The 72,089-nt window shown below is 46.7% G+C and overlaps 2 protein-coding genes and 3 pseudogenes across 3 annotated transcripts; 3 read left to right on the top strand and 2 right to left on the bottom strand.

The window, feature by feature from the left end:
• Positions 1-13,188: 13,188 nt before the first annotated feature.
• Positions 13,189-14,052, top strand: LOC147962798 (uncharacterized; annotated as a pseudogene).
• A 20,155-nt stretch (positions 14,053-34,207) lies between these two features.
• On the top strand, positions 34,208-36,592 carry LOC147962797 (uncharacterized). The gene is made up of 2 exons (XM_087534313.1): positions 34,208-35,905; positions 36,152-36,592. Exons 1-2 carry the CDS (start codon positions 34,208-34,210, stop codon positions 36,590-36,592), a joined length of 2,139 nt encoding a protein of 712 aa, XP_087390439.1.
• Positions 36,593-37,407: 815 nt separating this feature from the next.
• LOC125522043 (putative disease resistance protein RGA3) lies at positions 37,408-46,052 on the bottom strand (annotated as a pseudogene). Its single transcript, XR_015610209.1, has 3 exons — positions 45,933-46,052; positions 44,341-44,438; positions 37,408-40,233 (listed from the first exon to the last, which is right to left on the bottom strand). The product of XR_015610209.1 is annotated as a putative disease resistance protein RGA3 (transcript).
• Positions 46,053-49,658: 3,606 nt separating this feature from the next.
• Positions 49,659-55,148, top strand: LOC125523428 (uncharacterized). Its single transcript, XM_087536062.1, has 12 exons — positions 49,659-49,818; positions 50,313-50,324; positions 50,382-50,394; positions 51,122-51,776; positions 51,886-52,007; positions 52,216-52,401; positions 52,570-52,716; positions 52,837-53,000; positions 53,081-53,569; positions 54,050-54,202; positions 54,329-54,427; positions 54,544-55,148. The coding sequence occupies exon 4, from the start codon at positions 51,240-51,242 to the stop codon at positions 51,771-51,773; it is 534 nt and encodes a 177-aa protein (XP_087392188.1). The 5' UTR covers positions 49,659-49,818; positions 50,313-50,324; positions 50,382-50,394; positions 51,122-51,239; the 3' UTR covers positions 51,774-51,776; positions 51,886-52,007; positions 52,216-52,401; positions 52,570-52,716; positions 52,837-53,000; positions 53,081-53,569; positions 54,050-54,202; positions 54,329-54,427; positions 54,544-55,148.
• A 4,720-nt stretch (positions 55,149-59,868) lies between these two features.
• LOC147962796 (uncharacterized) lies at positions 59,869-61,813 on the bottom strand (annotated as a pseudogene).
• Positions 61,814-72,089: the final 10,276 nt, after the last annotated feature.

Genomic DNA, 72,089 nt, shown 5'->3' with positions numbered 1-72,089 from the left:
GTCTGCCTCTCGTTACCACATCCTGGCGTGACGCGATGAGTTGTTGCGATTCCGTAGCATCTGGTATTTAGAGCCTTGTATCGATCCGCTTCCCCTGTTCTTCCCCAAAATTTTCATCCAGATCTTGTGATCAATCCATCGATCAGCTCCTAATTCCAGGCAAGGGTGCGGATCCCCTCGGATGATTCCGCGCAAAACACCTCGGTGTACCTGCGTTTGGTTGAGTACCTCGATCGGATCCCATGGCGCGATCCAACAAACCGACGATCTCCGCTCGCATGGCGGCATCAGAGCTCTCCCTGGCGGATCTGCAGCAGCTGGTGCAGGCCACGATCCAGCAGAGCAAGGCGGTCTCCGATGCCGGGAAGGCCACGGCGGAACGCGTCAACGAGCTCCAGGACTCGCTTGACAAGTACGCCGCCTCGTCTGCCAAAGCCTTCGATGCGCTGGCGCAGACGACCACCGCTTCGCTGCGGCGCACGGAGGCGACTCTCGGTCGTGTTCTCATCACCAACACCTCGCTGGATACAGCGATGGCCGAGATGAAGCAGGCACTGGACGGTGTCGTGCGCCGTGTGGATCAACTCGAGCACGCACCTCCATCAGGACCATAGCAGCCACAACCGCAGCAGCGCCCCCCTCCACTTCGTGCGGAAGGGCAGAGAAGTCTCCAGGTACCTCCGACTTCAGAGCACAGAGGGCTTCATCAGAATCAACAGTCAGCAATACGGGGTGAGCAAAATCAGTCCATGTTCCATACTGCTAAAGTTTTCTCTGATGAGGATTCAGAATTGTCACCAGTTCATACTCACCGCACACATCACAGTCAGTACAAACCACGGATTCCTCACTCTGATTTTCCCAAGTTTGATGGGGAGGACCCCAAATGGTGGAAGCAGCAGTGTGAAAAGTATTTTCGCATGTATAAGGTCCAACAGGAACTATGGGTCGACTTTGCCACAATGCACTTCGCAGGCAATGCAGCTCTCTGGCTTCAGACATACGAAGCCATGCACACGATCGACAGTTGGGCAGCGTTATGTGTAGCAGTGTTTGCAAAGTTTAACAGAAACAAATACACGAGGGCCATTGATGTGTTCTTCGCCTTGAAGCAGACAGAAACTGTGGATGAATATGCCCATGTGTTTGAGGAACAGATGCACAAGCTTTTGGTGTACAATCACGCCTACGATGAAACATTTTTCATCAATCGCTTTGTACAAGGGCTGAAACCATCCATTCGAGCACCTGTCAAGTTACAGCAACCAACTTCAGTCGATATAGCTTACTGATTAGCACAAACACAAGAGGCACTACTTGGAGAGGACACCTCAAAGTACAGCAAGAAATGGGAACCACGGTTCAGTTCCAAGCCATATATACATCAGGGTTTAATGGGGTCGTCACCAGCTGACAATAGACCTCAAGAGCAACCAAGGGTATCACATAAAGTGGACAATCTCAGGGCGCAGCGCAGAGCAAGAGGAGAATGCTTCAAGTGTGGAGAAAAATATGGACCAGGTCACAAATTTCCCAGTAAAGTGCAGCTACATGTAATGGAAGAACTATGGGATGCCCTGCAGTCACAAGATTCTGCTGTTAGTGACTCTGACAGTGAACATCAACCAACTGAACCGACTGACAAGGAGAGTGATGATTGTATGAAACTATCTATGCAAGCAGCTACTGGAACATCTTCTAAGGAAAGTATCAAATTGCAGGGCATGGTGGGGAAACGCCAACTGCTGATCCTGGTAGATTCTGGGAGTTCCACTAATTTTATTAGAGCAGATTTGGCCAAGGAACTAAAATGTTCAATAGAAGATATTCCTGCAGCAACTGTTACTGTTGCCAATGGGGGCACTCTGCCCTGCACTACCCAAGTGCCCAATTTACAGTGGTTCTGTTAGGGTCAAACGTTCAACACTCAGCTTAAGGTTTTACCACCGGGCACTTATGACATCATACTGGGAATGTAGTGGCTTGAAACTATGAGCCCCATGTGGGTGGATTGGAGGAAAAAAATCATGAGGTTCAAATATCAAGGAACAACAATTACACTTCGAGGTGTTAAAGATCAACTCAATGCGTGTAAGGCCATCTCTGGGAAACACTTGTAAGGACTGCTGAACACTGGAGCAGTTGAGCAAGTTATTCATCTCTGCCACATGGCAGAAAGACCTATGTCAGAAACTGACATACCACCGACAGTGCAACCTCTGATCAACCAACACAAACAGCTGTTCAATACCCCTACTACCCTGCCTCCTCACAGAGAATTTGACCACCAGATACCTCTCATACCTGGAACAAAACCTGTGAATGTAAAACCTTACAGATACAATCCCATGCAGAAACAAGAGATTGAACAGCAAGTAGCTACTATGCTTCAACAAGGAGTTGTTCAGCATAGCTGCAGCTCTTTTGCCTCCCCTGTTCTGTTGGTCAGAAAGAAGGATGGAACATGGAGGTTCTGTGTGGACTATAGGATGTTAAATTCTGTCACAGTCCAGCACAAATATCCCATGCCTATAGTAGAAGAACTATTGGATGAATTAACAGGAGCTAAATACTTTACAAAGCTGGATTTGAGATCAGGATACCACCAGATCAGACTAGTAGCAGGTGAGGAGCACAAGACAGCATTTAAAACTCACCATGGCCTATATGAGTTCAAGGTTATGCCCTTTGGGCTAACTAATGCACCTACAACATTCCAAGCTGCAATGAACATCCTGTTTGCAGGGTTACTAAGGAGGTGTGTGTTAGTCTTTATGGATGACATACTCATTTACAGCAAAACCCTAGAGGAGCACCTCCAACATCTGGAGCAAGTCTTTACAATTATGCAAGAAAATCAACTCTATGTGAAGCTCAGCAAGTGATCTTTTGTCTAACAAGAACTAGAGTACTTGGGACATATCATAAGTGGAGCTGGAGTTCAGACTGACCCAGCTAAAATTGCAGCAGTCCAGAACTGGCTTGTACCAACCAATGTCAAGCAAGTGCGAGGATTTTTGGGACTCACAGGTTATTACAGGAAGTTCATAAAAAACTATGGAATTATCAGCAGAACTCTCTCTGACTTATTGAAAAAGGATGTGATATTCCAGTGGACACCTACTGCAGAAGCTGCATTTCAAAGCCTTAAAACTACTCTAGCTCAAGCCCCTGTTCTAGCTCTACCTGACTTCAAGAAAACATTCGTGATTGAGACAGATGCTAGTAACAATGGCATTGGAGCTGTCCTTATGAAGAAAGGACACCCTATCTCCTACTTGAGCAAGGCATTGGGCCCTAAAGCTCAGGCTCTTTCCATATATGAGAAGGAATGCTTGGTTGTCATCCTTGCAGTGGACAAGTGGAGAAGCTACTTACAGCATGCCCCCTTTACACTGTCAACCGATCACAGAAGTCTAACACACTTACAAGATCAGAAAATCACTAGTCCCATGCAGCAGAAGGCTCTTTTAAAACTGCTTGGACTAAGATACACCATCACATATCAAAAAAGTTCAGGATAATACAGCTGCGGATGCATTGTCCAGATCACCTTCTCCTGTTGAACTGCACACCATATCATTCTGCACACCTAAATGGTTGAGTGTGGTAGCTGAAGGGTATCATCAACATCAAGAAGATAAGCGATTCTTACAAGAATTGGCCCTGACTGGCTCCAATGAGAAAGGCTATGTGCTATACCAAGGGATCATTAGAAACAAAGACAGAGTATGGCTTGGTCACAATACTGAAGCTCATTAGGCTATTCTATTGTCTCTCCACTCTAGTGGAGTGGGGCTCATTCTGGATTTCAAGGAACATATCAGAGAATTAAGGCACTGTTTGCTTGGCCAGCTATGAAACAAGATATTCAGAAGTATGTTAAGGACTGCACTATATGTCAACAAGCCAAAGTTGAGCATGTAAAAAAACCTGAACTGCTCAGCCCTTTGCCAGTCCCAAAAGAAGCTTGGAACATGGTCACCATGGACTTCATTGGTGGTCTTCCCAAGAACAAAAACTTTGACGCTGTACTAGTTGTCATTGATAAATTCAGCAAGTATGCTCACTTCATTCCATTGTCCCATCCATTCACTGCTCTCCAAGTAGCTCAACTATATATGGATCATGTGTATAAATTGCACGGCCTTCCTCAAGTAGTGGTAACGGACAGAGATCCTATCTTTACTAGCACACTATGGCAAGAGTTATGCAAGCTTTCTGATACGAAGATGAACATGAGTTCTGCTAGTCACCCAGAAACTGATGGCCAATCGGAGAAGCTCAATCAGTGCCTGGAAACATTCCTGAGGTGTATGGTACACTCGGCCCCCAAGAAATGGGCGTACTGGCTACCTCAAGCCGAGTACTGGTATAACACAAACTACCACTCAGCTCTGGGACATACACCATTCCAGGTGTTATATGGATATCAACCCCGACATTTGGGCATCTCCAATCTGCAGAGCTCCCTATCTTCAGATCTCTCCAGCTGGCTGGCTGAACGTACAATGATGCAAGGGTTGATTCGGGAACACCTCCTTCGAGCACAACATCGGATGAAAGCGCAAGAGGATAAACACAGGTCTGACCGACAGTTTGCAGCGGGAGATTGGGTTTATCTGAAACTGCAACCCTATGTCCAGCAATCAGTGGTGAGACGCTCCAACCAAAAGCTCGGCTTCAAATACTTTGGACCCTACCGGATCATGGAAAAGATTGGAGCTGTGGCCTACCGACTGGATCTTCCAGCATCAAGCAAAATCCATCTTGTAGTTCACGTGTCACTGCTGAAGCCGGCCAAGCCTCCAGACCAAACTTCAGTACAGACAGAGACACTTGATACACTGCTCCTGTCAACATCTCTGACGCTGACGCAGGTATTACAGTCGCGTTTGGTGCAGGTCGGTGGACACACGCGACAGCAACTGAAGATTACATGGAGAGGTCTTCCTGTGTCCATGGCAACTTGGGAATGGGCGTCGGATGTGGCAAGGACGACACAAGCGTGATAGTGAACAGTCCGAGGGCGTCCTATTGCTTAAGGGGAGGGGTATGCAACGACCTGGGCCTTGCCGTACCCTAAGTGTGTGAGTGGCCGTTGGGCCGGCCCGATGTGGCCTATAGTAGATCTGTTATATAGCTAGCGTGTGAAGAGAGGAAAGACAACTGGCAATTGTAAACATTATTCTCTGGAATACAATCCTTCCTCTGTGCTCCTTCTTCCTCGCCACGCAATTCTCGTCTGCCTCTCGTTACCACATCCTGGCGTGACGCGAGGAGTTGCTGCGATTCCGTAGCAATAAATCTTCGTCTAATTTCAACATTCTTGAGGCAAATCTTTTTGCCTCGTCAGTAGACCTCCTTCAACTCCAATATATTCCGCTTCGGGATAGGTGGTTCACTTGGTCAAATCAATAGGAGGCGCCCGTTCTTGTGCGTCTCGATCGGGCTCTTGCAAATGTGGCTTGGGCGTCAAAATTCACGGACACCTCGCTCTCTTCAATCGCCAGAACTACCTCCGACCACGTGCCCATTCTTTTAATGGTGGCAACTTCTATTCCCAAATCCACAGTGTTTCGCCTAGATCGCTCCCTGCTCGCCATCCCTCAATTCAAAGACAATGTTGCTGTTAACTGGAAGAGCGTGGGCAGTAGTCAATTCTCTAACTGCATGGTGCACGTGCATGCTGGTGAGTATCCTCGGATCGTGATGTATCTATGAAATCCATCGTCATGTAATATCCTTATTGACTTATTCCTCGTTGCTCTCTTCTTTGGCTGCAGTGAACCAACTGCATCTTCATTCTTCAGCTTACAGTGGTCGCTTCTAGATGCAGAATCGCTGCGTTGAGAATCCAATCAGGCCAATCATTATTAACCTGACACAAATTATGTAGCGGACACGTCAGATTCTGTAGTTAGGTAGTTGTGGCGTAGAGCATGTATTACGGCCAACACCCGATGGCAACCGACACCCTATGGCTGAGTGCACTACGCGGCGGACCTGGCGGCCACCCGCACCGTCCATCTCCATGACGGCGAGCTCCTCGTTCGCGGGGACACTCTCCGTCTCGTCCTCTTCAACACTGAGGGTGGCGTGATCCACGCGCAGACTCTCCGCGAGCGCGAGTTCGTTGATATTGGTCACATCGTCTCATTTCCATGTTATTTTGCTAGGGTTCGTGACAGGATTCGGGCGATCTCGGCGTCGGCCGTGAGTCATGACAACGGTGAGCCGGTGCGGTGTAACACACAGAGGAGCAGGTTGGTTCCTGCGGTGCACGGCACGGGGGACATCGCACCCAACCCGCCATGCGTGGGACCCTGGGTGGGGGAGGTGCCGCCAATGGCAGATGCGGACCACGTGGACGGAGATCCTGGGCCTCAGCCGCACCGAGAACGCCCGGGGGAGACTATTAAAGCCAAATCTCATTCCCCTCTCAACCTAGATGCTGCCCTCGCACATCTATGGGCGGCGCCGCGGAACCCTAGCTAGATCTGACTCCTCTCCTTCCTTCTCCTGGTGGTGAGGCAAAATCGGTCGTGACTGTAGGTCGTTCGCCGAGGTTGCAGCCTCTTCCCCGCGTCCGCCAGATCCCATGGCCGACAAATCGGGGCAGGGGTTTCGCGGCGACCATCGGGAGGGCTTCGACACTAGTCGCACGGGCGTGGCACGGGTCGTTTCGACCGCGGTGGCGGCCGCTTCGATCGTGGAGGCAGATTCGATCGCGGTGGCGGTCGGTTCTCATGGCGGAGGGGCAACAACAACACCGCCATCGACAAGTCCGGCGACACGTCTGAGACCTCGCGCTGGGAGGTGGCGGTGGTGGCGCCGGAGCGACAGAGCTCCAGTTCTGGGGGTGTTTGGGTGGAGAAGCAGAAGGGATCCGCGGCTTTGGGAGGAGGGATCTAGCACCAAGCTACAGAGCCGTCTTCCACACCTACTGCTCCCCCGACTTCGAAGACCATGGTCAAAAATCAGGTGCCCCCTTCCAATTCTGGAGATCTATGCCCCATATGCAAATCTGTTGGTCATGCTCCGATTGGACGCCCTCTAGCTTTTTGTGAGAGATGTAGCAAGTTGGGTCATCTTGCTTCTGTCTGTGGAATTCCTCCCTTGGGAATGCATTGCTCCCATGTGTGCCTTTCAAGCTAGAGGTCAGGGCTTCTTTTATGTGCATGATTATTGTGCTGTTGAACAAGCTAGGGAGAGATCTTGCAACGTTTTTATCACTGTGCTGAAACAGAATCCTACTGTTAAACAGATGAATGATGCGTTCTTTCTGTATCTTGGTAAAACCTGGAGATGTTCTGCTAAGTTGGTGGAACCTGGGGTGTTTATGATGAGATTTCGTAACACCAGAGAGGTAGAAAAAGCTTGCTACAGTGACCGTATGACTATGAAACCTTATGGAACAATTGTTAGGGTTACTAGATGGAACCATGATGATGGAGCTAAAGGAATACTAGAAAAAGCTTTGGGTCAAGGTGGGTGGAATCCCAACGGACAAAAGATGTGAGAGGAATGTGGCATTTGTAGCTTCTCTAGCAGGAGTACCACAGGAGATTGATAAAGCTACTACGCATCGTCCTGATTCAGTCAGAGTCAAATTGGGTTGTCGTAATGTTGATGAGATTATCCCAGTGGCTGACTCAGTCCTGGGGGATCGATTTTATGATTTCACCTTTGATGTGGAGCAAGTGTTGGTGCGAAATCCAGACAGAGAGAGTCTTCGCAGTAAGACTCCTCCTGAAAAGGGGGGCCCCTCCCCGAAGAAACAAAAAAGAACAAATATACCTGAACATCCTCTGGGGAGCTCTTCTGGAGGAAGAGTTGACATAAGAGACAAGAACCCGCTGGGAAAGCAGTATACTGCTGATCATATTGAGTCGCCTGTTTCTGTCACTACTGACAGTTCGAACCACGATTTGCTCTTGATTCACAGGATGGAGCAGGAAGCTCTTGCTGCTGCTGGCGAAAAGTTAAATGAAAGAGATATTTATATGTCTTGAGATATGAGCATCCAGACTGTAGGCCGCAATACTGATAAGATTGTTGTGAAGAAATCATATGCTGAAAGTGTGAAAGGGGGTATCAAGGTGATGGAGCTGGAAGGCCCTTTTATTGCTGATGAGGACACTCCAGCTGAGTATAGTGTGCAATCACCTGAGTCTGTTGCTGATATTTGTGGTGAGGTGATCCCCACACCTCCCCTCTTACCAGAAAATGTACTTAGATTCAGTGCCAGGAACATAATGATCAGTCTGGAGAAAGTGGAGGACAGGGCCAGAGCAGCCAGCAAGAAAAGAGATCTGGAAGGTACCCATTCCTCTACTAACTCTTTCGCTGTTCTATCTAATCCTGATATGATGCTTAGAGCTAGAAAAATGGGGGTTTTGATACCTGATATGGAATTCTCTAAGAATGATATACTTAGAGAACTTGTAAATGTTAGGAATAATGTAGTGGAAAAAAATACACCTCCTGATGAGGTAATATTTATTACCAATGGGAAAGGAGAAGATATACCCATTGACTTAAGATGGGGTGACGATCATGAATGTGATATCTCTGATTTCACTGTGGTTGGGTCTAGGAAAAAAAGAAGTAATAAAAAAATTCAAACACCTCTATCTAGACCTAGAACGAGGAGTCAGAAGGCAGTGGAGCTCACTGCCAATTCTGGTAATGCTGCTAAATCCCCTAGCAGAGTGACCAGGGGAAGGGGGGAAAGAAACATTCTAAATGAATGGGATCTTCTGGAATTGCAGAGGGGTAGGTAAAAAGGGAATGAAAACCTGCCTCTCTGATCTTATAAAAGATCATTCGCTAGACTTTCTTTGTCTACAGGAGACTATGAAGAAGAAGTTCTCTTCTAGTTTTCTTAGAAATATTGATCCCTATAAAACCCTGGAGTGGAATTGGATTCCCTCCACTGGTAAAGCTGGTGGCATGTTATGTGGAATTAAAAAGGAAAAGTTGGAGATTGTTTCCTGGTCTATGGGCAAATATATATTACAAGTTATTGTTTTTGATGTGGAGAAAAAAGTGTGTGGGCTCTGCTAAATGTTTATGGTGCTGCTCACGATTAAAGCAACGAGGAATTCCTCTCTAAACTGGCTACTTTTTGTAGCCACTTATCCATGCCTTATATAGTAGGTGGTGATTTTAATATCTTAAGGCATTGCGGAGAAAAATATAAAAATATGGTGGCCTCTCAGTATGTTGATAGATTTAATGCTATCATTAATACCATGGGTTTGCGTAAGATTTATATTGAAGGGGGTTTGTTTACCTGGTCTAATAATCAGGCTCACCCCACCCTGAAAAATTGGATAGAATTCTTATGAATGATGAATGGGAGGATATATTTCCTTTGGTCACTATCAGAAAATTTGTTAGAGACATCTCTAACCACAACCCCTTACTTCTGTCCACCAATAGTGCTCGGCCCCAGGCACCTAAACCCAGAGAGTTTAGATTTGAGATGAGCTGGATGGCCAATGAGGAATTTTTAGCTCTAGTTAGCAAAATTTGGCAGAGACCCATCAAATCTTATGATCAAATTGATGTTCTTAACATCAAATTAAAACGGTTCAAGAAATTCTTTAAAGGATGGGGATCTGATAAATTTGGCAATGAAAAGAAGAGGAAAAAGTGATCAAAGAAGAACTTGCTGACATAGAATCTATGGAAGAGCAAGGACCCCTCAAATCTGATATGTTAGACAAACGTGCTACCCTTAGTGGTGAGCTCCAACAACTAATGGTTAATGAGGAATTATTCTGGCTCCGACAGTCCCATGAGTCATGGCTACTGAAAGGGGACCAGAATATTGCCTTTTTCCATAGGATAGCCAATGGAAAAAAGAGGAAAAACACAATTCATTCTTTTTCACATGGTGATACCACCATCGAGGGGACGGATAACTTGCTTAAACATGCTACGGATTTTTACAAGGAACTTTTCGGACGGGCGCCCGGAAATTTGTTCCACTTAGATCTTGATACTTGGGGGGATGATGAAAAGCTAACGGTAGACGATAATGAATTTTTGACTAGACCGTTTAGTGAGGAGGCGGTCAAGCAGGCTTTATTCTCTATGGATAGTAAGAGAGCCCCCGGGCCTGATAATATCTCAGCTGAATTCTATCGATTCTGCTGGGATATCGTGAAGCAAGATATCATAAATCTATTCATAGCTTTTCATGAAGGCTCCCTAGATGTAGAAAGACTGAATTATGGGACTATTACCCTGATTCCTAGGATCAACGGAGCGAAATAAATTCAAGAGTTTCGACCCATTTGCCTGCTGCGTTGTCCTTATAAACTTGTTACAGAAGTGTTGGATAAGAGAGTGGCGGTGTTTGCTGATAAACTTATCAGCCGTCACCAGAATGCTTTTACTAAAAATGCAATATTATGGATGGGATTTTGACGTTGCATGAGGTATTGCATCACACTCAAGTCAAGAGAAGGGTGGGGTTTGTCATTAAACTTGACTTCGAGAAGGCATATGACAAAGTTAAGTGGGACTTCCTTCTGTAATGTCATAGATTGAGATGGTTCAACGATAAGTGGTGCGATTGGATTAGTCAGATCCTTCGAAATGGCATAGTTAGTGTCAAGATAAATAATTCTATGGGACCCTATTTTCAAAGCTGCAAAGGGGTTCGACAAGGAGATTCTATATCTCCCTTTTTTTTCAACCTAGCAGCAGAGTGTCTTACTAAAATGATCCTTAATGCCCAGAAAAATAATTTGTTCAAAGGGCTGGCAGCTGACCTGATTCCTAATGGGATTGCTGTCTTGCAATATGCGGATGACACAGTACTCTGTATAGAAGATGATATTGAGAAAGCAATCAATCTTAGTTGCTGTTATATTTGTTCGAGCTTATGTCTGGCTTAAAAATCAATTTCCTCAAAAGTGAGGTGCTATTTGTGGGTGGGGATGATTATGTCCTTCAGAAATATGCTGACTTTTTTGGGTGTCAAATAGGACATTTCCCTATGAAATACTTGGGAGTACTGGTCAGTTATTCTTCTCTTAGGAATTCTGAATGGGAATATATAGCTGTTCGGTATCTCAAATGTTGTGACTCTTGGATAGGTAACTCTGCCTCGTCTGGTGGGAGATTGACCTTGCTAAATTCGTTGCTTTCTAGCATTGCATACTATTATATGTCAATGTTCTTGCTGTCTAAAAATTTTATTGAGAGATTAGACAAATACCGCCGAATTTTTTTTGGTGTGGTGGGATGGGCAAAAGACGGTATTATCTGGTCAAGTGGACTCGGATATGTCGCTCGAAGAACAAAGGAGGTCTAGGTGTTAAGGACCTTCAAAACAGAACATTTCCCTTTTAGCTAAATGGTGGTGGAAATTGGACACATGGGAAGGGCTTTGCCAAGATGTAGTAAGAGAAAAATACCTGAGAAATAACACTGTTGCAAATGTTAAGACCAAATTTAGTGATTCCCCTCTGTGGAAAGCACTGCTTAAAGTGAAAGAGATTTATATGGCTGGGAGGAGAGTAAATGTCAAAAATGGTAGTAGTGCCAGAGTCTGGCATGATCCTATTGGCACCCACCCCCCTTTATGTGAAGTGTATCCAGACCTGTTTAGCATAGCTAACTATCAGGATGACACGATTGCTCAATTCAGGAGTCGGGGCAGTGGGGAGATCTTTAGGCGCAGACTGACTCCAGATTTGACTCATCAGTTTGAGGGGGTTAAGGATGTGGTTGATAGCCTGGAACCCTTAGCTGATCAAGATGAGATTGTATGGACCTTGGACTCCAAGGGCAAATACACAACTAAATCTGTAGATGCTTATTTAGAGAGTGGCCTGGCCGGGTGTGACTACAGATGGATCTGGAAAGCCAAATTGCCTGTCAAAATTCAGATTTTTCTCTGGCAACTCTTTCAAGATGCTATCTTGACTCAAGATGTTATGAAGTGTAGAAATTGGGCTGGTAATCCTCGCTGTTCATTTTGTGATTGCAGAGAAACATATCTACATTTGCCCTGTGTCAAGGATAGGTTGGCTCATAGTTGGGGCTTTGTTTGGCACAGATCTCTGCCCTAACAATTTGTGCCAACTTTACTCGTGGTGCTATGCTTTCCTCCCCCAGGGGGAGCGATATTTCACGATGGCCCTGGCGGCTGTATGCTGGGCAATTTGGAATCGCAGAAATCAAGCTACTTTTGAATTTAAGAAAATGCCATCTCCTTTCGAGATTGTCTTCACCGCATGTGTGCATTTATCTTACTGGGCAGGTCTTCTAAAAGGCGATGGAAGAATGGAGTTGGAACGCGGAGCAATGTTGCTGAAGGAGACCGCCAAGGAGATGATGAGACTCTGCGCGCCCGTGCATGCGAGTGAAGCTATGGAGTGACTCGCCTGAGACGATGAAAAGCCTTCGTAGTTCATTTTGCTGGAGCTGGGGGAGATGAAGCCCCTCATGAAGATCTTATCAGTTTCGTCTTAGGTCTGCGTTATGTGTTTGGTCGCCTCTGTATGGGCTGTTTGTTGGAACCTGAACTTGTCGCTGTTCGTTGCGTGTTGTTAGTGCTTCAGTGTTTTTGCCTCGTAGTGGGTATTTCGATTGTGAGCGCTCACTGTAGGGCAAATAAGCCGCGGTGGCGCGTCGGGCTCGACCCGCTCGTGTATGGGCGTGAGCTGGACGCGTCGGGCGTGCCGGGTCCGCGGCGAGTAGTGTGTGCGTGCGTGCAGGCCCAGCACGAGCGTGTCCGTGTGGGCGTGCGTAGTGTGTGTGTGTGTGTGACCGCAGGCCGTTGGCGAGCCACGCGGGGTGTTCGCGTGCGATCTGTTGGTGGCCCGCCGTGACCCGTGCGCGTCGGAGCGCATCGTGGGCACGAGCGAGGCGAGCGGATCGCGGGCGCGAGGGGGGAGGGAGCGTGGGTGCATGCCCAGTTGCTGGCTCCGGGTATAAAGCCGCGGCTGATCGTTGTAACGGCGTGGGTTTTTGCGAGTACGAGCTCATGGAGTTGGCGTTCATGCGCCGGGTAAAACCACCGTGTCCTCGTGTTCATTCTCCTCCGTCTGTCTTCTTCGGTGAGTTTGCGCGACGGCAATAGAGCGAGCAAGGAGGAGCGCGGCGAGGGACCGGCGGTTCCAACAATTGGCATCAAAGCCACGTGAACGTCGAGGCGCGCCGGTGATGTAGATCGTCCCCTACGGCGGCGGTGCAGGCGGATCACTGCCGCAGCCGGTGCCGATGCTCACCGGCGACAACTACACGGCGTGGGCCATCAAGGTCGAGGCCAACCTCGACGCGGCCGGGCTGTGGGAGGCGGTGGTGGTGCCGGAGGACGCCGCGGCGGCGGTGATTGCCAAGAAGGACAAGCCGACCAGAGCTTACCTGCTCAGGGCGGTCGCCGAGGACCTGTTGCTGCAGGTGGCATCCAAGAAGACGACGACGGAGGTCTGGGCGAGCCTCAAGACCAGATTCATCGGCGCAGATCGCATGCGGGCGGCGCGGCTAGGCACTTTGCGCGGAGAGTTCGATCTCCTGCGCATGGCGAGCGGCGACACATTGGACGAGTTCGCTGGCAAGCGTGGGGCCATGGCAGCGCGTTTTGCAGGGTTCGGCTCGACGCTTGAAGACGCAACGCTGGTGAAGAAGCTGCTGGACTGCGTTCCCGATCGCCTGTATACGGCGGTCGCCGGGATGGAGCAGTTCTGCGACCTGGACACGCTACTGTTTGACGATGCACTGGGGCGCCTGAAAGCCTTCGACGAGGGGCTGCGACGGCGTGGACACGCAGACGGCGAGCGAGCGGACGGCGCGCTCATGTTCACGGCGGCGTAGTGGAGGGCATGCTAGCGGTAGCAGGGAGGTGCACGGGACGACGACGAAGCACAGAGCGAGGTGTCGGGCAACCGCGGCAACCGGCGCGGGCGCTGCTACAAGTGCGGCGTGCGCGGCCACTTCAAGCGGGAGTGCCCGCAGTGGAAGAAGGCGCCTGCGGCGGAGCGTGCGTTGCTGGTCGACGATGACGTCGAGGACGCCGGCCTTCTTTGAGTCGCGGCTTAAGGAGATGAAATGTAGGGCAAATAAGCCGCTGTGGCACGTCGGGCTCGACCCGCTCGTGTATGGGCGCGAGCTGGACGCGTCGGGCGCGCCAGGTCCGCGGCGAGTAGTGTGTGTGCGTGCAGGCCCATCACGGGTGTGTCCGTGTGGGCGTGCGTAGTGTGTGTGACCGCAGGCCGTTCGCGAGCCGCGCGTGGTGATCGCGTGCGATCTGTTGGTGGCCCGCCGTGACCCGTGCGCGTCGGAGCGCGTCGTGGGCACAAGCGAGGCGAGCGGATCGCGGGCGCGAGGGAGGGAGGGAGTGTGGGTGCGTGCCCAGTCGCTGGCTCTGGTTATAAAGCCGCGGCTGATCGTTGTAACGGTGTGGGTTTTTGCGAGTACGAGCTCGTGGAGTTGGCGTTCGTGCGCCTGGTAAAATCACCGTGTCTTAGTGTTCATTCTCCTCCCTCTCTCTTCTTCGGTGAGTTCGCGCGACGACAACAAAGCCAGCAAGGAGGAGCGCGGCGAGGGACTGGCGGTTCCAACACTCACAGTGGGTTTCCCTGAAGTGCTTGAAGTCGCCTTTTCCCTTTCCCTTTGGTCGTGGACATGGATTTGGCTGTATTTTTGTTACATCTTTAATGGAAAGGGGACTAGCCCGGTTTAAAATAAAAATTATGTAGCGTTGTTGTTCATCGTGTACCATGCATTCCTTGGCAGATACAAAAGGTGGAGGGGGGTAGGGGCGACTGCTGGCTGCGGCGACAGAGGAGAAACACGCCAGGGGTGGAGGTACGGGTTGAAGGATTGAAGGCTATCATCACCCATCAGGAACTAGCTTGTACTGCAGTTTGGCGTGTCTTTGGATGAGGGTAGACAAACAAACAAACAGTCCGTATTTCTCCGAGACTCTGTCCTCTGTTTCTGCAAAGCAGAGGAAGGGGGAAATGGATCTGGTCTGTTAGAAGTAGCCTCACACCGGTGTGACTGCTGTATATACTACTGTAGATTCGCTCAACTAGGATGGAGGAGTATGGATATGCAAATGCAAGCAGCTAGCCGACGGCCACTGACGTCGTTCTTGGCCGTCAGTGTTAAAATAAATTCGAGGCATACGGTCGATCATTCGAAAACCAAGCAATCATTTTAGGGACGACACCGAGATTTGTTAAGGAGGTTCATCGATATGGCTACATTTCGGGGCTTGACTATGGGTGCTCCTTCCCATGACACCGCTATAATACCGCATCCGGTCGCCCTGGACACCAGCACATGCCGCCGGCTTCTCCTGCGTTCCGGTGCTTTTATATTGGCATAGGTTACATCGTGTGTCTACCCTCACTATATATGAGAGGCCTAAAATACAAGTGTACTTCTAGGACACGATACAACTCCTAGTAAACACAATACAACTCCTAGTCCAACTATAACCTACCTTGTACGCAATATTCGACACAACTCTAACAAACTCCATCCTGGCGAATATTCTCCACCACCTTAAATTCGTCAATGCGTCAAATTTCCATGTACATTGGACTTGAGTTTACCCCATGAGTACCGCTGCTACTCCAAAGACTCCATGTGACTTCACCTGCAACTTGTAGTTCCTTCTTTTCTTGACCACAGTCAATACTCGAGCAAAAATAAGTTCTCCTTACTCTTGTTTGTGCTCCCAACTTCCAGAGTATCCGTCAACATCATCAAACACTGATCATTGACCTACGTGAAACTGAACAACTCACATACTGGGTGTCACACATAAGAGTTACCTGAGCTCAACATCACCGCTTCTTTCTTGACCGTCTGTCTGAAACTTGAAAGAATTTCATCATTGCTTGTAGTCATCCTGAGTCAAATTCACAGTTGTCTCACCACATGTATGACCACCAGAGCCCTGGCCCGTCTCCATGTCCCGTGCATACCGCACGCCTTGGCGCTATTTCCACGTTGAGCCTCCGCTGTCCCGGCCGAGTCTCAAGGATCGCGAACCCACACCACTCAACCCCCACTATAGAGTACCACCGATCATCACCGACCGATGACGAGTTTCACGCTTCCATTACACCACTGGGCTCTAGTCCGAATTATGTGTCCCTCGCTTTTTCCCCGCTGAATAGGCTTCGACTCTCTGTGCACTTACGCCATAGCCCCTCAATCCAGCTCCGAGTAAAGTCCTCCAGACTCCAGCTCTACCTTCAACATGACTTCATGGTAGATGATCAGTCCACCCACGCGCCTCATCGACTTCAAGCTTCGTGTATACACCATCTTGAATCAATCCCGCAACATAGTCTTGTCGAAGCCGTACAAGCCTCGGGCCTGCGCCACGTGTTTCCACGCCCCAGAAGTCGGTCACTATCAGCTTCACGCTCGTATGTCGTTGTTGCCGATCCCACTACCGTCTTCTGTACCAACCAACTTGCGTCGATCCATCAAACTGTCCAGTCCGACCCAAGCAAACTTACCCAACTGCACGACATGCTCCAAACTCCACGAGCCTTATACACATGTTGTTATCCTTGTCACGCACACAACAGACCATTAGGCTCCCATCCACGTACTCAATGTGTTTGAAGAAATGAAGCCAACCTACCTCATAAGCCTTCCTGTGCACTCCAACATAGAGATCAAAGTACAATTTCCAAACTCCACCACGTGCATATGTAAGCTGTATAGAGGTCCATCAGCTTTTCCTTGCTCTTCATCTAGATGGAAAACACCAGTCCGTCACGTAACTTTTTTTCAAACAAATCTCCGGCATGTAGCTCATCCACGCTCAACCGACCAAGCGAACGGGCCTCCGCTTTCCAGCTCCGCCAGCGCACCATGGGCCTTGCCTGTCATGGGCCGCCAGCAATACAAGCACGTACGCCTGCCATCGGACGCTCGCCCGATTGATCCGATCGCCGCACGTCCAGCCTGCCGCTGCCATGGGACACGCGCCTTGTGCTGATCGGACGCCTGCTGTAACTTCCGTTCTGGCCATCGTTTGCATCTCCTTACAAAAATTCCGACCGCATCAAGGCTTCAGTTGGATGCTAGGGGAGCTCGTCCCAGGGAGCAGATGCCTCGGGTGGAATTATCTTGTACGAACTTAAAACCTGTGGAAAAGGTACATGATCCTTTGGCTGACGGGAATAACCGGGGAAGGCCATACCAGGGAAACAAAGTGCAGCACCGAAATTTCCAATCAAAATCGCTCAATGCCACAGGCCATGGAGCATATGTTGTAGATGAGCACCTTCTGGCTTCTGGATGTCCTCCGCATCAATCGCGGCCATACTGCCACTGCCGCTCAGTTTCCGTTTGTGGATGATCTGAAGATGTAACTGACCATGCTGAGCACAGAGGCAACAACAGCAACCATGTGTGTGGGAGGCAAAGTCGTCCTCGCCGAACACCATGAGATCTGCGAGACCACGCCGTACAGCCAGGGGCAGATAGATCTGAAGCTTTGCCAGGTGAAGATCCTTTGGTGGCTGGCATCACTTACCTTCATGGCTGACGTGGTGGCAGCGAAGAGTGGATCTTCTAGGCGGAGGGGAGCTCGGGGCAAGGAGGAGGAAGACCACCGGACCGTCAATGTCGCCGTCGCCGCAGGGGTGGAGCGCTCGATGGAGGGGCGAGGGGGCCACATCGCTCCCGATCGGCTTTCATCAAACACCGTCGCACATCTCAATCGTGAGCGGGAGCAAGACGAGGAACTCCTCCCCGACCAGTGGAGACGTGGAAATCTTAGCCAGGGAAGGGTTGTGGAAAGGGCCGGAATCCCTCCCCCTCGCTGGGAACCAAATGCGACGGCAGGCTCCCCCGGCTCGATTCTACTCGGGGTTTCCTCACCCAGAGAAAGGAGGGGGAACCCGGGGGGATCCCTGGTTACCAAATGAGCCCCAAGATTTTCTTTGATTCACTGCTAACACTACGACTGCCTGATCGAAACACGGAAACACCGTGTGACAACCGATCCGCTCCATCGCTGCCGTCTTGCACCGCAATTTAACTCAACGATTTTTGCGCAAAGCACTTCCTCTAGATCAACAGATGCATACCATCGATCATCCGAAGACCAAGCAATCACACAAGGCACGACACCGAGATTTGTTAACGAGGTTCATCGATATGGCTACATCCCCGGGGCCTGACTATGGGCGCTCCTCCCCATGACACCACTACAATACCGCACCCGGTCACCCTGGACACCGGAACATGCCGCCGACTTCCCCTGCGTTCCGGTGCTATTATGTTGGCATAGTTTACATCGTGTGTCTACGGTCTACCTCCACTATATATGAGAGGCCTAGGATACAGGTGTCTTACTAGGACACGACACAAATCCTAATAAACACAATACAACTCCTAGTTCAACTGTAACCTAACTTGTACACAATATTCGATATAATTCTAACAGTCAGCCGGTGCATATGCACTCTGCTGACTAACGTGCTGGCCGTCGAAATTCAGAAAGAGGGAGATCATTGGTCAGTTTGAGAAATGAAGTACAATTTTTGTTTACCTCTGTAATAACAGCAACACACCCAGAATAATTTATCGTTAACTAATTAATTAACCTACCGGCTGGCCGTCTTAAACAACTCAGCAGTTATAAGAATGTCGCACGGATGTTTCTTCTTTGCTTGTCGATGGTTGATCAACAGGAAATTATACTGTCGTCCCTCACCGCGAGCTGTAGGGTGAAAGGTGGGAGAAACAAATCAGTTAGCTGATTTTCTGGAGATTAGGGATATACGGATGTGTTTTTTCATTCAAATCAGTTAGCTGTTTTTCTTTCATTAAAAAAATACGATGTGTTTTTTCACCGGTGGTTTCAACTTAGGATGTGTGTAGGCCTCATCCAGATGTGATATAATTATGTCACATTTAAATTGAGTTTATCATATAGATGTGGCCATCCGTATTTGTTTTTATTTTTTTTTGTTTTCTTTTTGAGTTTTTTTAAGCCAGACCATGAACTTAATCACAGATCATTTTTCTCACAGACCATGAATGCGTCGGCAAATTAGCTAGCTAGCTTTAGCATGTCAAGGGACTGCTTCGTCCTCTTTCTTTTTTGAGGTTGTATAAGCTCGGAAAAAGCTGCGCAGGCTAGCCACCCAATTAGTATTCTGATAAAAATGAGGTACGGCTTCAACTAACTTGTCTATCTGACGTACTCATGAACTAATGATTCCCTTGCCGCGCTGTTTTTCGGTTTTTTTTCTCGGTTTCCTGTGTGTGTTTTTTTGGTCCCGGTTTTGTTTCCAGCTGCTTTTTTGGTGCGTTTTATTATTTTTGTTTTTTATTCTTTTTTGCCTTCTTTTATTTTACACTTTTCTTTTTAATGTAAATCTTTTTTTTATGGATGAACATTTTTCAAATATATCGTGAAACTTTTTTCAAAGATGGTGAACATCTACAAGATATATGGTTAATATATAATGAAAATCCACAATTACATGGCAAACATTTTCTATATATGGTGAACATTTGACAAAATATACTATGAACATTCTTTTTCATAACATGGTAAACAATTTCTCAGACAGGGTGAACATTTTCTAAATGTACGCTGAATTCTTTCGTAATTCATACTAAGCATATTTTTAATTATGATCAAATGTATTTTCTGTTCATTTTGCCAAACAATCAAAATTAGTCGCAATTGGACAGCAATATTTTATCTTCCTATTTTTTTCGTTTAGCATTTACCTTTTTGAATTCTTCTCGTGTCAGCATTTTCGGTCTAGAAAAATGAATGTCCAAGCAGTCAACACATGGTGAAATAGTAAAACAAAAATAATAAAAAATTGAAACGGTCAGCCGAGGCGGTCCGGAAATTGAAGGAAAAACACACGCTAGAAATAGGAATAAAATGTAGAAAACAGGAAACAAGCATAAAAAAGTTAATGGGCTACAAACCAGTCAGCCCACAATCAAACTCTCTTAGCGAAGGCCGGACAATTTTACGCCAATACGTGTCAACAAGGAGCTCTCCAAAAAAATGACACTGCCAGGTCAACTCCTTTTGGGGGGAAAAGCTACTAAATAATGTCTAGCAGGGTTCCTTTACTTGTGAAGCAAAGCTACTTAAAAGAACAATAAGTCGAGTGTAGACTTGCAACTAGGACAACAAAAAATATATGCCCCTAGTGGCGAGTTGAAGGTGGACATGCAGCTCGAATGAAACACAACTAGAGTCTGAGTTGCAAGTCGAGGATGGACTTGCAATTGGAATGAAAAGCAAAACTATGGGGCCTAGTTGAGAGTTGAAAGTGGACTTGCAACTGGGATGAAAACAATTGCCTGCCCAAGTTATGAGTTGGTGTGGAAATGCAACTAGGACAAAAATGCAGCTATACATTCCCAGTTGCGTGTCGAGTTTGCACTTGCAACTGGGACGAAAAGAAAAACTATGGGGCCCCGGTTACGAGTCAAATGTGTACTTGTAACAGGAACGGAAACAACTGTTGACCCAATTGTGACTCGATGGTAGGCCTAAAACTGGGACGATAATAACTACGACCCCCAGTTGCGAGTCTGAGGTGGACTTGCAACTAGGAAGAAACACTAGAAGCCTAGTTGCGAGTCAATCGTGGGCTTGCAACTAAGTCAACACAAACTTGTGGGCCTAGTTGCAAGTCAAAGCATGGACTTACAGTGGGATAACAACTACTATAGGCCCCAGTTGCGAGTTGGAGGTGGACTTGCTAATAGAAAAAAAACACAACTATAGTCCTATTGCGAGTAGAGGAGGACTTGCAACTGGATGAAAGAAAAACTATAGGTCTAGTTGCAAGTCGAGCACGGGCTTGCTACTGGAACTAGAACGAACTACATGCACAACTGCAAGTCCAATGTGGACTTGCAACTAGGACAACAACAAGTATATGCCCCTAGTTGCGAGTTGAAGGTGGACTTGCAACTAGAATGAATCACATCTAGAGTCTCAATTGCAAGTCGAGGGTGGACTTGCAAATGGAATGAAAAGTAAAACTATGGGGCTTAGTTGTGAGTCAAAATTGGACTTGCAACTAGGAAGAAAACAACTACATGCCCCAGTTGTGAGTTGGGGCGGAAATGAAATTGGGACAAAAACACAACTACATTCCCAGATACGAGTCGATTTTAGACTTGCAACTATGAAAAGAAAAACTATGGGGCCCTGATGAAGAGTCAAAGGTGGACTTGCAACAGGGACGAAAACAACTATCGACCCAATTGTGAGTCGATGGTAGGCTTACAACTGGGACAACAATAACTATGTCCCCTAATTGCAAGTCAGAGGTGGACTTTCAACTAGCAAGAAACACACTAGAAGCCCAGTTCTGAGTCAATCGTGGGCTTGCAACTGAGTCAACAATGATTTGCAGGCCCAGTTGCAAGTCAAAGCGTGGACTTGTAGTTGGGACAACAACAACTATAGGCCTCAGTTGCGAGTTGGAGGTGGACTTGCAACTAGAAACAAAACACAACTACAGTCCCAGTTGCGAGTAGAGGATGGACTTGCAACTCAACGGAAGAAAAAGTACAGGGCTAGTTGCAAGTTCAAGGTGGACATGCAATTGGGACAACAACAACACCTAGCTCCCCCCTTGTTGCGAGTCAGAAATGGACTTGCAACTAGGATGAAATATATTATAGTCCCAGTTGTGAGTCGAGGATGAGCTTACAACTAGGACAAGAACAAACTACATGCCTAGTTGCAAGTGGATGGTGGGCTTGCAACTGTGACAACCACTATAGGCCCAGTTGTGAGTCATGAGGTGGACTTGCATCTAGGACGAAAACAACTACACTCCCAGTTGAGAGTCGTGGTTGTGGACTTGCAACTAGGACGAAAGAAAAACTATAGCACCTAAATCAGTTAGGAAATACATTGAACCAACATCAGCATACCAGTGGAACACTGTAACTATGACGTATGGGCCTCGCTTGTCAGCACTGGGATGGAAATAGGAAAGAAAATGGGTGACCTCTGGTGTCGTACAAGTTGTGGCCTTTTTTAAGGGAAAAGTACAAGCGTGACCTAACTAGTGGTTTTAACATCCGCGGCTCCTATCTCGGGCTGCCGGACCTCGGGAATCCTGAGCACCCCGGACGGACACGAGGCACACCAGGCTCCCTTTCGTGGAAGGATGGATTTCCCGACGCAGGCGGTTACAAACGCCGGGAGAGGAAGAAGAAAAAGGAGCTGACCCAACTACAGGCGTTGCATGCAAGGGTACAAGCGCTAGAGGAACGAGACGAGGCCCGCAGCGCGCGACCTGCCGAAGCGGCTACACCCGAAGCTACCCCGCCATCTCAGCAGAGAAGCAGCGTGGCTTCCACGGAGCTGCTTCAGGAGCCTGTCTTCACGGCTCCTGCTAGCTACCCCGTGGACTTAATCACAGAGTCTCACAATTGCCACCTTATGACGCAATGGATGAATATGAAAGTCAAGGCGGCTGTTGGCTCTGTTGCACGTCCTGAACCTGGCGCAACTTTTCACTGCCGGACGATTCCAGAAGGATATGCTAGGGTGATGGTCGATGAAATCACAGAAGGATTTGAGGACCTCTAGCTTGACCACCCTACGGGTGACGGGGAGACTCGGCTGGTTCTGCTCTGAAGACTCCATGCCTATGGCGGAAGGAGCTCATCAACCTTCCAAACTGGACGCCTCCGCCTCCTCCTCCGGCGAGTCAGGGCACTCCGCCTCCTCCACCGCCTCCTCCTCCGATGAGTGATCAGGGCACTCAGCCTCCTTCTCCGGCGTGTAGCGGCACTCCGCCTGCTTCTCCTCCTACACTGGCGTGCCCGAGCAGCCACCAGCCTCCTTCTCCGGCGCGTGGCGGCACTCCGCCTTCTTCTCCGCTTGCGCCGGCGCACCCGAGCAGCCACCAGCCTCCTCCTTCTCCGCCTCGCCAGGAAGGGCGGAAGAGACCCACCGCTGCTCTGGCGCGTCGTAGTCCTTCTCCTCCGCCTCGTAAGCAAGCACGAAAGAAGACAGCCGCAGCCGCTCCGTCTGCTCCGGCATCTAGCATTACAGCGAGAGGCAGGCAATACAGATTCGGTCCACCTCTCAAGCCTCTAGAGAAGTTACCATACGAGAGGACCGTGGAAGAAAATGTGAAGATCGTAGAAAAAGAAGTGAATGACTTCTTTGAAGGGGTGAAAGCAAAGAGACATCCACCTCCGAAGGAGAAGGTAGACCGGCTGAAAGCAAAGCGCACACTCGATGCCCTGAGGAAACCACCAAAGTCTCCGCCGAAAACCAACTATGAGCGCATTACTGCAAAGGTATATATCAAAGCGGAGCGGTCGGGAAATACTAACAGTGATCGAAGGTTAGCAAAACGACGAGTTGGGAAAAAAATTGCCCAGCTCGGCGAACAAGCGGACCAATCGTGCCCCCCGCTCAAGGTGTCTAGCGATATCGTCGCTAATGATCCGGGGATGGTGCCCGGTTATAGCAATCTTGAAGATTACCTGCCTGACGATGTACATTATGATTTCTTGGAGGTGGAAGAACACCAATACCATTACGGGAAGCCTCTTGTCAAAGATGAAAAATCTCTAACAACGATGATGTGAAGGTTCCATGATTGGTACATGGAAACCTGGAGAGAGTCTGGGGGAACGAATACTTTGTATCTGAGATTTAAAGAGGAGCACGACCTCGTTGGAATTGATTTGTGGACTGTTCCATTTGAGGAGTTATTCCAATGGTTCAATCAAAAGGCCCTGGATAAATTAACGGTCACTTGCTACTGTCTGTAAGTACTACTTCTGTCATTAAGTCTCTATATATAGCTCAGCTCTTTCATTGCATGTATATATGATTATCCTCACTATATTATGCCGGCTGAAGATCGTCGAGTGCAGAAAAGTAGAAATGTATGATATTGGGTTCATTAACCGAAATCTCATAGATAAATTTGAGGTTGAAAAGAACGCCGATGATTCTGAGGCCAACTTGCTCGAATCATTGATAGTAAATCAAAACAAAGATAAAATACTCTTTCCTTACAACTTCGAGTGAGTGTTACTGTCTTGTGCATATTCAGTTTCCCTTATTACTCGAGCGAGGTTATAGTAATGTAATGGATGAGTTATGCATGCGTGCGTAGCTTCCACTATATTCTCCTGGAGATTAAGCTTGAGCAGGGACTAGTAATCGTCCTAGACTCGAGACGAAAATCTCCCGAGACCTATGCGGACATGACTAAAATGCTCGAGAAGTTCTATCGATCATTATCGCACCATATCGGCAACTCTTTGTTCATTTCCTGATGTCAAGTAATTGTTTTCTTTGTCTCGTAGGGTTTGGAAAGTATTCATCGCACAAGCTCCGGGACTGCCGGGGGAGCTGCGATGGACATACCCGAAAGTAAGTAGTACTAGCTAGCTAGTTCCGCACATCTCGATCCCGTTGATTCTAGCTACTTTCATTAATGCCATTTATAATGCTTCATTATCAGTTTGATTGACCTATATTTCTCGTAAAGTGCTTGTGGCAGGAACAAGAGAATGATTTCTGTGGATACTACGTGTGCGAGTTCATCTACAACGTGACTTGCAAAGATAAGCGGGGCTACTCTAAAAGCCAATTTGATGTGCGTAAGCAATAATATTCACAATTTCATTTTATTACACCATCATTTCTGTTGAGTTTCATTCATATATATGTATTAACCCCCTTCTGCAAATTAGACGTGGGAGATGCGGAATGAACTCCTACTAGAAGATCGCATGAAAGAAATTCAAGAGGAATTAGCGGGATTCTTTCTTGACCACATCATCAATAAAGCCGGAGAATATCATGTGGAACTTGATTTCAGATGCTAGGGGATTGTAAGAGATCTTACATATTGTATATGTATGTAGCCAGTAGCGTCGGATAGATAATTGAAAACTTATTGTTCGACCAATCTCTCGAAGAAGGAGAGGTCGATCACTTCTCTCGGTATGCATGACGAACTTCTGTACTTAATGGTTTCCTTCATTTTCTTACTAGCTAGCGTGTCGAGGGCCTCTCTATACGTATAGTACGTAGCGTCGACCAAGCACGGAGATAAGAGAGGACACTTCTCTCTATTAATTAATTAGCTACCTAACACAATATATGAAACACCTTAATTAACCATACAAAAACCCCAAATCCACCCCCCATTTCAGAAAAAAAAACAAAACCCCTAGCCCCTAAACAGCTGACGCGTGGATGCCTATTGATCCTGGTTGGTGCCACCAACCGGGACTAAAGGCCCTCCTTCCTGGGCTCGCAACAGCGGCCACGTGGAGGCCCATCTGTCCCGGTTCATATAAGAACCGGGACTAAAGGTCAGGGGCATTAGTAACGACCCTTTAGTCCCGGTTCCACAACCGGGACAGATGGGCCTTATGAACCGAGACAAATGACCCTTTTTCTACTAGTGCCCCCAAACCCATCCCCCCCTCCTTAAAAAAACAAAAACCCCAGCCCCTAAAATGCTAATGCGTGGACAGTTATTGGTCCCGGTTGGTGCTACCAACCGGGACGAAAGGCCTCCCTGCCTGGGCAAGGCCCATTTCCCACGTGGAGCCCCATCTGTCCCGATTGGTATAAGAACCAGGACTAAAGGTATTGGGCTTTTGTGCTGACCCTTTATTCCCAGTTCCCCAACCGGGACAAATGGGCCTTTTCTACTAGTGTTATGTGAACTTTGTGTATTTACACTGAACGTGTCTTCATTTCCATCCATGAATATTACATCTGACTTTTTGTTTTTTAATTTCTAGTTAGTTAGTTGTAGTGTGGGGGGGGGGGAATGGGGGGCTACTAGTACTTGGATAGTAGTAGCGTAGGTGTAAGTGGGGCGCTACTAGCACTTAGATAGTGGTAGCATAGGTGCGGAATAGTGGTAGCATGGGTGCACCGCGCTACTACTAACTTTTTTAGTTGTAGTGTGGGGTAAAAAACGCGCTACTGCTAAAAGTTAGTTGTAGTGTCTTAGTAGTAGTGCGGGTACCCACTCTACTGGTATGCAAAAAACCTACGCTATTGGTAGCATTTTTTTCTAGTAGTGTATATCTCTAGAATGTTGTGTTGGAAATGTTAGGACTTTTTGGTTTAAGCTAATCCATGAGTATATAGTACACATTGCAAATATGGTATGCATCTCATACCAATACCTAAGCATGTGAGCACGTACAGTACATAGAATCGAAACATCTATGAAAACCATATATACAGCCAGCACATGAACAAGCAAATAGAGGATGAACGAGTCATACCCTCTGGTTGGCAGGCCAATGCGTCGGCGTCGGCGGCGGTGGCCTTGTCATCGGCAGAGGCCTTCTTCTTGGCAGTTTCGTCGTATGTCATGGAGTCAATGCAGGGGAAGTAGTGGAGGTAGAGGCGGACAGAGTCGGGGAAGGATCGGGAGCAGTCACGTCGAGACGCTCTCCAAAGACCTTATTGCCATTCTCCCAGGCGGGATCTCGAATAACAGGGTTACAGAGGCACCTGCTCCCCCGATCAAGCATGCACTTGGTTGTCAGGATAGGATCGAGGGAAGCATCACTGAGAGGGGAACAATAGATGACGGCGGCTAGGGTTGTGCAGGAGGGAGTGAGTGAACTACGTTACACTCCACTGGCCCGTGCCTTCTTATATAGCCCATCAGTTAGATGGATTAACTATTCCTGACCAGCAAAAATAAGTCTCGGCTCGGCTCATTCCCGCAACCCGCAACGTGCGCGCGTCCTTAATTACAAGGCGAGGTGAGGCGAGACTAGAGGCATAGGAGGAGCGTGCGTGTACAAACTCCTCTTCCCAAACTCCCAATGGCATATGGTAGAGCAACACTTATAAAGGGGTCTCACTCTTTCAACTATAGCAATATGATACTAAACTTCCTACCACTTATGATGCATCTAAATGGGCCTTAGAGATTAGTGAGGAATTATTATTTTATACGGGCCTAATCCCATCTCTAATCCAACATCTTGCACCTCTAGTTTCAGTGTTTCACCACCAAATACTAAGAATTTGTGCTCGCAAAAACCAACAAAAAATAGCAATATAACATGAGAAATTATTTCTCAATGAACAACATTGCCCTCCACCAGTTGTTTTTTTCAAATCAGATCGTGTTGGCATTTCTGTTCCCATCACACGGGCCCAACCAACAATACTAATATGCATGGAAATATAATTATCCACTCTGCGGCAGCTATGATTTGGATATATTTACTAATCATGATTGTCATTGAGCATTTGTTATTATTGAGACCATGCGATGCAAGGATCAACCAACAATACTATATGTGCCTAATATTTAAGGTTCTATCCAATCAACCAATGCTTTATTTCTAGACCATGCGAGACTTGCTGTACGAGGAGATGGATGACACTACAAAGTGGAGTTTAGAAGGTGTGCCAAGTGGAGAGCTTTCTTGTATTTTTTTTCTCGAAACATTAACAAAGACTGTAGTGGGAGTTTGAAGACTAGTGCTTTTCAAGAATCCGTCATGAGAAACCACAAATCTCCAGTATGACATTGCCATTGCGACCCATGTCGATCACCGGTAAACATGAAGTTGATTGAAGAACGAATAATCGTATGATATTCCTTGACAATTAATCAGTATTACGTATGGACTTAATAACGTAGCTAGCACATGCACTATGTTATACTTGTGGAAAAAATAATTTGGAGAGATAGAGATTTCGAACAAGTGTAAACTTCTTGAACATATGTTGGCCACAAGCTTTGCCATGCCAAGTGCAGAAGCAATTGCTGGATGCCCTACTCACGGGGTGGTTTACCTCAAAAAACTAAACTAAATAACCAGGCGGTGGTACAGGTTATGAATGTCTGTCAATCACGTACAAGGACAAGCAGTGGCTTAGGGCATCTTCAAATTTCCTCTCGCATCCGTCCGCTGACAGAGGATTAGTATGTGGACACACATGCGGGAGGCCACCATGCAATTATAGCCGCATACATTTCAACCCGCACTTGAACTAAATGGACATATTCCATACGAACACGACGGATTTTATTAAAATTCTAAGGTAATTTACATAAAATGCTTGATATTTCGACCGTTTAACTATAAAACTAAAAAAATTAATCTAAAATCTATACTGCACGACCATCTCGTATGCGTGGCCACCCTGCTCTGCCGCACAGCCGTCACCATCAGTGCCATCATCGTTGTTGTTGTCGTCGTCATCCCTCCAGCGTCGGTACGTCGCCGGAGAGCCGCGGCATCCTTGTCCGGCAGCTGCCTGCCGCTCGCGGAGGAGCCTCTCCGCCTCCTGCTGCGCCGTGTGGAGGGTCGCCACGACAACTGCCGACATGGCCTTCGGAGCCCTGGCGACGGCCTTGCCGCGACCGGCATTCACGGATTAGTCGCTAAGCGACCACTCCTTGCCGATCTTAATGAGCTCGCCATCAAGGCGTCGACGACACCTAGTCGACCTACTTCGCGGTGGTCACCGAGCATTCGAGCGCCCACGCGGCGGCGAGGTCCGGGTCCATCCGGACCCATTTCGGCACCATGTCGCTCTTGGCTTGTGAGGATCCTTTAAATTGTACTTGAGATCAATAAGGTCCCTAAGTGATGTGGCAACCATTCCCTCGCTTTCCATGGTTTGGTCGAGCATGGAGCGTCGACCGGTACTGCACCGGTCGTACCTCGCCTGCCGCTGCGCCGCGCGCTTCGCCTTGGACAGCATGACCTGAGGGTCGGAGGCGCCGGCATATCCGCCTCCTCCAGGGTAGTGGAGTATGGCACTAAACTTCCCACCACTTGTGATGCAGCTAAATGAGCCTTGCAGATTAACCAGGGATTATTGTCTTATATGTTTATATGTGCCTAAGTCCATCTATTATCCAACATCTTGCACCTCTAGTTTCAGTGTTTCACCACCAACTACTCAGAATTTACGTCTGCAAAAACCAAACAAAAATAGGAATATACCATGAGAAATTATTTCTCAATGAACAACTTTGCCCTCCTCCAGTTTTTTTTCAAACAAGTTCCTGTTAGCATTTCTATTCCCAACACACAGCTCCAACCAACAATACTAATATGCGTGGAAATATAATTATCCATTCAGCGGCAGCTATGGTTTGGATATCTTATATCCTATATTTACTAATTGGAAGCACCTTACGAGGCTCCATGTTAATCCTAGAAAACGCTTAATATTAGACGTTAGATCATACTCTTGCGGTCAATATCCGGCTTTCGAGGTTCTACGCTAATCCTAGAAAATGCCTAATATTAGTCATTAGACTATAATCTTGCGGTTAATATTTGATGATAGAAAAGATTTCTATTACTATACGTGTTGGAAAGTCCAAAAAGTTTTAAGTGTTAGAGTTATAATATAAGTCATGTACCCCTTTGTATTTATCTCGTTGTATGAGGGGTTTCCTGCATATGTTCCACGCCTGTACATGTATATATATATCGGCCTATGACCTCATGGGAATACAAGTTGCATATTCCTAACATGGTATCAGAGCTAGGTCAATTTTATAGCACGCGCAACTCGTGCGATTGATCCATCCGATCGATCTCCACCTGATCGATCACCAACCGTTGCATATTCCTAACATTAAGCACTCTATCTCTCTCTCTCTTTTTTTACAATCCACTTTATGTCTCCCTTTTTTTAACTTCACTCTATCTCTCCCTTCATTCTAATGGTGGTAGGTGTTCTAAAAAAATTCGTTAACCCATCAACCAATCAACCATGCGATGCAAGGGTTAACCAAAAATATTATATGTGTCTAATATTTAAGGTCCTATCCAATCAGCCAATGCTTTATTTCTAGATCATGCGACACCTACTGCACGAGGAGGTGGATGGCACTACAAAGTGGAGTGTAGTAGGTGTGCCAAGTGCAGAGCTTTATTGTGTTTTTCTGTCCAAAGAATAACAAAAAGTGCTTGTAGGTGTGCATGCATGCCTCGATGGATGCCACGAAAAGTGATTGACAAGTTGCTAGGCTGAAACTACCAATGTGTTGTGCTAGACTTGCAGACTAGACCACAGTTGCATTTCTAGGTTTTGATTATATTATGGAAAGTAGTACATTTGAAACAAGATCCCGGTCACTGCCTTCACTAAACGAGTACTTTTTTTTTCGAAAATACACAAACTGAGACCATGCAAGGACCAAGCAACAATATTTTATGTGTCTAGTATTTAAGGTTCTATCCAATCAGCTAATGCTTTAATTCTAGATCATGCCTGCTGTACGAGGTGGATGTCACTACAAAGTGGAGTGTAGCAGGTGTGCCAAGTGCAGAGATTTCTTGTGTTTTTTTTCTCGAAAGGATAACAAAAAATGGTTGTACATGTGCCTGCCTGCCTGGATGGAATGCACGAAAAGTGATTGACAAGTTGCTAGGCTGAAACTACCAATGTGCTGGGCTAGACTTGCAGACTGGACCACAGTTGCATTTCCAGATTTTGATTAGATTAAGGAAAGTGCTACATCTGCAGCAAGATTCCGATTAGTGCCTTCACTAAACGAGTATTTTTTTTTGCGAAAATACATAAACTGAACTTTGTATTTCCCGGTTTTGATTAGATTAACGAAAGTGCTACATCTGCAGCAAGATACTGGTTAGTGCCTTCACTAAGCGAGTACTTTTTTTGCGAAAATACATAAACTAAAATTAGTTTCAGATTCAAATACTGAAATCTCGACTTTCATGAGCCTTTGCTATTACTGAGACCATGCAATGACCAAGCAACAATATTATATGTGTCTACTATTTAATGTTCTATCCAATCAGCCAATGCATTATTTCTAGATCATGCGACAGCTGCTTTATGAGGAGGTGGATGGCACTATAGACTTGAGTAGCAGCTGTGGCAAGTGCAGAGCTTTTATCAGGATCTGAACCTCAAATAACCTGAATAAACCAACAGTTAACTCCGAAAAATGAAATCTGCAGCTCGCTTTGTTAGAGCGCAGACAAGGCAGCAACAACTTACCTCTTTGTGTCGCTAGGCGATCTAACTGTGATCGTGGATCTTAAATCGGATGGCTAACGGCTTTCAAAACAGCATTGTTAACTTTCCAACAACAGCTTTGTTGCACTTTACCATCTCTACTAGCTAAGTTCTTCCATCTTTATGGATGGATCTGAGTTATTTCTGAGTGGTTCGAATCCTATGTAAAAATGACTTTTACGCTGGCGGGGTGCAAGGAGGAGAAGTCAGAAATCTCCAGGATGACATTGCCAATGCGACCCATGTCGATCACTGGTAAACATGAAGTTGATCGAAGCACAATCATCATTATAACAAATGATGGTATGATATTCCTTGACAATTAATCAGTATTATGTATGGACTATGGACTTAATAAGGTAGCTAGCACTAGCACTATGTTATACTTGTGGAAACAATAATTTGGGAGAGATGAAGATTTCAAACAAGTGTACACTTCTTGAACATACGGTGGCCACAAGCTGTGCCATGTTCAGTGCAGAAGCAATTGCTGGATGCCTTACTCCCGGGGTGGTTTGCCTAAAAAAACTAAACTAAATAATCCGGGGGTGATACCGGTCATGAATGTCTGTCCATCACGTACGAGGACAAGCAGTGGCTTAGGGCATCTCCAATGAAAACCCGCAAATTTCCTTCCACGTCCGTAGCGCCGCACACATTTCAACCTACATTTGAACCAACCAGACGAATTTCATATGAACACGATGGATTTCATTAAAATTCAAAGATAATTTACATAAAATGGTCGATATTTTGACCCGTTTAACTAATAAACTAAAACAAATCTAAAATCTATACAGGACGACCACCACGTATGTGTGGCCGCCCTGCGTGTCGCATCGTCGCCGTCGTCCATGCCATCATCGTTGTCGCCGTCCCTCCAGGGTCGGTATGTCAGCGAAGGGCCACGTCATCCTTGTCCGACGACTGCCTGCCACTCGCAGAGGAGCTTATCTGCCTCTTGTTGCGCCGTGTGAAGGGCATCCACGTCAACTGCCGACATGGCCTTCGGAATCCTAACGGTGGCCTTGCCGCGAGCGGCGTTCATGGAGTAGTCGCTTAGCGACCACTAGTCGCCGATCTTGGCAAGCTCGCCATCAAGGCAGCAACGGCCCCCCTCTGAGGTGGTCACAGAGTGGTCGACTGCACATGCGGCGGTGAGGTCCGGGTCATTCCAGATCCTTTTCAGCGCCACGTTGCTCTTAGCTTTTGAGGATCCTCCTAATTGTACTTAAGATCAACGTCCCTAAGTCATGTGGCGTCCTTTCCCTCGAATTTCATGATTTGGTTGAACGCGGAGCGGCGACCGACATTGCGCTGGTCATACCTCGTCTTCCGCCACGCCTCGCGCTCCATCTTGGACACCACGACCCGAGGTTCCGTTCAGAGGCGCAGGCGTATCCGCCTCCTCCGGGTTAGTGGAGAATGCGGCTCAGCGCCTTCATGATTGCCAGCGGCAACTCCTCCTTGATTTTGCGGTGTTAGAGGCATGGCGGTGCGGCATACCGTGGCAGGGATACCAGCTCATTCTTTACGCAGCGTCCGATCTGCACGACATGCTTGCGTGAGGGTGGGGGCGATGACGACTCAACCTTGACGCGGGTCCGATCTAGAGACTACGGTTGTACTGGGGCAAGACGGGCTCGTCCTTGGCCGGACAGAGCGGCTGGTTGCACGGCCGTTCGACCTTCACGTGCGCCAGCGATGGTGGCGACGGCCCCATCTAACGGACCGAACTCTCCGTCTGCAGCTTAATCTGACGGTCGAATTCTTCGTCCGTCACCGCAGCCTCCGAGAGGAGGCAGGGCCGCTACTGCGGCGGTTGCTCCAGCTGCTGCTCCGGCCGGTGCTCCTGGGACTGGTCCTCCTCGCTAGAAGAGATGACCATCTCGTCATGGGTAGAGGAGCCAGCCACTGTGGATGCCGAAGGTCCCGGAGAAGATGGTCGCGAGACTAATTACCACCGAAGGAAGAGCTTCCGCTGACGCCGCCTGCCGGCGCATTGCACCATGACTTCGGCATGGCTTCCGCGATCGGAGAGGAGGAAGGGTCGGAGGAGTGCGGCGGTGACGGGAAGGCAGAGGAGTGCAGCGGTGCTGGGGGAGGGGGATTGCGGCTCTCTGCTTCGCCGGAGCATGGCATATAAAGCTGCGGCCAGGCCTTGCGAAGGGGCGGCCAGCCCACTTCAATGCGGTGCAGTGGTCGGGGTCTATTCTTCGCGAAGCTGCGTGTGCATTGCTGCAGCGGCTCCTGAGAGTTCTCGTCGGTTAGCGCCACCCTCCGTCCACATCGCGGCATCAATGCCGGCCACTGCATGCTCAGCGCCAGCATGAATGCGGCACGTTAAGTGGTGCATGCTTTGGAAGGAAGGCGTGGGAGGGATGAGTGCGTTTTTTTTGGTGGGCCAAGACACCATTAATGGGCTTGGGACCGGTCCGGACTCCCTCAAAACCACTCACATTTGTCTCCGGTTTATGGAAGAAATCGCGTCCGGACAGCACCGAGGACCAATATAGACCCGCGTTGGCTGGCTTCCGCGGTCCGGACAGCACGATCGAACGCATGCGGGAGGTTTGCGGATCCGCCTTGAAGATGCCCTTAGCTGTGAATCTTCCACAAGGGCTGCATCCATGTGAGTATTCTCTTTTTTATTCAGGGCCATCCCTATCAGTCTAATCAAGCAACATTAGACAGCAAGCCTCGGACAGGTGCAGAAGGACAGCTTCCGATTGGAATATTCGCTTGAATCTCGAGCGTAACAGTACTATACCCAAGAACCTGCACTTGTGATCTCTATTCACCAGAGCAGCTATCGGGGAGATACCGATATACACTCTGTCTTGAATCACAACTGCAAGTCCTTTGAAATAGTTCATCGAAGTGTCGATCGGCGTGCCAAGGTATGCTGTATCATGCTTTCAGATATATTTTTCCAATCTCTAGCATCATACACAAAGGCGCGCATGCTTATATCAGTGGCAATATATGACATTTGTTGTCATGTCCTTTTTTTTTCTATGCCTACTAGAGTTGGCTGTGTGCAACCTCAATGTCTTTGAGCCTTACATTCTGTTGTCGGAGTGGTGGGAAGAGTTTCTTTCAGTATCTAAAAACATTCTTTACCAGCAACTGATATGTTTGTGTAATCTCGATTGCAGTGCGGGACAAATGACTTCTTTGGTGGATCACGTGGTGAAGTCCTTGAGTGAGTGGTCGTTCCGGATAGCAGTGATTATCAGCCTAGTCGCGCATGTTTACCTCATCCTCTTCGCGGGGATCCGTCGGTACCGACCCTTTGGGTTTCCCGGATTGCTGAGAGGCTTGTTGTGGGTGTCTTACCATCTGACTGACTGGGCTCCTGGATACGTCCTTGGCAACTTGTACCTCGCAGACAAGAATTGCGACAACCTGATTGTTGCATTCTGGGTTCCATTCCTCCTGCTAAACATCCGGCCAGACAACATCAGCGCTTACGCCAGTGAGGACAACAAGCTTTCAAGTCGCGAAATTGTAAGTTTCCTTTTGCAGTTTGCCGGAGCCATCTATGTTTTGTGCAGGCAAGATATTACAGGCACAACGGGAACCTTCCGTACTGCATCCATCATTATGTACGTCTATGGTATCGCTAAGTATTTGGAGAACTTAATTGCACTCCGGAGAGGTGGCTTGAAGAGAATTCAGAAGCGGTTTGAAAAGCAGCAGCAGAAGAAGACGAAGCAGTCAAAGAGCTTCCGTCCCGGTGACCGTGACTGTACAGAAGGTACTCTGTGTTATCAGAAAGCCCGTCTGATTGCTCACGACCTGCTGCTTATCCCGGTGGGTGATCGAGTTGGTCATCGTAGTATATCCTCTTACGGACGCACGGATATAGTCATGGTGGTGGAGATGGAGCTGCAGCTGCTGTACGAGCTCATCTACACCAAGACAGCCGTGGTATTCACATGGCATGGCTATCTCCTCCGTCTGGCCTCGCCGTTCCTCACCACCACTGCCCTCGTGCTCTTTTCTATCCAATGTAGAGAAGGGCTCAACACAAAAAATGTCACTATCACTTTCGCCTTGCTGATTACTACCTTGGTCTTGGATTTAATGTGGCTGGTCATTACTCTGGGGTCAACCTGGACATATGCATACTTGAAGGATAAGCCGGGGCATTGGCTTCACGCTCAAGTTAATTACGGCGGAAGATGGCACCAGCTCCGCCGTATTCTCGTATCTTTGGATCCATGCAGGCTCTTTGTCATGGAGCCAAAGAGGTACAGGAGCTGGCCAGACAAAAACGAGCAGTTCTCGATGTTAAAAATGGGCAGCACCGGTAAGACGGTGCAAGAAGAAATCGACAATCAAAAAAACAATAGGGCCGTTCCGAGGGCATGTCGCCAGGAGAGTCAGAAGTTGATGGAGGAAGCCAAGGATTTGTTGTTCAGCCGGATATGGGAATCGTTGAAGTCAGCAAAGTCGACAGGCCCTGATGGAACGGCCGCCAAGGAACCTTGTCTGCTCCGGAGGGGGAGGATCAGGCCACTAGGTGAAGCTCTGTCATTCGGCCCAGAAATACAAGAGGTCATGCTTAGCTGGCACATGGCCACAGAAATGTTCCTCTTATTCAGCATCAAAAGTGACCAAACATCCAAGCCTGTGTTAGTCTATGAGAAGGCGGTCACGACACTGTCGAACCATCTGATTTTCCTTGCGGCTGAGCGCCCAGAAATGCTGCCGGGACTCGAGGTTGACAGATTGTTCCAATCAACCAAGCATACATTGCAGATGGTATGGGGCAAGAAGCTGGATAAGCCTTCCGCAACACGACAGAGGGACCTGGCCGACATCCTGCGAGAGATCGGGAAGAAGCATCGAAGGAAGCAGGTGATCAGCCCTTGCAACAATTGGATCTATCAATGTCACTGCATGCAGGAAAATAACTGCAACTGGGGCTGTCAATGTCACTGTCACGCAGTGCAGGAGAATCCCTGCAGCTGGAGTCATCAATGTCACTGTCACACAGTGCAAGAGAATCCCTACAACGGCTGGAGTCATCAATGTCACTGTCACACAGTGCAGGACAATCCCTGCAACTGGAGTCATCAATGTCGCTGCAATGGGAGCTGTCAGTGTGATGAGAAAAAGCCACCCAAGGAAAAGGATGACTGCCAAGACCAGGAATTAAATAGTACTATCTTAGATGACCCAACAGTATCAGCCAAGACCAGGAGGATTATCTTAGATGGAATAAGTTTTTCTGAGGCGCTGATACATGTAGCCAAGTTTGGTGAAGAAGATATGTCGGCATGTCTGAACAAAATGGGGGAAACAACCAAGGACAGATTTCTGAAATTGATGCCGGAGTTTGGTGTTGGGAATACACTGGGAGGTAAACTGGACAAACCAGTGATCCTGGACCTCATGTTCGACACATGGGTACGCATGGTCATCCATGCGGCCTTGCTATGCAGCAAAGATTCCCATGAGAAGCAGCTCAGCCGTGGCAGTGAATTCCTTACCACCATATGGATCCTCAAAGAACATGCCGACATCGAGGACCATATTGACTAGGATCAGCTCCTCCTACGTTGGCTCTGAATCTGACCAGCATTGCATCTCTGCTATCTATGTTTTGCTACGCATCTCAGCAGTCATCACTGAATTGTACCCGTGCTCATTTTATTATTCGTTGTACCTGTCCACATTTAGCATAACTATGAGTTCGTTCGGGTAAAATGTATTGAAGATTTTAAATTTCTAGTGGTGTGTTCTACGTTGAATACTGTAACTGTGGTATTATTGAAAAATGCTATAGGAGAGCATTTTTCAACTTCCGTTTGTCCGGTTTTCAGCAAGTTTGAAGCAGTCTATTACGAGAGCATTTTTCATCTTCCGTTTGTCTGCTTTTGATCAAGTTCACAGAAGTTCATTTTTGTTTCGTCGTCCGGCCAACATAAGGGCACCCGCGAGCTGACCGATCTGAAGGGCTAAGTTCCAACAAATGGTATTAGAGCCAAAGGTAACACATCTATAGGCGATGACAACGACGATGGTGCTACGAAGAAACTCAACATGGTCAAGACGGAAAACGGAGCCGTGCTTGCCAGGGTGACATATCTAAGCCGATCCTAATCCAGTTCGCGATGTTGACCGAGACAAACTATGACATATGGGCCATCAACATGAAGCTAATTTTGAAGAATCTCGGGGTATGGTCGGTGATCGATGATGGAGGAAGCTTTGACAATGACAAGGATAAAGGCACCCCGGTGGCCATCTCACAGGCTGTGCCTGATGACGTGATGATGGCTATCTCGGAAAAGGAGGCGACAAAGGGTGGTTGGGAGGCAAACTCCTCCATTGAGGGAATATGTTTCAATATTACTTTACCAAGGCCCCACATCTTCCCCAAAGGAGGGAGACATTGCCAAGAAACACCAGAGAGATGAAGTGATTCAACAATGACCTTATCACCTAGCCATGTTGGAAAAGAAGAGCCTTTGTGCCCTCTAATGCACAACTCCTGAAGATATCTATGTGGTTGAAGGCTCTCAAGAACAACTGCTTCCACACCAGGCTCTGTATTAGACCGCTCACTATCCCAGTCTAATGTTAACCTCTCCAAGTGGATTTTCTCTCCCAGATTTGTTTGGGCTGCTTCTTCTATAGTGTGTATATTTTCAAGGTTATAGACGCCAAGCTCCCTTAGTTCAGTCAAATGCTCTAGCTGACTTGGTTCAAATCCATCGCTTTTTTTATTGACTCTAAATATCTTCAACTCTTCTAAGAGTCTTAGTTTTCCGACATTGATAATATCAGAATGTAACTCATCAGCTGGGGTAAAAAACCGACGCATGTTTACAAGGTTGCTCAACTCTTTGGGCAAATGACAGTATTGGCACCATGACCCTAGACTCAAAATCTTTAAATGATAAAATCTAGAAATGGTAAGTAATATTTTGTCCCTCTCATACTTTGTCCCCAGACTTAGGTACCGTAGATGAACAAGTGCTGAAAAGTTATGTAATATGGACTCCACAGAATACAGTGTTTGATTCAAACGGAGAACACGCAAAGCATTTGCTTCCCTAAACAAATCACCCAGAGTGTTGACAAAACCGTCATCCATTTCTCCAAATAACATCAAAGTGTGCAGTTGTTTAATCTTCAAACTTGTCTTTAGCTTTCTCAGTTGACTCTTGAAATTTTCACGAGACACTGAATCATCCGCAACATCTATGATTATTGACAAGTGACGGATGGACGGCTGAATTTTTACTAATCCCACATTGGAGCGATGTAAACTAAGACATTCATGAGATACAACTTGCAATGCTAAATCATGTAGGAGGTCATGCATGACATAACATAGATGACCATTAGTTTTATCTTCTCTGAAAAAACCATATGTTACCAAATCATTTAAATTGCCCAAACCTATATCTTCAAAAGTTTGGGTTCCATCACCAGACTGCAAGATATCCAGTCCCATCCAAAAGTTGACTAGTAGGGTGCCATTGAATTGAAAATCTTCAGGAAACAATGCAGAATAGGAAAAGCACCGTTGAAGATGAAAAGGGAGATAGTCATAGCTAAGTTTTAAGGCAGGCATAATGTCGTTGACATTTGCCTGCCTCTCCCACTCTCTACTTTCTAGGACCCTTGTCCAATGACGCAAATTAAGATCCTTTCTCAGCAATCTACCAACTGTTTTTGCTGCAAGTGGGGATCCCTTTAGTTTTACCATTATTTTATCTCCAGTCTCAAGCAAAAAATGGTGATCCTTTCTACACTGGTCATCAGCAAAGACAAATGAATGGAACAACTCCCTAAAAAAATCAGTTTCTAAACCTTTCAATTTGATTGGATTGTTGATTGTTCCAACTATCTTTGCTATCGTCGGAAACCGAGTTGTGACAAAAATCATGCTACCCTTTTCAGATGATCTTTTAAGTAACAGCAATAACTTTTTCCAGTCATCCTCATCACTAAACTCCCAAATATCATCCAATACAAGCAAAAACCTTTTAGATTTTAATCTCTGCACAATCAGCTCTTCGGCACTACCACCCTTTTCCCCTTCAACTTGAGGAATATATGTTTTAATCTCCTCTAGCAGCTTATTCAAATTAAACTTGAGCGACACACACGCCCAAATAACAACTTGAAAATGATTTTGAACTTGTTGGGTTTTATGTATGTGTTGTATCAGAGTTGTCTTTCCAATTCCCCCTGGACCGACGATCGGAAGCACAGTTAGATCATTGCCAAGGTATTTACCCATAGTCATGTCATGTATGATGGTATCCATGATATGGTCTCTCCCATACAATTTTGGCTCCACACTTGTACCAGAGGTGATGGGACGATTGATGGGACGACTCTGGTCAATAGTCGGGACTATCACATGGCTACAACTCTGCAGAATCAGTGTAACATCTTTACGCACAGGCCGCAATTGCTCTACAATGTGCCGCATTCTTTCAGAGGCATCAACCCTATTAAACCCCACCATTGGTGTTTCTCTCTGTGGCACACCACAAAGAATAGGCTGGCCAGAATTATCATCACGAACATGTGGGGAAGATGAGCAAGGGAGGAGTTTACCAAGCTTGGGCATGCATCCGCTGACCTCCTGATTGGCGTTTGGTATTGAGGAATTCCTGTATAACCTCTTCGGAGCACGCCGCCAAGCACAACGGCTGACCCGTTGTGTTGCATCTTCTCTTTCTCCAGGATCGCCTGCAGGGTTGGGAGCAGAACAGCAAAATGAGGATACAAATGTCAGCTTGCCGAATGCCGACAGCTTTGATGGCATGACGAGCATTGAGGGCAAGGTCGTGGACGCCGCCCTTGGCATGCTGGTCCGCAGCGTCATATGTGTCGTGGAGCTGGTCGTGGATGCGAAAGTACTCAAGCTCGTCCAACAAGTCCTCGGCACAGTATGCCAAGTCCTGCAGCTTCCCGAGCAGCTCCTCCATGGCATGGCCACTGGTGTGCTTGAGGCCGGCATTTTCAAGGGTGGCCTTCACAAGCAGCAGCTCCATCCTCAGGGCCTCGATGTTGGGACCCAAGTTCCTGGTGGCACCCCAAGCCTCCAGCAGGCCATCAGCAACGGGGGCCAGCGCCTTGCCCACCACCCATTGCGCCGCGCCGAGGAGCGCGTCCATCCACACACGTGCCAATGTATTCAGAATCTGTGATGTAGGAACCTGCAAAAATCAAGAGAAATTAATTAGGGGAATGCAAACCAATTATAGAGGAAATTAGTTAGGTTTGTAAGTCGTAAGAGTAGGGGCAGGAGAGGAATGAATGAAAAACACTTACGCAGGCACAGGAGGGGGAGAGGGGCTGCCGTCTGGCCGTCGCACGTCGTGGAGGCAGTCACCGGCGAGGAGTGTGTGAGAGTTGTGTTGGGTTGTGTTGTTCAGCTCAGGAAGAGAGGGTGCGGATATGGTGCGTTAACTGTCGGAGGAAGAGAAAATATATACGCTCTGTTTGGATGTAGACATTCAAGGGCTTGGCATTGTATTGGCTCCAATGCCAATATCTCAGGACATTGATATTGATCTTCAATTCCAATTTTAGTGTTTGGATGTTCATATATTTGATGCTTGGAATTCAAAGTGAGCACCAATTCCAATTTGTGTTTGGATGGATAGAGCTTGGAATTTCTCACTTTCTTAACATTCACAGTTACTCACACATAAACACATGGAAAGATGCATCAGTTTTAAAAATTGACCAAGGTGTGTACACACATGAAAATTATAATGAAAAATTAATCACTACTAAGCCCTGAAACATAAGCAAGACTACAATTTGGGTCCAATTAACATTTGCAGACTACGTAATTCTAGTTAGCTACTATAACCCTCCTTGCACCGTACCTACATGCCATACGTCAAGCTGAATGGGTTGGCATCAGTTTTAAAATTTGACAAATGTTGAGTGTCACGATATGCCGCAACTGAATGGGTTGGCATTTAGTCGAGCAGCTCATGGGCGTGGCGGCCTTAGTCCACGGCGGGCAGCCGCATGTCTTGGCTGAAGTGGGAGGATTAGGCAGTGGCTGGAGAAGATGCATGGTACGTGCAGAGCAGGTGCAGCTTGAGATGCCGCAGAAGCTTGTGTACCCTGAGGCCTGCAGCGCTCGGCTCCGGGCCACTGGCTCCCGCGCTCGCCATTGCAACACATGGTCGGTTCTGCCAAGAAGGTTGTGCCGTTCATCGAGAAGAGACGGTAAACAACGGCGACATTCAGCGGAGACAGGGATCCCGTGGATGATGTGGTGAGGAACCAGGGGTGGTGGTCAGCGGCAAACTCCATCGATGGCGGTTGCCAGCGGAGAGGTCGCGGATGGACGGAGGAGTGTTTCCGCCGGCCGGAGAGGCAGCACCGGTGGCCTGGACGGCCAAGCCGTCGGTCGGAGAGGCGGCGGCAGGGCGGATTGACCTCGATCTCCTGGCGCTCCCGTTTTTTTCCGCGTGCGAGAACGACAAAGAGATAAGCCAGCCAATGCAACCCAATACGGAGGGTCGGGGCTCTGAATTTGCGAGGGGGTTAGCCGGTGCTCGGGTTGGCCTCTCGATATTGGGATCGAATTCCAGAGACGAATGTCTAGAACATCCAAACGGTGGCATTCGGGACCGACAATGCCAATTCCGAATACAGATGGCAGCCAGCAACACGTCACATGGAGCAGAAATATAAGAACATAAGTGGCTGATCAGCAGTACTAGTAGACATGCATGATGCTCAACATCGATGAGTCAAGGAGTGGGCCTGTAATTAGCAAATACAGGCTGCTAAATTAATTGCAACCACTACGAAGCCTTGGCTCAGTGGTTGGGCATGTGGTTGTGCAGCCTAACGACCCGAGTTCAATTTCTAGAATTGACAGGTGATGCACAGGGGTTTTCCCCCGTTTATTGAGGATCATGTTTGGTCTGTGGTGGAACCACTCACCAAAGAATATCTTGATACTCATTTAAAAAATTTTGAGGACCATGTTTATCTTGGTACTCATACTAAAATGGCCGTATGTATCCCTAGTTGGTGCAGAGGCCGGGGAAGTGAAATTCTCCCCCATTTTTGAGTGAGCGTGTCGCATTTTGTCATAACAATCACATGTGGATACCGAGTCATGAACACCTACCGTCGGCCCCCGCGTCGCCTAGGGTAGGCGACTCGGGCGGCAGCCCCCAACCGCGCCGCCGCCGGCCCCCCCTTCTCCAGCTAATCCCCTCACCGCCGCTGGAGGCCACAACCGGGCGAAGCCCGCGTCGTGGCGGCGGCGGCGGGATCTTCCCCCCGTGGCGCGGCTCTCCTCTCCCGCGGGGCCCCGCGGCTGGCGGCCCGCCTGCGGCTCGGATCCATGGCGGCGGCCATGGCTGATGGCACGCGGCGCTGCTTGGCGGCGGGCGGCGTCGGCGAGATCAGGTGGGCCACTTCCCTGGCTATGTGGATGGCGGGGAGGTGGTGGGCTTCGGCTGCGGCGGCGGTTCCTCACTGGATGTTGGTGGCCATGGTGATGTTCGTCCTCGACCCCGATCTACTCCGATCTGCAGCGGATCCGGCCCTTGGTGGCTTCGGTCACCGTTCTTGGATGCTGGCCTTACAGATCCGGTGGCTGGAAGGGTTCTGGGGGAATCTCTTGGCCGGCGTGGCGGCCACTCCGTTGGCAGTGCCTTTGGGTGTTGCTTCCCTCGTTGGAGGCTTCGGAGAGGATCTCCTTCCTTCCACCCCTCCCAGGAGCTCAGGTGAAAACCTCAGACCCCCTGTTCCAAGCGACGACGACACCACGGTGGCGTGCTCCTTCCTGAAGGCATTGCTCGGGGGCTGCTCAAGCGGCGGTGGAAGTGGCGGCGGTTCGGTGTCGACACATGCATTCTGGTCAGCTTCATCTTGGAGGCTGCGGCGACGTAGGCGACGCTCGTCTGGTGGAGCTACTGCCGATGGTCGAGGCATCGTTGGCAGTCTGCGTCATCAGGTTCGGGGTGCTCAGGGGGAAACCCCAAATCTGGGTCTTCCGGATCGGATGATGATGGCTTTCTATCGCTTTCCCTTCTGGGGGCATCGTCTTGGAGCAAGTGCTGGCTGGAGGGATGGTGGAGCGGTGTGTCATCCCAAACTTTGATGGCGGTGGAGATCGATGGCATGGCGCTGTGGAGACTCGGCGTCCGACGTGCGGAGATGGGCTCGCGCAGGAGGAGGTTGCTGTCTGGCGTCATGGTGACGTCGATAGCAGAGTGGCCAGACAAGGTAGAAGCCTCAATATGATCTAAGGACCTGTGGAAGATGGCGGCGACGACACACGAATGCGTCTGACCGGATTGTGCCCAAGACCCGGTATGTGGCTCGGCTGGGGCTTCCGAATGAGTTTCGTCTTCCGGCTTTTGATGTTAGGCTTAGGTGAGTGGTTTGGGTAGTGGCCCAGCTAGCACCCCTTCATCATGTTGGATAGGAGTAGCGGCATATGTTGTCAAGATGGTGGGATTCAGGCACATTGTTGTAATACTTTATAAGGTCCTCGAGAATAATCAATAAAGTGGTTGTATGCATCTCCCAGATGCAGGCCGGGGGTCATCCTCCTTTTCTAAAACGAAAACAAGTACTACTTTACTTCAGAGCTCATACGAATCAGCCGAACTGTGTTTACTTTACTTGCTGTTTCTCATGGAGCTAGTAAAGCGTCCCATGGAGTCAAGCTAATCACTACCGGTATTTAATGGTGAATGTTTGAGCCAAAATCTGAAAGGGCTCAATATCCAGACGGAGGAAATATTAGTTAAGAAAACAAACGATATATGGATATATGGAGCAAAGCCAATCACACCATGCATAGGATCCAATGGAGCAGCACTAAAACCAAACATGAAAGTTATTGGGTGATTGGCATGAGCCACGCACGCATGTGGATGGATCAACTATCCATATATGCAGCCAGACTTAGTTAATTGGCTCCATCCAACACAGATGTCTGCTAGTGTAAAGTATACCCACCCCATGGAGCAGAACTATAGCAACAATACTCGGCTTCAGACCTAACGTACGCCGTGGTCGTCAAGCCATGTGCACATCAACCTGTGTGTGACAGACAGCACGTGACATCGCTAAAGCATCCCGCTGGGTGAAACAAAACAAAGCTCAGATCTCACGCGCCGGCGAAATAACACAATGCACCATCTCTGCGCTGAACTAAACTAACAGCCGCCCCATGACGCAACAACATAAAATACTTTTTTTTTTGAAATGAAAGGGGTTTCCCCCCGCCCCAACTTTTATTGAAAGCCAAGGCAACAACATAAAATACTTACAACTTGGCTTCAGATCTCGCGCTAGCCTGTGGGTGACCAGTGGCGTACTGGCGTTGCTGTCTTCATGCATGGTTCAGCGTTCCCAGGCGACCTCGATACTGCAGGTTTGGCAAGGTAGAGAGATTATATTATACAGAAATCTGTACTGCCATCCTTACTAGTACGTCAGACCATCAATCATGCATGCTGATCCTAACTAGCTAGGCACTCATATCATATGCATATCCATGTAGTTTAATTGTACGGAGTAATGTAGGAGCTTGATTTCTGTCAAGTTGTGTGTTAAAACTCCACATTCATTTCTGCTGAAACTAATAAAGGCCATGAAACAGAGACGCACCTCTGAGTATACTCTGTAGTGAGTAATTAGCTCCTGGGCCATTTTGTTAAAACTTGCATGTGCCACGGGCATGCATGTGTATGGATCGATTACGTACAGGCATGCAAACTGAACCAAGTAACCCAACCTGCCAGCTAGCTAATTAGCTCCATCCTACATAGCTGTCTGCTACTGTAATTATGTTATGTCCTTTACTTGGTTTATTCGCTCTGTCCAACGTAGCTATCTGCTAACGTAAGTGTAGATTATAAATAACGAGATTCGAAGCATCCTATGGAGCAACACTATAAAAACAATACTCGGCAAAAGAGTGAGGGAAAAAAAGACAAATGGTTGGTGAAGCTCAACTGTTTAAATGGGATTGTGGGCTTTTTAGTTTTTACTCTTTTCAACAGCTTGTAACCATGAGTACTACTTAACTGAAATAACACTAGCTGTTTTTAAACAGGCTGTTCAAGGTGCCTAGATTAAAAGAGTGAGCTCTGTGGTGTAGCTTACATATTTGACGCAAATATAAGTAGTTGTTTTGAATTATTCAAACAGTAAATGCTAATTCGTCGATTTATTGAGGAATGAAACAGTCCCTCGATTATTAACCCCATCAGGATGAGTGATTGAGCAGGACAAACAAAACAAACAGTTTACTAGTACCAGTAGAGTAAATAGTATTCCTTTCATGTAAGTTGTTGCTTACTTCCAGATACTTAATTTAAAGACCATCGTTTCTAATCTGAATCTGTAGGTATGAAATACCATCCTCTCTAATCTGACTGAAAGTACGGTCTGAAAGAAAGAAGAAAAGAACAACAGAGCAGGGGGGATTAACTTTCTACTTCTGATGAATTGTTATACATACAAGTTGGGCATCGTAATTAAGAAGCAAGAAAAATTCAGCTGATTATTGAAGCTAGGAATACAAGCCTGCACTAATCTCGTCCCTGCTCTGCATTCTGTCTCTGTTCTTTCTCTGCACTAATCTCAGCTGATTAGTGAAGCTAGGCATCGCCAGCTTCAACGGAGGCAAGATCTTTCTCTACAACCCGTCGAAACTGCCAGTAAACTGAACAGGAGATGAAGCGCGGCAGATTGATTCGAACAGTAAAACTAATCCATCGAATTTTTTTCCCCACAAAAGAAGTTCCGCCGCTAAATTCCACAACAGGATAAGAAAGAAAAGAAATGGAAATCCCACAAGATTCCGCAAAATCTTTAGTGCGCCGGAGCAACTGGAGAGGGGTAGGGGGAAAGATACCTGCGGCGACGGGGAAGCGAGTGCCGCCGGCTGTGGCGGAGTCCACGGAGGACCCATTGGCGCTACGGCGCTGAGAGCCGCGGGTTATCGAGTTATTTTCTCCACTTTTTTACATACAGTTACAAATAAAAGCAACCTTTACTACGGAAAAATCGTTTTGGAGCACGGGGGAGCCCGTTTTGTGCAAAAAAATGGAACTTAGTTTGTCAAGGTTCAAAGAATTTTGCAAATTATAAATCTACTCCCTCCGTCCGGAAATACTTGTCATCAAAATGAATAAAAGAGGATGTATCTAGATGTATTTTAGTTCCAGATACACCCCTTTTTGTCCATTTTGATGACAAGTTTTTTTGGACGGAGGGAGTACATACGGATGCATTCTACATTTGTATGAACTTTTTTTGAGACAATTTAACTTCAACACGGAAATATAATTTCGTTGTTTTTCGCACGCACACTATCATTAAAATCACAGAATTTTTTCCCTGTCAGCATAGATTACACATGTTAATCATTTCAGTGTTAAACTTTTACAAAGATAAAATAAATCCATGTGCACATTTGAATATTGTTTCAAAAAATGGAACTGCGAAATTTAATTTTTGAATCTAAAAAGGGGTTCCATGGAGTCAAAACGTCTCTCTCACTTTACAAGTTTTTTTTAAACCCATTATTCTCAAAAGAATATTCTTTATTTAAAATTCAATGTTTCAATCGCCTCTCCACACTATCTCATTCAAATAGAACTTTCTGCATCCTAGCATAAGGGCCAAATCATTTCCCTACAAAAGGAGGATAAGTTTTTGCTATATACTTATGAGCATCATATACACAATCAAGGAATTTGCTCGACGCGCCAAGGAAATCGCATCACGAGTCTCTGGTCATCACTCACATGGCCCTCAAGGCCTCAACCTTGTGTTTCAATCAAAAGGAATGTTTATGTCGGCGCACATTACTGACGTTTCCGTGGTGGCTCTCCCCTGTGCAGCGGGACTCACCACAGGCGGCGTACCTGCGTGGCTGGATTGACGAAGGCGTGAAGCCTAGCTCATGGCGCGGGAGGGCTAGATGGCTAGTCGTGGCGGGTCTTTCGCATGGGGCGGCAGCGGTCGGTTTTGTCACGGTGGTCGTCTTTCGAGGCCTCATTCTAGTTGCTTGGGACACCAGCCTTGTCACGATGGTCCTAGCTAAAATTGTTCGTGCTCGACATATCGGTGGCGACTGCGAGTCGGTGGCGGCTATGGTGGCAGATCTGGCGGATGGTAGCAGGGGTGGGCACGGGCTACGAGTCGGTGGAAGCGTGGGCCGGGGTTTGGGCTAGTCCAAATGTAGTCCGTGAGTGATGAGGTCCCTCTCCTTGTATGCAATGTGGGCGTCGGTGGTGGTCGTGACATAGATGCACTGGCATACGAACCCACGCCCATGACTGCATACATGGTGTCCCGTGAGCTTCTGGTACGTCCATTTTACATCATGTTTTCCTATTGTTATTTATAATGTGTTGATTCATTATTTCACTTCATGATACTAGTCTAATGCCTTTTTCTCTCTTATTTTGCAAGTTTCACTTGAAGAGGAAGAGTGCCGACAGCTAGAATTCTGTACCTGAAAAAGCTATAGTAGAGATAGATATTCTCCGCAGCTTGAAATGACCTGAAAATTTAAGAAGAATTATTTTGAAATATGTAAAAATACTGGAGGAAGAATTACCAGAAGGGGGGCTACCGAAGAGCGACGAGCTCCGCGCGCCCACCCCCAGGGCGCGCCATATGAGCTCGTGGGCACCCCCACTTGGCCCCCGGTGCTCATCTTCTGCTATAAGAGGCTATTTGCCCTAAGAAAAAAGTAAAGAGGGAACTTTAGGAACGAAACGCCACCGTCTCGAGGCGAAATCTGGGCATGAACACTTTTTCTCTACAGCAGAGCGATTCCGCCGGGGAAACTTCCCTCCGGGAGGGGGAAATCGAAGTCATCGGCATCACCAATGATCCTCTCATCGTGGGAGGACCAATCTTCATCAACATCTTCAACATCACCATCTTTTTTTAAACCCTAGTTCATCTCTTGTATTTAATCGTTGTCCCAAAACCTCGGATTGGTACCTGTGAGTTGCTTGTAGTGTTGATTACATCTTGTAGTTGATACTAGTTGGTTTATTTAGTGGAGATTAAATTTTCAAATCCTCAAGCATATTTAATACACCTCTGATCTTGAACATGAATGTGATCTGTGAGTAGTTAATTTTGTTCTTGAGGACATGAAAGAAGTCTTGTTATAATTAATAATGTGAAGTTGGTATTCGTTCGATATTTTGATGATATGTATGTTGTATTTTCCCTAGTGGTGCCATGTGAACGTCGACTACACGGGACTTCATCATATTTGGGCCTAGGGGAAGGCATTAAGAAGCAATAAGTAGGTTATGGGTTGCGAGAGTGACAGAAGCTTGAACCCTAGTTTATGCGTTATTTTGTAAGGGGTTGATTTGGATCCATATATTTCATGTTATGGTTAGATTTATCTTAATTCTTCTTCCCTATAGTTGTGTACGCTTGCGAGAGCGGGTAGTCACGAGAGGGTTGCTTGTTCAAGTAAGAACATCACCCTATCACAAGTCCACACACGTATGAAATTATCAAAGTAGCGAATGCGAATCAACCAAACATGATGAACATGACTACACATTAATTCTCATGTGTCCTGGAGATGCTTTGCTTCATATAAGAGAACTTTTCGTCTTGTCATTTGCTATAAAAAGCATTGGGTCAGCTTGCTGCACTTCTGTTACTATTGCTACTTATTACTTGCTACAAATTACCTTGTTACGAAACTATTTATCACCACTACTTTCAATACTTGTAGAGAATACCTTGCTAAAAATCGCTTATCATTTCTTTCTACTCCTCGTTGAGTTTGACAATCTTAATTATCGAAAGGATTACAATTGATCTCCTATAGTTGTGGGTCATCAGTTGCTAATACCGGGCTAGGATTGGATGAAGTACCTCTGCTCCTCCTACCGTGACTGGTGCGTGGTGATGTGGTGGGCTATGGCGTCTCTGACCTTGGATGCCAGGGTGGCGGGCACCATGTCGGTGGTGGTGGATATGCCTCTTTGACCGCGTGGACGATAAAGGTGTAGCGATGGGTGACTGGGGCTGGCTCCTTGTCCTTGGAAGGAGTGCATCCCGGATCCGGATGTGGAGGTTGTTGCATGCTTCGGGTGCCCTGGGTGCCTCACATGGCACAAGTGAGCTGCCAAGCGAAATCCCTGCACTTTGGTGCCGGCCGCATCTTGAGGATGAGTTGTGGTTCTTCTCTCTGTGTCAAGGTATATGGTGAAGACCTTAGTCCGCTTCGGACTTGGCAGCAGACGACGCTTTACGCCACTCCTCCTCCTGATGGTGTTGTTGTGGAGTTTAGGTGTCCTAGGTTGTGTCGTGGCATTCCAGTCTCGTATGCCTATATTATCTCTCAGCTGTGTAGTCGTATGCGTATATGTTGTCCGGTTATTTTGGGCTTTGCTGCTTTGTTAATGAGTCACTTACTATCATGTATTATTCGGCTGTGAATTCTTTGAAACACAAGCGTTCATATAAATTCTTTGAAACTTAACAAGTTATTTTTCGATTTTTCTTACAAGAAACGGGCTCCACAACGATTTTCCGTAGTAAAGGTTGTTTTTTAACTGTAAAAATAAATAAAAATACAGTTTTGCGCTAGAGTTTATCCGTGGTCGATGGAGGTGGACGCCGCCGCTCTCAGCGCTGCGCTGCGGTGGCTCCCCTGCCCGCCGCTACTCCCAGCACCGGCACGGCATCCGCGGACGCGGCCAGCGGCGACGTCCGCCGCTTCCCTGTGGCCCCCCTTGCCGTCGCCGCAGGTATCTTTTCCCCTACCCCTCTCCAGTTTCTCCGATGCACTCAAGATAACGCGGAAGCTCGTAGGATTCCCATTTTTGTTCCTCTGCTATTGGGGAATTGAGTGGCCGCGGCGCCGCGCTCCATTCCCACGCGCTTCTTTAGTGGCGAAATTTTTCGGATGGATTAGTTTTACTGTTCGAATCAATCGGTGCTGTTACCGTGCGCTCGTCGCCTTTCCGGTGTGACTTGCGCTGCAGTTAATGAGTGCTGATTGAACTTGGTATTACCAGTTTCGCCAATTTATAGAGAAATATTTCCCCTCGGTTGAACCTGGCGATGCAAACTTACTGAGTACGTACGCGATTAGTGCAGGCCATTGATATTCTCATACTACTTCAACAGTCAGTTGAGCTTTCCTTGCTTCAGAGTTACCGTGCCAAGCTTGTCCGTATAATAGTTAATTCATTACAAACAGAAAGTTAATCCCTCGACCTCCTATCGTGTTTTTTTTCAGGCTTTACTTTCAGTCAGATCAGAAAGTGATGGTCTACTTTTGCATACATTCAGATTCAGGCGTGTCCCGCCTTGGAATGGAGGTAAGAAAACCCAAAGCCCGTCATCTTCTCCCTCACTCACCACCAGCGACCACCTTAGTACATATTCCTCACCTCTGTCCGCAAGCAACAACTTATATAAAGGTAGATCGGATTTCTTTATTTACTCTACTAGTAAAATGTTTGTTCTGTTTGTCCTACTCAATCACCCACCCTGATGGGATAAATAATCGACGGATTAGTTTTTGCTGTTTGAATAAATTGAGACGATTGCATATATGGGGTATTCTAATGTTAGCATCACATCTCACTGTGTCAATCTAGGTATGTGAATATCCTGACCATAGATACTATCATTACAGTTAACTAAGTAGTAGTAGTAGTAGTAGTACTAGTAGTAGTAATCTCCTAGGCGTGCATGGTTACAAGTTGCAACTTACTACAGAACAGACTAAAAAGGCTGAAATCCCATTAATCGGAGCCCCTGCTTATTCCTCGTCGAGCTTCCTACTGTCTTCCCCGATTTTTCACCAACCACTTGTTTTTTTCTTCCCTGTAGACAACTATTTTTTTTCCCTATAATCAACGGAGAAAGAGAGGGTGAAACCGTAAAGTAAGCAGCTGGTGGAGATTCAATACTCTTGGCATCCTACTGAATACTGCCAGTATTTGCTTATCACGTTCATTCACACGGCGCGGACTCTGAGCCTTTGTCTTGTTTGGCCAATGTCATTATACTGGAGGCTTTAGCGTCGTCTGTCATGTACAGGTTGAAATGTGTGCGCCTTGAAAACCATGACACCACGGACAGGCCACCAGCACGAACTCTGAGGCTTTGTTTTGTTTTGCCCAATGTCATTATACTGGACGCTTTAGCGTTGTTTGTCATGTACAAGTTGAAATGTGTGCTCCTTGAAAACCGTGACATCACCGGCTGGCCACCAGCGCGGGATCTGAAGCCGGGTATTGAAGAGCAGGAACTGCAGCAGCTTGTTTCGCCCCTGAATGGATGCAAACTGCAGGAGCTCTGTACGGATGATGCCACGGGACTCCTAGCTGTTCCCATCTGCAACCTCCTGTCTTCCTCCCTCACCGTCCTGGGCTTTTCTGTGAACCAAGAGATGGAGTGCTTTACTAAGGAGCAAGAGGATGCCCTTCATCTGCTCGTCTCCCTCCAGAAACTGATGTTTTACAACTTGAGCAAGCTTCACAGCCTCCCTGCAGGGCTGCAAAAGCTCACCAACCTCAAGGAATTATCGGTCTACTCATGCCCGGTTATCCGGTCGCTACCAGAGGATGGCCTCCCCAAATCACTTCAAAAATTAATTGTCTGGAATTGTGGCAGCGCGGAGCTAAAACAGCAGTGCAAAGGGTTAGTGGGAACCATCCCAAAAATCATCCTGCAACTGGAAGACTTATAAAAGGTAAAAAAAAAACTACTTCCTTGTTTGTCCACATCCGCTCCCAGATCCCACAATCACCCTTGTTTTTTTCCCGTGCAACATAATCTAATTGTTTTCATCTGTTGTGCAGGTCTTTGCCTTCGAGTTCCCGTGTACATTGTTCTTCTTTCTTGCGGTTGGTGTACATTCTTCTAGCTGTACAATTGTCACATAGATGAAGGTCTTGTGGCCAGCTTCTTGTACATAAATCTGGTAAGTAGATCTAACTTAAAACTTTGCTCCTGCTGTTTCATATCAATTATTAAAACGTCTTCTCCACTCCCCTTCTCTTCTCACTCACATGTTGAGAAAACCGGTCTGATTATCAGTTAGTGCTTTATGAAGTTTCTTTGTTTTTCTTCCTGGAAAAAAATCGTGAAATTGGTCATGTATTCATAATTTCTTTTGCTTTTCTGTGCAGGTGTTCTTCTCAAAATATTACATGTACATTTGGATTTTCGTTTCTCCTCAAATATTCGATGGTCTACTAAGTAGTTCTGGTGTGAGAATCAGAATATTACCACAGCATAATTCAGAAATGAAGTAGACTTTGGTGCTACACTATTGATATTACCAAAAACCTTCTACCTTCCTGTACCTAAATCTGGTATGTACATCTAACTGGATCTTAACTCCTGATCTACCATATACTACTTGTACTATACAATTTGATAAAATCACTATAATTTTTCAGTTAATGCCTTATGGGAGTTTCTTTGTTTTACTTCCTGGACGAAAATCATAAAACCTTTCATGTCTTCACCATTTGTTTCAGTTTTCTGTGCAGGTGTTCTTATGTTTTACTCGTAGGCTTCTATACATGCTTTGCATTTAAATTTTGGTAGCCATCGCTCAACAGGACATGGTGTACACGACTAATTTCAGTGTCGAGATCAAGATATTACCACGAAATGATTGTAGAGTAAGTGTCAGTCTTCAGTGTTCTGCTATTGATATAACGTTTGCAATATTCTCATCACTGCTACATGCTATCATTACTAAGTTTTATGGTGTTCAACATTTTGCTTGACTTGTTGTGCAGGTGTTCTTATGTTTGGTCTCATAGGCTTCTACATACTTTACATTTAAATTTCGTCCGACATCAATTGTTAAGACTTGGTGGGTGTATGTGGCAACTTTGGGTGTGAGGATCAAAATATCACCACATAATAAGCGAGACTTCTGTGCTTCGCTACTGATATTAAGGTTTGCCATTTTCTCACCCACTGCTACATTGCTCTCGATGCCAGGTGTTCTAGCATTCATCATTTATCTTGGCTTGTTAGGTATCATCATGTTTTCTCTGGCATGGTTCCTGGTACTTAGCGTTTTCATTTGGTTGTTACTCACAAAGACTTGGCGGTGTACCTAGAAAGTCCAGGTTTGAAGATCAAAAGAAAGGTATAACAGTTTTCAGTCGTTCGCTCTTTTCAGTCCTTCCTATTTCAAATAACATGTACTCTCAGAATCTTACGTCAGTTACGGCATTAATTTAGTTGGTGCATCTGTTGGATCCAACTTCATATATTTAGTTGTCAGGCTATCACTGAAAGGTTTGTCTAGTATGTTCGCCCTTTGCATCTATATGGAAGGTGGTTCTGTAATTGTTCGCGTTTCTGCGCAAAAGTAGGAATGTTAATTGACTTGTGCTTCCAAGTTTTCAGGGTGAACAAAGGTTCTTCCTTTTGGTTGATCGCCCTGGCATGCATGTGGTACTAATCTGGAACTACACAACACATTTGTTGAAACAGTGAATAGTTGAAGCAATAGTGGAGGTAAAAGGCTGTCTGCATATTTCACAACCTATTAATAATAATCAAAACAAGCTTATTATGTTGACATCTGCATCTTGGCTTTATATTACAAAAAAAATTGTTGACCTCTGCATCTCGGGAAACATTACACGGAAAGTACCTTTGTTAAGCTTGCCACTGTTCTTTCCTCAGTCTACTAAATACAGTTGGAAAATACTTATGTTCCCCAATCCAGGGCAGTCTCTCTTAAGGTTTACCGAGGATCTCCATTTTGTCAGCATTAGTTTTGTTAATCTTTAGACTGACTGTAATTATTATTATTTTGTTTGCATTCGTATCCGTGAGAAAATAGTGCAATTTTGATTTGATCAGTCAACACTTGATCAGGATGCTTGCTGTGACAAGAATTTAGTTGCTCCTGGGTTGCTTACATGTGAATCTTGCCTAACTAGTGACTGATTTGTGAGTGCCTAACTCTTATTGCCATTTTCCCTGCTGCAGTCAGATCCATACTGTCAGTGGAGCTAATTACTGCCAATTATGATGTTATTAGAGTTTTGTTGATCAACCTCATTTGAAGCAATGGATCGAATTGGCTAAAAGATGTGGATGAGCCAGCCAGTTTCTGCTACTGTAACTCCCACAAAAAAAAAGGTTTTAAGTTGTACTGTACCGACTTCTTGCGTATCCTTGTTAAATTGTGGTGTATCTATGGAGTGTGAAGCCATGTTATATACTTATTGACTTATTCATCATCCTGTTTTTTTTCCTTGGTTGCAGCGAACCAAACACATCTTCATTCTTCAGCCCACAAGAAGTGTTACAAGTGCCGGTGTGATGAGAAAAGTCAAACCAGGCCATTCATTTTTACCTTCGCATGTATGGCTTGTACTGTACTACTGTCCTCTAGCGTTTGGGTCATTGCATTTTCCCCTGCTGGAACTGTTACAAGTGCTTAACTACGTCTTTTTTTGTGGGTTGCTTCTCTTTGCTAGCACATATAAGATGGAAGGCGGTGGCGAAATGATCAGCGTTTGCTTCACAACAATAGAATGCTGCTCGTCCGGCTTGCTTGAAGTCTTGCGGCTTACTGTTGGATACGGTCCCTGTTGAAACAAGGTGGAGGGGCATGGGAGATGGACAAGAGGTGGATTTTTCCGAAGCAAACGCAGACATCCAGGGACTTTCAACAGGGGCTGCCACACAAAAAGGTAAAGGGAAAGGGGGTGGCGGTGGCGGTGGAAGAGGAGTGCGCCGCAGCGCAGGAGGAGAATGACGGCTATCATATCATCAGCAGTGCGCCGCATTTACTGCACTTCGGCATGTTTTGTAAGGGGAACAGCAAGGGAAGAGTTTGTATTTCTCTCTCTCTCTGAATCCTCTGTTTCTTCCAAAACAGAAAAAGAGTAAGAAAGAAATTGGTCTGAGACTTCTCCTTCCAACACAATCCTCTGTTTATTGTGTTGGTAGTAGTAGACTAGTTTACTCGCTGCCCGTGGAAAGACTTGGCTTGCTGTCAAAGAGGGATCCCTTCCTTGATGAACAATCAATGTTTGGCTCCATCACTCCCCTCTTCTATATGACATATGTCCAAAAACCATATTGAAAGACGAATTTGGATGCATGAAGGGGTTGTGTCATCATTCTGATTGAATTTCTTTTATTCCTTCCACACATGAATGTATCGAACATGGATGTAGATCCATTGGGTTGTTTGGATTACAGCATATTAAATCCTCCCCACTTACAACTGAAACAACACACTATTACTCTTCATTTGGATGGAGTAGATCACTCAAAACACCAGCACGCATACTGCTTGCTCTACATACCACTGTAGGTTCAACTAGAACTCAGCAATGTGCACGCAAGCACCTCGCCCATTCTAGCACTTGCCTTGGCTTGAGCATCCTGCCATGGCAGCGCTTCGCTACTCTGGCCTGCTTCGTCACCGACTTGATATGTTGGCGTCGGAGATGATCTTGATATGGCTTCACATAGTCAGCTAGCTTCTACTCGCCTGTCAACGGGCCAACGCCTCGTCATGAGTTCGCAGAGCAGCACACCGGAGCTCCATATGTCTGCCTCTCTTGGTCACATACCAAATGCCTGCCGTTAAGTTCGCATACAGTACAATGCTGACAGTTAGATGCATCTCAAATTCTGAATGTACAACATCCGAGGACATGATGCCATGACTTGATTTTTAACCACACAACACGCTTTGCGTTTCCTGTTGTAACTGTATCCTACACGATATACGGATTGTGCCGTCTCTCTCGGGAGCTTCTCAGCCTCCCAATTTGTATCGTTGTAACACTGCTCATCGAATGCAATACAGAGTGATTCAACTCATCCGTTATCTAATGGAAATCGGAGAGGGAGCTCTCTTTTTAAAAAAAAAAAAACTCACAGTGGACAGTTGATGGACAGTAATTGCGTCAGTATTGACAATAACTACTCTGTTTCCTTCACAAAATATCTTTATCTCCATCAAGCTACGATATCCCTGCCTTATACTGTATCCACCCAAAATAAGAAGGAACTGGACAGTTGATGGACAGCAACAAATATAGCTTAAACAACCGACGCATTCAATAACGCCACGGACGCCACCCTACCAAGCTGCCATGTTCTCAACCTACATGTGATGAAATCTTCAGAGATTCCACCGCTGGAAGTACTCCCTACTTTATTCGACCAAAATGGTTTCTACTAAATGTATAGAAAGAAAAAGAGCAGTTATAAAAGGATTGACACGATACAGTGAATAGCTCGCGACAGCCCTTGGGCACTGAAAAACAACCAAAGTATCAGCAAACAAAGTAATAAACAAATACATGTTGCCCTTGGTTTCTACTAAATGTATAGAAAGAAAAAGAGCAGTTATAGAAGGAGATGAGACAGAGAGAGGGAGGAAGGAGGATGGAGGGGAAAGAAAGAGCAGGGAGGTGCAGTGCGGTCTGGCTCACCGACGGCGGCTCATCGGAGGGGGGCGCGGCAAGGTGGCGCGAAGCGGCGCGGTTGAAGCTCGGGGATGGGGCGCGCTCGAGTGTTGCGATGGGAGATGCAAAACTGCCGAGAGATGTGGTGCTCGAGCGATGCGAGATGCGTGATGTCGCTCGCTCGATTTGGATCAAAATGAACGGCATCCAGATGGTGTGGCATTTTTGCAATCTGGCACAGGGTTGCCAAATACATATTTCGTTAGAATAATGGTGGAAATCACCATGTCTATTATCATCAGAAGGCGTTGCCCTATGTACAGGAGTAGATGTATTCTTGTGGCTTGTGTACTGCTGTGTGTCAAGCTCTAGTCACCACCATCTTCCTCCATCTTTTGCGGTGCGAAAGTCTACCATCACCGTTGCTAAACTCCACATGTTGCTTCATAGAGTATAGCGGTAAGACAGCTACTAGTGGGTTTCGGGTTGACAAGGTACGTAACCAAGAACTCTGCACTATGCATTAAAGTCTTTCTAGGGTGTTGGCTCGTGGTTACTGGCCCAGCCGGTGCACGCCCTCAGAGCTGCTGTACGTTGCAGAGGTTGGAATGTTGTACAGTTTGAGAGGAAGGGATTTCAATTCACATGATGACCAACCAAAAGAAACGGTCAATCCTCAACGTGTAAAACAATACAACTTGTTCTAGTGACAGGGTATGACAAGGAACAGTTTGAGATGATTCAGAAGAACGGACGCGTACGTACGTGTTCAGTTCATTGTGAAATATTCAACTTCAACAAGGTTAGAATTGCCAGTTTCAGATTCAGATGAATGGACTTTGTCTACGTATGTTGCTATTGCTTGTAATTCAGGAGCAGAGCCCCTGCAAAACTAAAACAGAGGCAGAGTACCGGATTATAACTTGGAGAATGGCAACTGAACCTGGATTTTGTTTGAGCAACCTAGATGAGATCCATTGTGTTCGCCTCCATCCAAGGTGAGTTTCCACTTGCAAGGTCTACATGTGGCTCTGGGCCGCCATTTGGTTTTCACCTCTGGGCCATATATACTCTACGTATGCTTATTATTGCTTGGAATGCAAGAACAGAGTCCACTACATAGGCAAATACAGTGCATACAATGCTGTTTATTTTGAAAAAGCAGGCTTGCCCCCGGCCTCTGGCATCTGAGCGATGCACTGTATGGGTGGAACATAAAGAGCAGAGGTGCTATGTATGTAGGGTACTATTTTGTAGCTTCCAAGTCGACAGAAATGGATTTGGAGGCGTTACCCCTGTCTGTCTTCCATAAAAGGCAGGAAGAGAAGAATTGAAAAAGTTTTCGATTTACTGAATGTAGATGGTCCTTTCTTTTTTCCAGGAGAAGATGTGCTGAATTGGATCTCAATCTGGATTAGTCCATCATGAAAAGGATGATCTCGACGGTGGCCTTGTCACCAATCCAGCATGACACCACAACCACCTTCTGAACTGAAGTGGTTGGTGAGAAGACCTTGTCTGAAACTCGTGAATAAAAGCGACAGTTCTCAATTGAAGAACTGGACATTTACTTCTGGAAACTGAACTGGACACTTTTGCCATGTGTAATAATAAGGCTATATATGTATGTATGCTCTTTCTTGCTTGTAATTAACCAACACAGACAGACAAAAAAAAGACGCACTATTTCCTGAATGTTGTTTACTGAATTTCGAGTACAGTGTGTGGAACTAGGGAGTTGGGATAGTTCTGCATCTACTAACCAATTTCCTGTAAAAGACGGAATATACAAAACTGAGATCTTCATGCTTGCACCAGAAACTGCCAGCTGTACTTTGAGGGCTTCATCTACTAACCTATTGAAGATTAGAAAGAGAAGCCCTCAAAGGAAGTGAGTACTAATCTTCCGTCTAAAATTGATGCAGTTGGGCAGCAATACCTCTGTATATCAGCAACCTCGACGGTGATACAGAGAGAAATGAATCAGAAGCATCAATTTTTGTGTGTGTGGAAGGATCATATACGCCGCGCCTGAGCCGTGGTTGCCGCGTCGCTAATCATCGGAGCTGCGTCTAGATAGGCCGTGCGTCGCCGTTGCCACGCGCTCACCGCGAGCCGCTACTGAGGCCTCCATGTCCGTCGCGCTCGCCGCGGACGCCATCGCGCGCCACGGCCCCGAACCTGGTCGGTCTGATACCAAACGTTGGGTCCCGAGTCCTTGCCCTCACTCACTCTTTCTCATGGTCCGAGCGAAAGGAAGAAGAAGAGAAGAAGGGGACACAGGTGCTTTTCCAGCAACGAACGCCCGCCGCGCATACAACAGTTTTCTTCGGAGCACGAGCTGCTCTGGACAAAGATAACACAGGGACTAGTGGGTCTTATACGCGTGCACATAGATGCGGCACGCCACGCTCAAGCCGCGCTCCACTCGCGCACTCAACACGCTCCCCTCTCCCCGGCCAGCGCACCCGCCGTGCTCCGACGCTAACGACGGGACCGTTTCCAGTGCGGCGACGCAGTGACCTCTCCGGCTATCTTGCTAACAGACTCACGCACACACGCAGACACGCACATGCGCCATACCCTGGCCATACACTAGTCGGACAATGCCCAGACACACACAAGCACGTCCACAAACGCACACACGCCCACACCCTCCACGGACCAGACATGGCGCGCCGATGCCGGTCACCACCGTAGGGCGTGGTTTATTTGTGCCAACAACACAATCTTACTGTCAATAATACAAGACATACAACACATGTCTTTGCCAAAGACATGACAACTAAAAAAAAAAAGCTTGTGGTTTGAACTTCAAATTCGTGTTGTGGCATCACTTGGACCTTTGGCTCCATTGCAATGATGGTGTCCATGCATGCAATTCGATGTAACCAAAGCAACATGATAAAGATCTTCATTGTCCATCTTATCACATTGCTAATATAAATTTGTGTTGTAGCATCACTTCACTTTAGTCTTATCTCCATTATCAAGGCCTGCACTTCATTCATGCAAGTTGATTTGATTGATGTAACGAGGCGGCAGGATGAAGATCTCCATGGCGATATACACACAGACCTAAAGTAGATGCGATATGCACACAGCTGAGCTGGGATTAAGAGTACGCATCGAGGTTTTCCATTGTCACGTAGTATATACTAGTACGGACGTACCCAGGAAAAAAATGAAGTGTGTGCACACTTTAAAAAAAAATTCTCACCTAATCCATGTGTCAGACAAAATATGGCAAAATAATAACATGAGGAGCTTAATGCAAATCCCACAACAATTTAGTTCACAAAATATATCTCAAATGTGCTCAATTACAATACAAGTAGTCTTACATGAAAGAAGCATAAGTAGAAAATTACATCACTAGGTAACTCTACGTTTTTGCGTTGCCATGAAAGCATCAACTATGTCATCTTCGCTTACTTCCATGAACACATCTCGTTCAATAAATGTCACCAAGCAATCATTCAAGCGATCATCACTCATAGTAGTCCTCAACTTATTTTTCACTAGATTCATTGCTGAAAATACTCTTTCAACACTCGCCGTCGCCACCGGTAAAATCAATATCAATTTGATGAGTAAGTAGACCAAATCATAAAGAATATGCTTCTTTGTTGCAACAAGCATAATAGAGAACTCACCAACATTACTTGCATTTCTAAACCTATCATCTTGTCTAATATCATCAATAAAATTAGTAAGTTGAAATTCTAGCCTTATCAAATATGTGCTTGAAATGTCCATGGGATAGAATTCAGCAAGTCTCATTACCTTGAGTGCATCATAAGAAGCAAATGAATTGAGGGGATTCCAAGCCGACATGCAAATAAGCAACTCCATATTAACCTCATCAAACCGATTGTCAAGCTCTTGAATGGTTTGATCAATGACACCAAGATATACTTCTCTTCTATAACGATCATCATTTGTTTGTACTTCATAATACCGACGTGATCTTCGATTAGGCTCATAAATATCCTCCCACAAAGGAACTTGAATGTCATGTTTGTTGCAAAATAAGGTTAGCTTTGCAAGAAATTCTTCCCAACCATGAGACCTCATGTGTTACATTCTACTCTTTGCCAAACTAACAAGTGTCATTGCATTGACAATATCTTGATCTCTCTTTTGCAAAGATTTGGACAACTCATTTATATAGCCAAGAATAACAAGCATCAAGTGAAGATTGAAAACAAAGTCAAATGATTCAAAGGGTTGAGCAACTCCACGTATTCTTGTCCACTCACTTTTTTGTGAAGAATCTTTTCCAATAGTATCAAGTACTTCAAGGATTGTGGAATACATGCTAACAATGTGCATAATGGTTTTAAAATGAGAACCCCAACGAGCGTCACCGGGTCTAGCTAGTCCTCTCTTGATTTAGCCCACTTCCACTTTCAATCTCACCCATTTCAAGTGCTTCCAACACCTTTTGAGCTCTAACATCTCGAAGCATGTCATGGCGCTTACAAGAAACTCCAACAATATTGAGCAAGTAAGAAACATGATCAAAGAACCACAAACATGGTTCATTGTCCTTTGCCACAGCTATAAGAACCAACTGAAGTTGATGTGCAAAACAATGGATGTAATAGGTAGAGGGTGACTCTTTTATGATCAATGTTTTCAACCCTTTAATCTCCCCTTCCATCTTGCTAGCCCCATCATATCCTTGCCCACGTATTTGACTAGGATTCAAATGATGATCTTTAAGCAAAGTTTGAGTTGCATCCGTAAGTGACAATGAAGTTGTATTGGCAACATGAACAACTCCAAGGAACCTCTCACATCATCTTCCCGATTTGTCAACAAATCGTACACAAAGAGCAAGTTGTTCTTTATGAGATGCATCACTAGACTCATCAGCTAGGATTGCATAGTGGTTGTCACCAATATCTTCAATAATTCTTTTAGTTGTTTGCGCCGCACAACATTCAATTATTTGACTTTGTATCTTTGGACTAGTCAAGATGCAATTCCCAGGAGCATTGTTCAAAACAAGTTTATTAACTTCTTCATCATTTTCCAAAAGCCATTTAAGAAGTTCAAGAAAGTTCCCCGTATTGCTAGATTCTTCACTCTCATCATGTCCACGAAATACCAATCCTTGGTTCAAAAAAAACCTCAAGCATCTAAGTGAATAAGTCAGCCTAGCCTTGTACATACGCAAATCCTCTTTATCCACCCTCACCATAATGTTATCACTGTTTGCTTCACAACAATAGAATGCTGCTGGTCCGGCTTGCCTGAAGTCTTGCCGCTTGCTGTTGGATACGGGCCCTATTGAAACAAGGTGGAGGGGCATGGGAGATGGACAAGAGGTGGATTTTTCCGAAGCAAACGCAGACATCCAGGGACTTTCAACAGGGGCTGCCACACAAAAAGGTAAAGGGAAAGGGGGTGGCGGTGGCGGTGGAAGAGGAGTGCGCCGCAGCGCAGGAGGAGAATGACGGCTATCATATCATCAGCAGTGCGCCGCATTTACTGCACTTCGGCATGTTTTGTAAGGGGAACAGCAAGGGAAGAGTTTGTATTTCTCTCTCTCTCTGAATCCTCTGTTTCTTCCAAAACAGAAAAAGAGTAAGAAAGAAATTGGTCTGAGACTTCTCCTTCCAACACAATCCTCTGTTTATTGTGTTGGTAGTAGTAGACTAGTTTACTCGCTGCCCGTGGAAAGACTTGGCTTGCTGTCAAAGAGGGATCCCTTCCTTGATGAACAATCAATGTTTGGCTCCATCACTCCCCTCTTCTATATGACATATGTCCAAAAACCATATTGAAAGACGAATTTGGATGCATGAAGGGGTTGTGTCATCATTCTGATTGAATTTCTTTTATTCCTTCCACACATGAATGTATCGAACATGGATGTAGATCCATTGGGTTGTTTGGATTACAGCATATTAAATCCTCCCCACTTACAACTGAAACAACACACTATTACTCTTCATTTGGATGGAGTAGATCACTCAAAACACCAGCACGCATACTGCTTGCTCTACATACCACTGTAGGTTCAACTAGAACTCAGCAATGTGCACGCAAGCACCTCGCCCATTCTAGCACTTGCCTTGGCTTGAGCATCCTGCCATGGCAGCGCTTCGCTACTCTGGCCTGCTTCGTCACCGACTTGATATGTTGGCGTCGGAGATGATCTTGATATGGCTTCACATAGTCAGCTAGCTTCTACTCGCCTGTCAACGGGCCAACGCCTCGTCATGAGTTCGCAGAGCAGCACACCGGAGCTCCATATGTCTGCCTCTCTTGGTCACATACCAAATGCCTGCCGTTAAGTTCGCATACAGTACAATGCTGACAGTTAGATGCATCTCAAATTCTGAATGTACAACATCCGAGGACATGATGCCATGACTTGATTTTTAACCACACAACACGCTTTGCGTTTCCTGTTGTAACTGTATCCTACACGATATACGGATTGTGCCGTCTCTCTCGGGAGCTTCTCAGCCTCCCAATTTGTATCGTTGTAACACTGCTCATCGAATGCAATACAGAGTGATTCAACTCATCCGTTATCTAATGGAAATCGGAGAGGGAGCTCTCTTTTAAAAAAAAAAAAACTCACAGTGGACAGTTGATGGACAGTAATTGCGTCAGTATTGACAATAACTACTCTGTTTCCTTCACAAAATATCTTTATCTCCATCAAGCTACGATATCCCTGCCTTATACTGTATCCACCCAAAATAAGAAGGAACTGGACAGTTGATGGACAGCAACAAATATAGCTTAAACAACCGACGCATTCAATAACGCCACGGACGCCACCCTACCAAGCTGCCATGTTCTCAACCTACATGTGATGAAATCTTCAGAAGTGGCAATCAATTCAGGTATTAGCGTCACAAATGAGCACAGTGAAAGAGAAGCGAAAATCTATCGAAAGCATTTATTTGAATGGCTTGGGGAATCCAAAATCTGAGTAGTTTAGAGAAACACACAGCGATGATGGTCAGGAATGGCCTAGGCGGATGAAAGGAGAATTAACAACTCAAAGAATTAGCACTAGTCATTAGTAGTTAGGCAATCCCCAACCATCAATAAACTAACGTCCCCCCTCATTGGAAAGGAAAAAAAATTGTAAACTGAATTAAAGTAGACTGACAAGTGGAGTGGCGTGGTGTGGCTGCAAAAGTTCTTTCACCAAGCGCAGAAACATTCCGCAAAACTACGTTAGGCATAGTATAATACAGTAGTATCATATATGATCTTATTTATTGTCATGCAAAAGACAAAGTAGTATAACATTTAACACGATACAATATCTACCTATGTTACTCTAACCCTTTTTTTTTTTAATTCTTTGCCACATTACCGTGTTTGCTATTCCCTAGTGCTTGATACCGGCTACATACCACCACTATGGCCAGCCTTATGAAAGGTTCAACGTTCATTACTTCCATTATATTCCTCAAAAAAAAAATATTTCCATTAGGTAGGTATTTCCATTAATTTGCAATAATCAAGTTTATGCAAAATAAAAAAAACTCCACAGTTTTCAAAAGCGCAGGAAAGATAACTAACATTTTCATGTAATAGTTTGATTAAGAACAAGAATACCGTCGAGTCTCCAGCTTGTGCCGAAGAATGTCTTCAGGATCCTCCTCCGGGGCTGGTTATGGAGAAGCAAACCTGTGAGACATGCTACAACAACTCGGTTTTAAGGATGAAGAAGTCGAGGATGACATGGTAGGAGAGGAATAGGCGAAAGGATTTGCACACGTGACATGCTGGCTCGCAATTAGGAATGAAGGCCCATATCAAGACTATTAAGCATGAGAATAAGATCCGGCTGTGCAAAGACGATACAAATCAAGTAGAGCATCGTATTGGGCAATGTCCCGGAGGTGCACCTTGATCCTTATTTTTTTATAAAGGGAATATATTAATATAACGAAGATACCAATTACAGATAGCCTCTGCAACAACACAATAACTTAATGGCATTATGGATTCACGCAGCCAAAAAAAGAAGAAGCTGAAAAAAAAGAAAAACTCCACTACACAAATCAAGTCCTTGCAGCAGCAGTACTAGCACCACCAAAACAGCACCTGATGTCCAAGTTCTCCAAAAGCAACGCATCAAAGAAGGAAACAGTGCACAAGCGTCGTCGTCAGCCGATCATAGATCTTGGGTTTTCATCCTGAAGATAGTGCCCGCTCTCAAAACAATTCCTTTAACAAGGCCATTGCCAGGCACAACTAGTTAAGGCCAGACCTCAAATTTTCACTCTGAGAGGTAAGACTTTGAATAGCACCTGTGTTGTCACCCCCACTCACATACCATCCACATAGTTGGCTGTCACTTGTTCCTGCAGGTATATGTTCCTGTCATTGTTTTCGATAAAAAACTATTTTCACATTTTGGCTTGGTTCAGATTTTACATGCTCATGTGTTCTGGTTACTGCACTGTGTATTACAGCTCTTCATGCTCGATAGCCTTCATCTCGGTGTTCTAAACAGGCCGCGAGGTGTGACCCCGAGGATAGGCTTGTATGACTATGATTCAATGAAGAAGATGGTCGACTCAACCAAATTGCCATATCCCAGGATGCAACAGTTATGGAAATTGCTAGCAAAATTGTTGCATTTTATGACAATCTTACAGCCATCTTGGTTACTTACTATGCTGAGATACGTCCAGACCCAGGATGCATAGTGTTTGGATCAACCACCGATGGAGCACATGTGAAGATCGACCTACCTCAATGCAACTTTGGAAGAGATCCCTGGGTTGCTGGGTCAGTCCCAGACTCCCAGTACCACAAATCCCAACTGTACTCAGGGCCATAGGATACTGGATGAATGCAGCCTCCATGCTAAACATAGCAAACTATATGCTTATGCGACTTCCAGTGCATTTTCTGGCCACATGTTAGAGTCAACGGGGGGGTTATGCTCGTCCTTGTGTTCTGCTATATACCACCCTTTGTTTATTTGACCGCAGCAACCATATCATGGCGTTGCACCCGCACCTTGATGACCGGCTGTTCTCCCTCGATGGTTTCCTCTGCAAAATAAAAACCCCAAGGGAGGAAATGACGTCAATCACACCTGCTGTAGAATGACCATGGGAGAACGAATCATTTGCCAATCGTTCAACTTACATACCGCACAAGCGCACACAATCTCCTGCGTGCATTTCTTCGTCTCAACATTCAATCTGCTTTTGGCAAGCCTAACACCGAACCTGCGTTCCCACGAATAAAGATTGTAGAATTCATAAGCCTCATCAAATGAGTCAAAGCTTGTTCCAATACTTGGACAGACAAGATGACCAGCCCTCTTCTCTGCATAGGTGCGTAGAGACTGTTAAACGTAGCATTATAGAGATAGACTAGGGATAGATGGTTAAGTGGTTTCGGTGGATATAACCGAACTCCTCCTCTCTCTTATCCCTTCTTCTCCAAGTATGTAATCTCAACAAACTCTTGTATCTGTTATCCAGGGAGGTGCGCCCCTGCCATATAAACATGCAACGCATCCCTCCAACGAGGTAAGACGCTTTCCGCCTATCGCACATGGTAATCAGAGCATCCCTCTTTCAATACATCTAGCTTTCCAATCTCCATTAGTGCATAACATGTCTTCCTCCGGCTCCTTCCAGATCGGCCTCAACAACCAGGTCACGGAGAAGCTCACCCATACGAACTACGTATTGTGGCGCGTCCAGATCACGCCGCAGCTAAGGGGAGCTGGCGTCTTCGGCTATGTCGACGGCAGCACGCCGGAGCCGGCCCGCTTCCTTCCTAGCAAGGACAAGGACGGAAGGACTCCACCGAGCCCAACCCTCTCCACCCAATCTGGGTCCGGGAGGATCAACAAGTGCTCGGGTACCTGCTCAACAATCTCTCCAAAGAGGTGTTGGTGCAGGTGACCGCGATCACCACGATGCACGCGCTCTGGACAACCCTGGCGGCCATGTTCTCCTCGCAGTCGCTTAGCCGCATCAACAAGATCCGCACGGCTCTGCTTCATGCGCAGAAGGGAACCCAGCCGGTCGCCACCTTCTTCGCCCACATGCGCGGCCTCGCCGATGAGCTCGCCACGTCCGGCAAACCGCTCCAAGACGACGAGATCGTCTCCTACATCATCCACGCGCTGGACATGGAGTACCAGCCTCTGGTGTCGGCCCTCGACGCTCGCACCTCTCCCGTCACCCTGGATGAGTTGTTCACCATGCTCAGCAACTTCGATCAGCGCATGGTACTCTACCAGGGGTCGGGTGGTTTCAAGTCCTCCGCGAACGCCGCCTCTCGTGGCCGCGGCGGCCGCCGCGGCGGCCCTCCTCGTGGCAAGGCCCGATCTGGTGGCGGCGGCAACTCCTCAACTCCACGCACCGGCCGTTCCCTCTCCACCAACTCCAATGGACGCGGCGGTGGTGGCGGCCGCGGCTCCAACAGAGCGCGCCCAGATGCACCGCGCTGTCAGATCTGCGGCAAGCTCGGGCACATCGCTCGAGACTGCTGGTACCGCTACGACGACGATGATGACTCCTCCCAGGACGAGGACAAAGTGGCTGCCGCTGCTGATGGCTCCTACGGCGTCGATACCAATTGGTATGTCGACAGCGGGGCGACCGAACACATCACCAGTGAGCTTGAAAAGGTGACCACGCGGGAGAAGTACCGCGGCAAGGACCAAATCCACACTGCCAGTGGAGCAGGTATGAGGATTCGTCACGTTGGTCATACAGTTATTAAAACTCCCCATCGCAAACTTCATCTTAGAAATTTTTTGCATGTCCCTAGTGCTAGTATGAATCTTCTCTCCGTTCATAGAATTGCCATTGCTAATCATGTCTTTCTAGAGTTTCATCCTTTTTTTCTTTTTGATCAAGGATCAGGCAACGAAGAAAGTACTCTATCGAGGTAGATGCGTTCGAGGGCTCTACCCATTGATTCTGGAGCGTCGAAGATTCAATAAACAAGCCTACGGTGTTGCCAAGCTTTCGTCAACCCGGTGGCATGATCGATTAGGCCATGCTTCTTTTTCTTTAGTTGAAAGATTGCTTAGGAAAAATAAGCTCCCGTTTGTTGGTGAGCGCAATATTGAAACAGTTTGTGATTCATGTCTACGTGCTAAGAGTCATCAATTACCCTATCCTATATCAACTAGTGTGTCCACAAAACCATTGCAATTAATTTTTTTTGATGTTTGGGGTCCTGCCCCTAACTCCGTTGGTAGACACACTTATTACGTGAGCTTTATTGATGACTACAGCAAGTACTCCTGGATCTATCTTCTTAAGAAAAGATCAGATGTCTTTCAAGTTTTTAAAAACTTTCAAGCTCTTGTTGAGTGCAAGTTTGACAGCAAGATTATTGCTGTCCAATCAGACTGGGGGGGGGGGGAGAGTACGAAAAGTTGAACTCTTTCTTCCAAAATCTTGGTATTTCTCACCATGTGTCATGTCCTCACGCTCACCAACAAAACGGGTCTGGCGAACGCAAACATAGACACATTGTAGAGGTAGGACTAGCTCTCTTAGCTGGTGCCTCCATGCCCCTCAAATTTTGGGATGAGGCTTTCCTCACCGCTGTCCACATCATAAACATGCTTCCTAGCCGTGTTATCAACAATGAAACTCCAGTAGAGAGGCTCCTTCACGATAAACCTGACTACAAGTCACTTCGTGTCTTTGGTTGTGCGTGTTGGCCCAACCTTCGTCCCTACAATAATCGCAAGCTCATGTTCCGCTCAAAGCAATGTGCTTTTCTTGGCTATAGCCCGCTTCATAAAGGTGTAATATGCCTTGACATCTCCACTCGTCGTATCTATATTTCTCGCGATGTGATCTTCGATGAAACCAAGTTTCCTTTTGCTGATCTTCATCCTAATGCCAGCGCTAGACTACGTCAAGAAATACTTCTTTTGCCACCTCATCTATCCGGCCTTGATCACGGGGGAGAAAATAATTGTGATGATTCAATGATGACTAACCCTCTTAACCATGCGCATGAGCTTTGTGATGTTGCAGGAGAAAACCGAAGTGAAAACAGAGAAGAAAATGATGCACAAATTACTCCCCAAGTGCCATATTTCATGTGTCACGATGGGGGGAGCAAATCTGCCTCAGAGTGCGCTAGATCCGCCTCGGGATCATCGTAGGAGCAGCAGCGCAGGCAATTTGCGCCGGGATCCGCGCGCGCTGACGAGCCAGAACCGACAGCGGGTCCGCCCGCCCGTGCGACCGGCAGCGACTCCGCGCGTGCGACGCGCCCGTCCGCAGCTGGAGCTGATCCCGCGCCCGCTCAGCACCGCTCAGCACCCGACAACTGGCAGCATCCGGGTGGTCAAAGCGGCGCTCGCTTCCTGGACGAATCGCGCTGCTACAATCGGCGCGTTGAGGCGCGGCTGACGGGCGCTGAATCCGGTGCAGATTCGCGTGGGCCCGCGCGATCATGTGCGCCCGACGAGCCGGTCGGGAGGCCGGAATCTTCTGCGGCGCCTACAGCACCTGGTTCACGGGCCGTAGCCACAGAAGATCCGGGGCGAGCACGAGGCGAATCTGTCTCGGAATCTGCAGTGCCCAGATCTCCTGCAGCGTCCGGAACTCCTATTCCTGATTCGGGATTTTCTGTGGCTGCCGATCCTGCTGCACCGTCACAACGACAAACACGACTACGACAAGGTGTGATCAAACCTGTTGATTATAAGCATATAACAAAGTATGGCCTAGTTTGTTCTACAGGTGAACCGGGTGAGCCAACTACACTTGAGCAAGCACTTGATGATGAAAAGTGGAAAAGGGTAATGAAGGAAGAATATTTGGCACTTGAGAAAAATAACACGTGGCATCTAGTCCCTCCACAGCAAGGTAAAAACCTTACTGATTGTAAATGGGTCTTCAGAATAAAAAGGAAATCTAATGGAACCATTGACCGGTACAAGGCAAGACTTGTTGCCAAGGGTTTTAAACAACGGTATGGAATAGACTATGAGGACACCTTTAGTCCCGTTGTTAAAGCTGCAACCATACGCCTTGTTTTGTCCATTGCTGTTTCTAGGGGCTGGAGTCTCAGGCAGCTAGACGTTCAGAATACGTTTCTGCATGGCGTTCTGGAAGAGGAAGTCTATATGAAACAACCTCCTGGGTTTGAAGATGAAAAAGCACCCTCATTTGTATGCAAACTTGACAAAGCACTTTATGGGTTAAAGCAAACACCAAGGGCATGGTACTCACGCCTCTGTCATAAGATGCAGACACTTGGTTTTGTTCCTTCCAAGTCTGACACTTCACAGTTCATTTACAATAAACTGAACACATCCATATTTGTTCTCATTTATGTTGATGACAGTATTGTTACAAGTTCATCTGATGAAGCAATAACTGCATTGTTGAAGGATTTGAGTACAGATTTTGCTCTTAAGGATCTTGGAGATCTTCATTATTTCCTTGGGATTGAAGTGAAGAAACATGATGATGGACTTCACCTCTTAGGAAAAATATGCCACTCATTTGGTAAAAAAGGCTGGCTTGCAAGGTTGTAAACCCTCCCCCACTCCTTTGTCAAGTTCTAAAAAACTGTCTCTTACAGAAGGTACACCTCTCAGCAAAGAGGACAACACTAAATACAGGAGCTTCGTTGGTGCATTACAGTACTTGACTTTGACAAGGCCTGCTATTTCTTTTGTTGTCAACAAAGTATGCCAGTTTCTTCATGCACCAACCACTGTTCACTAGACTGCTGCTAAACGTATAGTTCGATATGCCAAAAATACTTTGAGCATTGGTCTTAATTTCAGCAAGCCATCATCTACCTTGGTTAGTGCCTTCTCTGATTCTGACTGGGCAGGCAGCCTGGATGATAGGCGTTCCACTGGTGGATTTGCAGTGTTTTTTGGTCCCAACTTGATCTCATGGAGTGCAAGGAAACAGGCAACTGTGTCTCGATCTAGGACATAGGCAGAATACAAAGCATTGGCAAATGCAACAGCAGAAATTATATGGGTTCAATCTAATCTTAAGGAACTTGGTGTGAAAAACACCAAAGCTCCATGTTTGTGGTGTGATAACCTTGGTGCTACCTATCTGTCTGCTAGTCCTGTGTTTCATGCCAGAACAAAACACATAGAGATAGATTTCCATTTTGTCAGAGAAAGGGTTGCTAACAAGCAACTTGACATCCGGTTTGTACACTCTAGAGATCAAGTTGCCGATGGATTCACCAAGGCTTTGCCCACATGGAGTTTTGAAGATTTCAAGCATAGTCTCAACTTGATGAAGTTGTGATTATGGGAGGGTGTTAAACGTAGCATTATAGAGATAGACTAGGGATAGATGGTTAAGTGGTTTCGGTTATATCCACCGATTTCCAGGAGGCCAAATCATTGCTGAACATGCCCATGGCGTGATTGTTAATCTTTTTCATCTTCGGATCATCCCACGGTTGTTCTATGTTATCATCCCGGTCGGGGAACTTGAATCTCTTGTGCAACTTTGTTAGGAGCAACTGCGTCAAATGTTCTTTACTCCTTAAGTCATCGTCGTTGATGCTCACGCATTCCCGTAGGATGCATCCTACTTGGTTCCCATAGCACTTGCGAGGTTCTTCCGGCTCTAACGGCTCAAACTTGCCAGGTGCCATCTTTGTGATCACAAGTCGGCCAATCCCTAGTTTGTTAGGTTTTCGTATCCTCTGCTTCTTATGCTTCTTCTTTTCGGTACCGGCATCGGCGCTGGTATCTTCCCCGTCGGTACCTTCCCCACCGGTCTCGGCGCCGCCATCGGTGCCAGCGCCGTCGGTGTCGGTGTCGGCGTCAGTACCATCATCGAGGCGGACCTGCAAACCTTGCTTAGCAGTCAAAAAGTCGAGGTAGTCTTGTTCACCCTCATAATCCATCTCGCCTGCATCTTGGTCAGAAGGCCCAGTTTCTTCGTTGTTCGACATGTTTCCTATGATTAAGTGTCCTCATTTATTTCTAAAAGTATGAATAAATGAGAAATGAGATAAAAAAGAAATCTATGTGCCAGCACTCGATATGCCAACTATGTAGCACAAATCATGCCTTTATTCATAGGAAATTTCGGCATGACCTTTGCTAAAAAATGGACATATCGAGCGCCTGAAATTCACCGGAACGGAAACATGACATGTCCAAAACATGACATATCCACATATCACATGTCCAGTTCAAATTTGCATATAAATTCAGCTAATTTTGAAACCTATCTAAATTCATAACTAATTATATAACCTAATTAACATAACTAAAACCTAAGTAAATTAACCCTAGCTAGCAAAGAGAGAGAGGGGGGGGGGGTGGTTTACAAAGGGTGCAGGGGCGAGGAGGCAGGCCCGACGACGGCCGAGGTTGGGAGGGGAGGAAGCAGAGGAGGGAGGTGAGGGACGATGGGTCGGGGGCGAGCGCGCCGGGGTCGGGGGCGAGCGCGCCTGGGTCGGGCGCGGCGGGGTCGGGGGCGAGCGCGCCGGGGTCGGGGGCTAGCGCGCCGGGGTCGGGGGTGGGTGCGGCGGTGCGACAGGGCCGGGGAAGAGACTGGGGATTTGGGGGAAAAGAGGCGGGATGAAGCAGGGAGAGGTAGAATTTTGGGTTA

Source organism: Triticum urartu, chromosome 7A, assembly GCF_056163025.1.
Source record: "Triticum urartu cultivar PI428250 chromosome 7A, HENAU_Tu73, whole genome shotgun sequence".
NCBI lineage: Eukaryota > Viridiplantae > Streptophyta > Magnoliopsida > Poales > Poaceae > Triticum > Triticum urartu.
The sequence above is the reverse complement of the archived record's forward strand: the minus strand, read 5'-3'. Positions and strand labels throughout refer to the sequence as shown.

Coding starts and splice junctions, on each gene's coding strand:
- LOC147962797 (XM_087534313.1), top strand. CDS start 34,208: ATGACTTCTTTGGTGGATCACGTGGTGAAGTCCTTGAGTGAGTGGTCG. Junction 35,906..36,151: donor AGAAGCATCGAAGGAAGCAG/GTGATCAGCCCT, acceptor GGGAGCTGTCAG/TGTGATGAGAAAAAGCCACC.
- LOC125523428 (XM_087536062.1), top strand. CDS start 51,240: ATGTACAAGTTGAAATGTGTGCTCCTTGAAAACCGTGACATCACCGGC.